The following is a 56269-nucleotide window of genomic DNA, read 5'->3' on the forward strand; positions in this document are numbered from 1 at the left end:
GGAGTTACACTCAGCTAGATGATGGTTTACTGAAGCTTAATCGTGCGCATTAATAACCGATGCAGTAAGGCGGTTGGAAGTCCTGCAAACGAATGGACTTGAACTCCGGGCCTGCACAAATCTGCTGTCCAATATGACACCCTGTCACTCAAAGTTATCGGGGGAAAGGTTGCCATTTACGACGCAACCAAAACCATCCCATTACTGCTCTCCCAGAAAGAACTCTTTGTTTAACAATGTCTAAGGGCATCGGTATCCCTTGTTCTCATTGGCGTTAGAATGGAGAGTGGAGTTGCAGTGGAACCACCATGCCCAGGCTTCCCGTGTGGCCCCCTCTGGTGTGATGGGAGGTACCGGCAAGTTCTGAGGTAGTGAGGTAGTGAGGTAGTGAGGTAGTGGCTTATGATACCATCCCTTATCATCATCTCCCTCTAATTCTGGAAGCTCATCAAGCTGAGAAGCGATATCAGTTTAGGTGACAAGCTTGAAGGTGCTGTGTGTGTGTATGGGAGTTTGTGTATGTGTGTGTGTGTGTGTGTGCGTGGAATGTAACACGTTCCCCATGTTGGAGGGCAGAGAATGAAGAAAGCTGTGCACCCGCGCTGGACTGCGTGTTGTGTGTGTTTGTGTGCTGAGGTGGGGGGGAGGGTGATTGGGTTGGGGTATGGAGGGGTCCTGGGAAACCTATATACACCTAACTGATCCAACAGATGTGGAGGCTGTTTCTACGGTCAGAGGAGACACATCTGTCTGGAGGACCAGGGCCTGAGAACTGCTGGTGTGTGTGTGTTTGTGTGTTTGTGTGTGTGTTTGTGTGTTTGTGTGTGTGTGTGCGAGTGTATGAGTCCATATGCTGGTGTCCTTACTGGTGCTGACAGATCTCGCTTCGTGCTCTTCAGCCAAAGAGAACAGCATCCGTTGATTGGTTCAGCAGTCTCACCACGACCCACTACAAGGCCCACCTGACTTAGAGAACACACAGTGGAAGGCGGGATTTCATAGAGTTTAGAAAGTCGTTACACTTCCTATGTTTGTCATGGTTTACTTTGTGTTGTGATTACCTCTATATTTGAACTGAAATTACACACACCAGGAGGAGCAGTAATCTCAGCGCTCAAATGACAAATCCGAGCAGCTTTGCTGTTGGATCGAAAGCTTGGTTTTCATGGATTATTTTATCTGCAGTTTGGATGCGAGCCATTAAGGCTTCTTCGCCCTTACAAGAGTTCAAAAGACTGTCTATATGAACACATTCAGGGCAATAAAGGATTAAATGATGACAATCAACTGCACATCGCCCGCATCATACTCCATTCAGGAAACAAGCACACAGTACCAAACAAGCACCATGAGAATATTATGATACAAAGACTATCGATACTGTATCGTAATTACTTCTGTAAATATGTGTGTTGCTGCCAACCACCATGTTTTCACTGGAGTCAGCCCACTCTAAATGTTTAGGCGTTTAGCAAACAGTTTTCCTCTTGTGGTTTATAGGGTAAGTAACCAGGAAACCCATCTGCACCCTACAGGGGAATGTTAATGACAGTACTGAGTCAAGTGGCCTCCATTGCATCTCCTGTAATGGCCTGCAAGTTTAGGCTAGTTTCATAAATAATGCCTTTTCTTACCTTAACTAGAGGTACTGAATCCAGTCTACAGTATACCTCCACCCAGTTCTAACGACTGACTGGCTGAGACAGTTGGCACTTGTCAAAATGACCACTGTTGACGTATAATCAGAAAGTACAGAGGCGATTTCAAGCATAAAGCTTATATATAATGCTGTAAGATGTGCACGTCAACATTTTAGAAGGAACTCTTTACAGAGGGACTTAAGAGAAGCAATTAGGGTTGAGTGTCGTGCTCAAGGGCACAGTGCTACACTTTCACCTTGTTGGCTTGGGGATTCGACCTAGCGCTCTTTGTAGAGTGGCCCATTGCTCTAGGCACTAGTTCATCTGCCGTTCTATTTGTAGCAGAACGAATGCTATGAAAAGTATCCTGTCTTGCATATAAATGCAGACCTTAGTGTTTGTTTAGGGATCTTTTTGAGACTGCTGATAATAATGTGTTTATTGTTCAAAGCCTGGTTGGATGGGTCGGACGTCTTGGACCGTACCGTGGGCACAGAGGCAATCAACAAGGCCGCAGAGTTTCTCCCCTTGGCACCCCCCATTCGCCTCACACAAACATAAAGCTTAGATAATTCATCACTGGCCTTTGATTATGCAGTGTGGCTAATAAGGTATCTTTCATGCTCCGGTTGATATAAACAAGTCATTGACGGCAGGGGTTTAATTAGAGTTCTGGAGTCACGAGGAGAATGTCAGTAAAGGAAGACTACGTTTATTCCAGACTGCAGACGCTGACGTTAACAAATAGCATTCATTACATATTTTCCGAATGACCAGGCCTGATCCACCAGGATGTAAATATGGTGAGTGTGGGTTGAGCAAGGAGGGCTTGGCTAGATTCACGCTTAGACATGAATGATGGCGAGAGGAACCGTATAGGCCAGTCAAAGATGCTGGGTTTATTGCCCAATTGATAATGATGAAGAGTAAACCTCTGGAACATAATTTCCTTCTCAACAGCTTTCAAGCGCCACCGTATTCAGTAATGCATTTACGTAAATTGAGATATATTCCTCCGTATGTTTTGGGGCAATGCAGTTTTTTTCTATTGGCTATGTACTTGAAATGTTTGATTTGAAATCAGACAAATACTATGATGTTAAATTACTGACATAAATACCAACATATGTTTCAGCATTTAGTAGTGATAACCTTCTTTTCTAAATATACAAGCGTTTATAGTTAGTCAGGTGTGTTCTGTTAAATAATGTGTACAGGCTTAAGAGAGCTGTAACCTAGTCTTGATTCCAGGCTTTGTGATTGCCTATGGACGGGTGCTAATGGTGTCTGTCAACATGAGGACCAAAATAGTGATAGTCAAATAAGCTATTATAAGCTATTAAAATCTGAAAATAATAATGATAATAATAAACCGCACTGTTTAGAAAATCATTAAAAAGTAGCACTGGTGAGCATATCACAAATGGCCTGGTGGACAAAGGATAACCTCAACAGTGGATGACCAAAGAATGAAGATAAGAAAACTATCCTATTATAAACTCTCAAGGCAGGTTTAGATGTATCAGCCACTGCAATAACAGAAGGCTCCCCAGGACAGCAACAAAGTCTTCACTGCTAGGTGCCAACCGCTAGTTAGCCTCAACAACAGGATGGCCAAGGTATAGTTTGCTGGAGTCCTTACGGCTGATTTCAATTATCTTTCAAGCATGCTGTGCCTCACTGATGCGGACTGGTCGTGTTTAGTCATGTTTGTGATTCAACTACCATGAAATTGAAGAATGCTGTCTTTATTTTTTCCCGGCACTGTTTCCCATGAATCATAATAAAAAATAAATAAATTACTTTTCTTTTTATGTAAAAGAACCCAATTGCCACTGAATGGGGGAGTAAGTCCAGATGCTCAATTGCTTGGACATCTCCAGAAACTAGTTAGAGCTGCCATTTTTTGTTATGTTGCCAGTGGCCAAGAGAATGTAAAGTCACAAAACTGTGACACCATTGCCCAGTCAAACCATTTGGTGGTTTGTAACCATCAGTACTAGGTGACTTCTTGGAAATGTTCTTAGTCATATAGCCTGACCCGGCCTAGTTTCTTGTGGGCTGGCGGTAAATGGAAAACCAAACAGAAATGTGATATTCCTGGTATAGCACGTCACAGTCCTACAGTCCAAAAGCCCCTTTAAAGAGCAAAAGGTCTCTTAGATAGGAGAGACAAAGATTGACTACCAGAGTGATACCAGGTTTGAAACATTTTAAATGCCCAAGAACTACAATATATCACCTGATTTGTGAAATTATAATACTGTTTGGGCACGTATGGCCGCCAATTGAACATCTTTGTTTTTCTTTATTGATAATGTAACTTCTGTTGGCAGCAGAAAGTGGATACCTATCATAGGCCTAGTGTGGTAAAATCCAGTTGAACCCATTTGTTAAAGACGAGATTAAAAGCAGAAAGACTTCCAAACAAACAAATAAGGAATATCACCAGACCATCTGGAGGGGTCAATGCGTTAAGCAGATGCTACCAAATACTAAACGTAATTGCTTAATTTGGACATTATGTTCTGTCGCAATACTTTGGTGTTGGAATCAGGGGACTTATTCTATACCGTGTAGAAAGGTTTGTCATTTATAAATAGTGTAAACAAACAGTACACAAACACCCTCATACAAAAGCTGTGACCCCATAACTGTATAGTATTTCTTTGATTTCATATAGCAACCTAGTGCAACTGGGATATCAAATCTGGGTCTCGTTGACACAAGAACGCTGCTGTAGACATCACAGAAATCAGGGGGACTTTACTGTTCTGATTCAACATAGGTATGTCTAACCAAAACACTTTGCAAGATATATGTCACATTGAAATTTGACAGGACTTGGAGAGGTGGAGGTACACCCCTGTGCTCTGTTAGGAAGGGATACAAGGGAACTCTATAGCAATCAGTGGTTGTCTTGGGCCCCTAGGGTCCATCTATTGACACCAGTTGGAACAATATTCCACCAGGTGTTAACCCAAACACACACTTCCTTCAGACGTCACCCCAAACATACACACAGACTCACACCCTGCTGCCAATCAACGTTATTCTCATTACCTCAGACTGTTTCCACAGAGCTCAGGTGTTTTTGCAGTGTGGGGTTTCTGCTGGAGTGTTCCAGGGTCTACCCCAAATAGTAGTGACTGACTGAAAAGCCACTGAATTTCACCGTCACCTCAGGAGCTCCAGAAGCTAGATCACTAGACACCTGGTGTCGGTGCAGGAGAGAGAAACAGAGACATAGAGAGAAAGAAAGAGAAATAGCGTGAAAGTTGAGACAGAGGCAAGGATAGAAAAATACACAGAGAGAAAGAGACAGAGATAGACAGAGAGAAGGAAAGGAAGAGGGTGGAACACTGTGGAGGTGCAGAATTGGAAAGAGGTCTTCGAGTAAATCACTTCTTAGACTGTATTGTTCAAACCAACAGAAGCTTTGAAAAAATACAACATAGCTAGTCATTTCTTCCACACACCATCATACCACCATACCTACAAATGCAGAGCGATAACATGTTTATTTCCTCTTTCATATATTAGAATGTGATTTGCTTCATCAAAAACCTTCTCCTCAATCCACCGCCACTTTTCTGTCCAATAAAGCATAAAATATCTCACCCAGCACAGCCAGAAGAGGACTGGTCACCCCTCTGAGCCTGGGTCCTCTCTAGGTTTCTTCCTAAAATTCGACCTTCTTAGGGAGTTTTTCCTAGCCACTGAAATTCAACACTACTGTTGTTTGCTCCTTGGGGTTTAAGGCCGGGTGTCTCTGTAAAGCACTTTGTGACAACTGCTGTTGTAAAAAGCGCTTTATAAATACATTTTGATTGATTGATTGATTGATAAAAAACTGAAAATATATTTTAACAAACCAAAAAGACAATCGAGATTTCGATTGATATGATTAGAAATGGACCTCTCGCCAGAGGTAAGGCAATATCCGCCATGTCTAGCAAGAATCTCCTCTCTATCGCAGGCAACATCTTTGCTGATATACCCTTGAGGGAGTTCATTAAGGAGGACAGCGGGGGAGGATTGGGGGACGTTGGGTGAGTGTGCAGAAACAGCAGCACCAGAACCGGGTCTCCCCTCTACCCATACATCATACCTGACACGTCCGGGTCCTTCAGCTGACAGCAGCAACCCCGCTCCACTCCGTCTCTCTGCTTGACACCCTCGTCCCCCTGTCCCTCCCAGTCTACGCTTTCACGGAGAATTATTCTTACCATGACACACGAGTCACACCGAACTGAGACGCGGGTTTACCTTGGGTCCACGTCTGGCCTCTGAGGTGCCCGTCATCAACTGAAAGGTTGGGATTGCAGGTCTCCCTCAGTCCAGGCCCTCCAGTCAACGCTTTGCTTTACCTGAACACGTTAGGCTACAGCTGAAGGACACTCGCAGGGACTAATGAAATGAAAACAGCTGGGACAGACTTGACCATGTCGACCAATAAAGGAAAGAGCATAGAACTTTTAAAAGAGACGCAGCTGTAGTTCAGAATGTTATCGTAATGGGGATTGATGGTATGACGTCATACATGCTGGGTTAGACAGCTAATGGAAACCTGCAGCTCCAGATCCCCCACCCCAACATAACGCTAATAAAATGCTGATACATGTTGCATGTTATCAGTCACCTCACATCACAGAACGATCTTCTCACTGCATTATTAGACTGGCTGTATGTATGCCTCCAGATCGGCGATACCGAACGACCGGGTGACACTATGCAATTCAGGAATAAAAAAAAAACTGGCTCAACAAATGACATTGTAAATGTATCCTCTTCGGCCTGACCTATAAGACAACGCAGTGTGAACGCATGGTGCTTTTCAATCAGCCCCTAGCCCTCCAAAAATGTCAAATCAGCAGAAATCCGGAATACATAAACAGCATCCTTAAGTCACAAGCTCGTTCATTTCAGCAGCTACAACATTATTACTGCAACGCTGCCCACGTGGAGAGCCTGTCGCCTAGCCCGGCTGTCGTATGAGGAGATACTTATCTGCGGGAAATGGCAAAATCACACCTCCACATATTGTGTTTTAATGAAGTGCCAGTGCTGTCCAGCCGCACCCTGGTGGACAAGCATGTCACGCTTCATCAGGGTGCACCACCAAAATGGCTGCTATTTAGGCATCAAAACCCATCTGGAATCATCCAGCAGCACCACCAGGGTCTCCGTACCATTTTGGTTGCAGGGTGCCATTTGAGACAGATTCATAGCCAGGCATTAAATGCAGCATAACAGGTTGTGGATATCCCCTTTCTTATCATAAACTCTATGGGGACTCTACTCTTATACTAAGTAACACGTTTTTATTGTAAGTACTGAGGAGCTGTTTAGAATATTGTAATCCGGCTTCAGTGGCGTTCTAAGAACTCCCATGTGGACCGTTTTAAGGTTATGTTGTTATCTTTTGCACTACTGAGAAGGTAAAGTCAAATCCACCGTGAAGTTTGGATTGTGACTTGCTGGGTGCGTTTGGAGAATGGTCTGAAGGATTGCTCTCCTGTTTAAACAGGTGTGTACCTCTGGTGTTCAGTCCAGTCTGCCTTTGAACTGTGTCCTTGCTTAGTGGAAACATGGTGTCTCTTAGTTTTTTTCTTTCTCTCTTTCCCTCGTTACTCTCTGCATCTTGCTGCCTCTTAGAGGAAAGAATGTGTTTCTGTCAAAGACACACACTCACACACACACACACACACACACACACACTAGAAACTGTTGTCATGTTCTGTAAAGATGTTTATATTTTTTATAATTAAACGGTTCACCTGTAAAAATTGCCCCGGTCAAAACTTGACAATAGGTTAAATAGAATTGGAATGTTGATGATGCTGTAAGTGTTTATATATAACATCTGCTCTGCAATAATATTGCCACCAATACAATTTACTGATTTACTGATTAAATTTATTTTTCTAAAAACATTTGTGGACCAATGAGGACCTGTTATTTTAAGATTTTATCCAATGAAAATACTGGGAATAACAAATAAGCCAGTTCATCCAGAAAGATCAATAGGTTATTTGCTATATAAAATCTTCATTTTGATCCTTTAGGGCATTCTAGACACAATAACACATATCATGCAAACAGAAATAAATTAAACAGTCGTGATGTCAGATATCCGTTAAAACCTGAGGTCATTTGGAGTCCATGGGAAAACCTGACATGGAACTCCAACCTAACAATCTATTCTAAAAACGAATCTAGCAGATCAAGTAACTTTTCTATTATGCCTTCATCCCCAGCACAAAAATACAAAATCAACACACTTTTAAGATAAATAACGTATGTATAAACAAAAAAAAACAAAAAAGAGAAACAACCAACTACAGCCTTAAATGATTCAATGTTTTAAATGTATTTGTGTTTCCATGGTTACTTATAAATAGGACCCTAACTCCTCATCAGGCCAGGACGCTGACTGTAAAAATACGTCCTCAGTGATTGGCCCACAGCTGTGTGTACACAACTCAGTACATGTCCTCTCTGGCTCCACAGAAAAACACTAGCTCCAATTCTAGATTCAAACAAGGCTTCAGCATCCATGATTTAACCACATAAATTGCCACATTGACAAAATGTGTAGGACCAAAAGCGTTCATTAAATACATTTTTCTTTAACATTTTTTGAGTGGGAAACATTCTAACATTACATAATTTTAGAGTGCATGCCATCTTGCAGTACAACGTGCAACATTTACGACTGTATGAACCCTTAATTAAGAATGACATACAGTTATAGATGAATGCAGGGCCTTCTTTTTTACTCTCCTTTTCCCTTTCCTTAACCCACCGTGCCCTCCACCTTCACTCAACTGGACCGCTCCCTATGTCACGGAGACCCTTCACACTGCCCAGGGACTGTGCCAGATATTTCCACTGCCTTTGTCACTGTCAATCATCAGATCCTTCACACTCTCAGTGGCAGACCACCTGGCAGGCCACTCCAACCAGCAATGTGGAGAAGATTTGCGTCCTCTGGTGTCCCCATTTCTTGGACCCTCTCCACTTCTGTCAATACACCAAGTTAATTGGCTCAGGTTACTTTCACGTGGTTTCTCCTGTCATTGCCGGCCATACAGGTGGCACTGACACCGCTTTTTTGTGCAGCTGGCAGACTACACTATGCTAGGTTGTTGGCCTACAATCTTAAGCTTAACCTTGACCAGACAGAGTTGGTACTCTGTACGAAGCCCATCTGCTCCATTTTTTCTTGAATATTCCTGCAACTCCACTGCGTCACCCTTCCCAGAGTGCAAAAATATTTGGTGTGACCCGGGGCATAATGGTGTCTTCCGCTGCAAACATCAAAGCGGTAATTGACTCCTACAGGTTAATGCTTTACGACAGAGTATGACCTTACCTCACAAGATGTAGTACTAATTCAGGCACTTGTCATCTTAAGTCTGGACTAACGCAACTCTTCTTTTGAAGAGGTCCCTGCTCTTGCCAAAACCCCAGCAACTTCTCAAGATCCTGAATCCCATCTGATCTTCAACCTTCCCAAATTGTTCCATGACGCCTTACGCTCTCCAGACCTCAAGCCTAAACTGGAGGTCTGGTGATACTTAATAATGACATATTAATTACATTAGTACCCAATTTGTAAACAATTGTGCATTGAATTCCCATTTGTAACTAATTAATTGGCCTTCAAAAAGGCCAGGAAAAAAATTATATAAATGTCATGTTGCTGTTTTAGACAAACTGCAAGTCATCACTATGCACCACCCTGGTTTTGCATTCACTACACGACAAATACAGGGCAGCAAGGGGAACTGCCCCTCGCTGCCTTCAGACAATGCTCAAACCCTCATAAAATTATAGGAACCTGCTGTTGTGGAAATTTACTGAGCTGATTTATTGATTAATTGGATTTCCATCACACTGCTCAAAGTTTCATAATAGCATAATGGCTAGCGGACTTCAAAAGCAAACGGAAAGCCTAGAATCAAGACTAGACATTATCAGCTGTAATCTATTGCTGCACAAATGATGTGACAGAACAAAACTGCCAAACCAGAACTAAATGGTATCATATCCCAATGAAAAAAATAGGAAATCAAAATGTAATTTGTTATAATTTATTCCATTATTTAGAAAGCATGTACCGTATATGCTCTATAAGTACTTTTTAAAACCTTTAATGTGAATAGATTACGCATTGTGATGCTTATGCAAATTAGCTTTACTTTTCAGCCTTAGACTAATCCATAAATGTCATTTAAAGTTTTGTTTTTTATTTTTTATATTTGATAATGTTCCCATCAGGATATAATAGCAGATTTTATACATTAAAATGATTTATTCATAACTTATTTGACTTGTACACTGCAATAACTTTTTATTTCTTATTGAAAGCCTTTGTTTTTTGTATTATAATTTAATTGTATTATTATTAGATAGTTCTTTTTTATTCAAACACTTACGGAAAAAATATTTTACTTGCCAGTGGATTTCATTCTGCCAAATAAGCAATACAATTAAATGTAATTAACTATACTATAAGTTTCTGCTATATAAACAGTATGCTGTGTAAATATATACTTGTTTTTCTATACTTAAACTTGTTACTTTTATCCAGACCTGGGTTCAAATACTATTACTCCTGGTTTAATATCTGAAATGCACAAGGTAAATATTGCATAATTTGGTCAGTTAATTGATTTACAGACTCTATACATGGAGGATTGAGATGGATTTATTGTACCCTAAGCAATCAACAGAAAAGTTTCATAAGTGCAAAAAAATATTAAAACAATTCTAAAGGATTTGAAATATTTTAATTAGTATTTGCTTTAATCACCTTTTCAGTGGTCTGAAGTTGTTCCATACTGGGTGCTGAGGGGATCATGATATCACTGCATAGTTACTGGGTGGCATTTAGCTAGCTCTATTATTTAGCTCTTAGTAACTCTTCTACCTTAGATCCTATGTGGGTGATTCCACTTCAGTTCATATAAAATTAACGTTTCCAAGAGTTGCTCAGTTTTTTGCCCCAATACACTACTTAGTCTGTGTAAGGCGTTTTTAATGTTAATCATAACTCATCCTAGTAAACACACTGTATTGTAAATCATATTTAAACTGTGTCCAAAGGTTTAAATGGTCGTGTTCCGATTAAATGTTTTGCTGTGTGAGCCACAAAGAAAATTATTTATTGTGTCAATAATATTGTATCAGATGTTCTCAATGTAACCTCCAACAGTACGACACTTCATCTAACCACATGTCAATCCCACTAGGGAGTTTTGTTACCGTCCACATTTCTGATGAAATTGGTCTTCCTGTTTTACAACCTTGAATTTTCAACTCCAGAAACCTTCAGCAGTATAGTGGCAGTAAAGATGTCTACTGTAGACTGACAGGTCCCAAACCTCAGAGCATAAAGCTGTCTGACAATGATGTGCAGTACTGAGACGCCTAACCTGAGTCCAAAATGGTACCTGGTATCGATATATAGTGCACTATTCTTTATTTAGGGCCATTAAGCTTTTGTACACTACTTTTGGCCAGAGGCCTAAGGACCCATTGTGGACACACTCAGTCTCCTGACTTTACCCAGACTACGTGGCCAATTCAATGATTCAAACAAGGAAATGTTGTAGCAACGATGCAGTAACTTTTAATACATATGACATTCGAGTGAAAAAAAAAAATCTAAATCTACAACGCTGTACAAAAATATGTCAGTATAACTATACAACAACAATCTGGGACAGATTATCTTATGATTTTAGTATTGGTCTTCACTTTGGAAAGTTGTGACTATGCCACATCATGGCCATTAGAATGTATTCAGTATGCAAAGTACAGTATAAGTGTAGCTATACAGTATATTCTAAAGACAATCAACAGCAGCCTCTCACTCTGTTTTTAAAATTAAATGCCAAACGTTGTATCCAAGATTCCAACAAGGCTGTGTCAGTGTAACCATCGTATAACCATAGTATAGTGATTTGGATAAATGGCAGAGATAAAAGTGGAATTTTGTTTTTACATGACTTCTAGACACTTTGTGCATTTTTTTGCTAAAGAACTGCCGTCTGGGTGTATAATTAAACTAAATGCTGTTTTTTGTGATTGAAGTAAATGTGTATCCTTGCACTCCTTGCACAAACATTTAACATTCTCCAAATAGCTATGTTACACAGACACACCCCAAATCACACAAAGTCTCTAATACTTTAGAAAAGCTACTAGTTGGCTGTGCGTCTAACTTTTGTCCTAACTCCTGTTCTTAACAAGGAAGTAACCTCAGTATGGGGTTAGACATGCACCCGTGATGCACATATCTCCCTCTCTTACCGCATTCCTCCATCTTGATGGTGACGATCAATGTGAAGACATTTGACCCAGGGTCCCCAGGGCGGCACTCAGAGCCAGGCAGGAACCTCCTATCACTTCTCTGCTTTTGAGGAGGTAGAAAAGACACGGGGTGTGATTTTTTTAAATGTGGGGCGCCCCCTGTATTGTGCCCCTAACATGGGGACATCTGGCAGGAGCAATAAGGCTCTGTGATAAAGGTCTCTGTCCTCTTTCTCGACCAGTGAGCTGTGCGGCATTGAAGCTCTGCCCAGACATTCTCATGCTAATACACAGAAAGGCTGACAGCAGATGTGAAACATTTGGTTCTGTTCTTGTTCACTTGTAAAGAAATAATGTGCCTGTTATCATTATTTTACTTTTTGCTGTTCTACCCTGTATTATATATAAAAGAAAAAAAAAAAAGAAAGTTTACAATGAAGCCCATCTTCTTTGGTGGCCTGTCTGAGGCAGAGAGAGGCTGGAACTTTCGTGTGACTGTTGGGAAATGGACAATCTAAAGAGATTGACTGTTAAAATGTTTCAAATGGTCAACAATTATCGTAATTTGAAGTTATAATAGCAAAAATATAATAATGTTTTAATAAAACGACTGTGCGTGTGTTCGTGTGTGTGTGTGTGTTTGTGTGAGGGAGAAAGAGAGAGAAAGAGAGCCCATCAACAGACAGGGAAGGTTAGAGACTGCTTTCCTGCCTGATGCCATTTCATTGGTCCCTGACACGCCTCTCATTTACCTTTGCATAACATTTTATGCACTCTAATTGGATAAAAACGTGCGTATCGTCTTTCCCGATGTCATACTGAAGTTTGATACAGTAGCCCGCACACGTGAAGAGTAGGCAGAGATGCTGCAGTTGACTTTGCTACATCTGTCATCTTCTAATCTTGAACTGCTGACAATACGGTATTGACAAAAGAGGATTCGTTTTAGGCAACATATCCAGCGTATAAAATATGAATTTTTCATGTTATAATTGAACTGCCCATTCTTTTGTTTTCTGACAATTGATACTTAACTTGTCAATATAATTGAGGTTGTAATAAGTTGAAAACAGCTCTAGCTTTGGGACGCACGAGAGGGTTCTTTCTAAGTGAGCCGCGTGCGAGTCTAATACGTGGATGCAGAGCGAGCTCCAGTAGCCGACGAGCTGTCCTCTGTAGTCTATTTCTTAATGGCAAGACCCAAGCATGTCTGCCTAGCATGGCTGTGGCTCTTGAACCGGCGACCAGCGGATCGTTATGGCTTTTAGCCGCATCTATTCGGACCCCCTGTCCCGAAGCATTTTCAAAAAATTCTTGGTCATGCTGTGTTCTCTTCTCACCTCCCTATACCTTCTCCACTGCCTCACGGAGCGCTGCAGCAGCATGCCCATCCCGGTGAAAGCCTCCAGCCAGGTCGCGGGCTTCTTTGCTGCAGAACTAGATGACTTGAGGTCGCTGAGGAGGAAAAGACTTTTACAGAAATGGACCACTGTGTCCAAGCAGGGCTCCAACCGCAAGAGCGCGGACGCCAAACACACCTTTGAGTTCTCCTGGTTCGATGATGCTGATACGGGACAGGTTTTTTACGGACCGGAACCTCAGGTGGACAGAGATTATAGCGAGAACCGTGAGCTGTCCCGTGATGTGCAGCTTTCTTTGGATGATATCGTTTCTTTAAAAAGATTATCACCTCGTTTTATGGTAAACACTGTAAGTACAGGTAAACTCAGCCCTCTTGGAGAGGGGACCAAGAAGCTGCCCCAGGCGCTGATCATCGGGGTGAAGAAAGGTGGAACGCGCGCACTGCTCGAGTTCCTCCGCGTGCATCCAGATATCAGAGCGGTGGGAGCCGAGCCGCACTTCTTCGACCGTAACTACGAGAATGGACTGGAATGGTACAGGTAGGTATTATTATAATTTTTGTATGCATAGGAAAAATATGAATTATTATTGTTAATTAATATGGATAACTCATGCTTGTTGTCGGCTTTCCCCAAATGAATCAGTGCAGGCAGAAATAAATTGTGTTTTGCGGAACAGTCTTTCAGAAGTTGTGTTGGTACGTGCGCCGCCAGTGCCTCTCACTGGCAACACTTGTTAACCAGTGCATGGAATAATTCAGGAGGGGGGCTTTATACTTGATTTGTTTTTCACAGTAAAGCCTAGTTCTGCACATTTTGTCTTGGAATGGTCTTTTATATTTTAGCAAATGCATAAGCATATTTACTTGTAAATCTGTCTTGAACAACTGAAACAATGCTGGATTCGAATATGCAACTAGTGGCTGAATGTCCAACTAAGTTGCATAAACGCCCTAATACAAAACACATCTAATCACATACTGTTTCTTCCACTTTTAAGTCGACATTTCGTTTTTTATCTTAAACCAATTAAAATGTAACTCAAAATGACTATTTATGTGAAGGCATTACGATGTAGAGGCATTACTTAATTAAGACAAAGCTAACGAAATGTATTTTCAGTTATATCTGGATTAAAAGCTCGTAATGCACATTTGTGAAAGACCAATAGTTGAGTATTTAATTACAATATTCTACAATACATGGCCATAACGAGGCCTATACCTTGATTTTCAATATGTTATTAATATTTAATTTAAATTAAACACAGTGGTGGCTTTCGTTAAACTTATCTTGACTGTCCGTTACACACTATGGCAGGGCCCAATATCCCCTGCACAAAAAGAAAATATATTACCCTATTAACATAATTAATGACACGTTTCATTGAATTTAAATTAACATTTTAAAAATGAGCTGTCTTGTAAATTATGAAATATCCTTTTGATTGATATATAACTACGAAAACACTCTTCATTGGGTATGCTCAACAATATAGAACATAATAGGCAATAAGAAAATTAAAGTAACACATTTCTATTCAAGATTTAATAGGAAGTAGACTCAGATTTCAGTCCACAGTCTCACTGCATATTGAGTAGCACTTTATTAAATTGCTGAAGGTGTATAAGGTCAATGTCTGAACTGGAAAATCAACATCAGAACATGTATACTCTGTCCTCCAAAATCTCCTCCTATCTTTAGTATTTACCCCGTTGTATCCCACTTCCCACTGCATTCTAAATGAACTTGTGATTGATAATATGGGGTTGGTTCACTTAGGGGTGTGTGTGTGTTTTTTTTGTGTGTGTGTGTGTGTGTGTTTGCATGCATGTTGTACGTCTGTGTCTGCGTGCATGTGTTCCTGTGCGTATACGTTAACGCTTTTGTGTGTGTGTGTGTGTGTGTGTGTTTGCATGCATGTTGTACGTCTGTGTCTGCGTGCATGTGTTCCTGTGCGTATACGTTAACGCTTTTGTGTGTGTGTGTGTGTGTGCGTTCTCAAGGGGATAATGGCTCTCCCCTCTCAGTGGGTCTGGGTGTAATGGGGCAATGCCGACTCTGCAGCTCTGTTATTAAGAAGGATTAGGGCTATAATGAAAGGTTACCTGAGTGTCTCAAGAGGTATAATTCAAGTTTTGATTGAGTTAACACTGTGTAGCTCATTCTTAAAACCTGGAGAAACTTTTAACCCTCCAACCCCTGCCAGCCTCTTTTACCCTGTCAGAACTGTCTAACATTCTCACCTCTCACCCTGACCTGACTGTCTCACCTCTCTCACCCTCACCTGACTGTCTCACCTCTCACCCTGACCTGACTGTCTCACCTCTCTCACCCTCACCTGACTGTCTCACCTCTCACCCTGACCTGACTGTCTCACCTCTCACCCTGACCTGACTGTCTCACCTCTCACACCCTGACCTGACTGTCTCACCTCTCTCACCCTGACCTGACTGTCTCACCTCTCACCCTGACCTGACTGTCTCACCTCTCTCACCCTGACCTGACTGTCTTCACCTCTCACCCTGACCTGACTGTCTCACCTCTCTCACCCTGACCTGACTGTCTCACTCTCACCCTGACCTGACTGTCTCACCTCTCACTCCCTGACCTGACTGTCTCACCTCTCACACCCTGACCTCCCTATCTCACCTCTCTCACCCTAACCTGACTGTCTCACCTCTCTCACCCTGACCTGCCTGTCTCACCTCTCTCACCCTAACCTGACTGTCTCACCTCTCTCACCCTGACCTGCCTGTCTACCTTTTCACACCCTGGCCTGCCTGTCTCACCTCTCTCACCCTGACCTGACTGTCTCACCTCTCACCCTGACCTGACTGTCTCACCTCTCTCACCCTGACCTGCCTGTCTACCTTTTCACACCCTGACCTGCCTGTCTACTCTCTCCTTTCTCATACCCTTTCTTAACTGTGTACCTTCCCCCTCTCATACCCTAAGCTAACTCTCTACCCTATACCCACACACAGACACCTCATTATTTGTGCCTCTATGAGAATGAATACTCTCTTTTTGCCATCCCTCTTTCACACACTTCTGTTTACCTCATCCATTGTGGGAGTTTAAGTCCATGAAGGTCCCATCTATCCAGAGGAGTTCCCAAGATTCCTCTTCATGGAATTTGGTCCATAGCCTCCAAGGACAAACTGAACAAACCCAACCTTTGAGCCAGTTACACTTAATTCCTTCCATTAAAATGGGGAATGGGCCTTATAATTGAAGTGGCCCGAAGTAGAAGAAATAAAGAAGAGTTGTAATAATGTGACTCAGGCCATTTTTGTCTTCTGCTTTTTGTCTTTTGTACTGCTTAATGGAATGGTGGGAAACATTTCCATAGCTTATTCAATGTATTTGGCAGTTTGATATATTTGTGCAAATGTCTAACTGATAAAGACAACAAAGAAGAACACATTTAATTATTAAGCCATGCTTCTTGTCTAGACAAGTGACTGTTATCCAGATGAAAAGTCCTTTATGAATTTCCCTTTTTGCCTGCCCTGTAAGTAGTTTTAGATCTACGTTGTTAGGTAACCAAGGGCTCAGAGTCACACGTCTCTCTACCTTGTAACCAGTCAATGATGCGCTAACCCGATATGTTTTGGTTCTACTTCAAGTAGACAAGGTCAGAGACAATACTGTGATAATATGACCGTGTTGTCCTCCAAATGAACAAGAAGGTCAGAAACAATACTGCGATATAATGACCGTGTTGTCCTCCAAATGAACAAGAAGGTCAGAGAAAATACAGTGATATAATGAAAGGTCCCAGTGGAAGGTGGTTTATTGTTATGTCTGGGGCCTACTATGTTTACGCCCCCTAGCTTTGGCGTGGCCTTTATCTACCCCCCTAACCGAGCCATCACCTGTTAAGGGATTTGAGCCTGGTCGGCGGGAGTCCGATGTATACGACATCACCAGACGGACTGAATTAGACCCGACCAAATACCATCTAATGGGTTAATCACCCTTCATAAAAACATGCGCAGATGGAGACACACGGCTGCTCAAACCACATGTATCCCATACATATGCTACCTTCAGCAGTCCATGTTACTGCGTTGAAATGCCATGTTCGAGACAAGCTGATTAGTATGTACAGGGACATATAGATCATGCATGTACACATTACTGTGTATGTAATGTTTATATAATATTTTTTTTTAAACTATGGTAACAGAGAAAAACTAAAGCAGACAAAAAATACTGTCAAAAAAAGCCACCCACTCTCATCAGCCACAGAGGACCCAATTTGCTGAAGATGTTATAGCAGTCCTCTCTTTTTCTTTAGCACTCAAATATTCTCTTTAGCGTCATACTTACTTAAAAAGTATCATTTCAATTTCTGGGGTTTGCATGAAAGGATGTCATACCAAAAAAACAAGACAATAATTAGGAATTGAAAGGCTGAGCTAAAAAAAAAATGCACGTGGTGTAAAATTAGGGACTGTCTGTATTTGAAAGAAAATTCTGTAATGGTGGTAAAAGTGTTCTTACCAAAAGCATTGACCTAGTCTGGACCCACATAGAAGGATTCTCTGGGGGGGTTTCTCTAATGCTCTTTGGCTGGCCCTGTCTGTCTCTGTGGTGAGAGGCTGTCAGATGTGGATATAGGGGGCGAGGGTATTCAAGTATGTAATGCTGGTTTTCACTGTACTCCAAATGCCAGGCATACAGTACAAGATCCAGATGTACAAATTCAGAATAAAATGTTGTTGTCTCGTCCCATGTTTGAATTCCATACATATTCCATAAATGTTCGTTTTTTCAAACCCTTTTTGTGATAATCGTTCTTTCCAAGATGTGTCTACTCGTCTAGCCAAATAGCAAAGCTGGTGCTGCTTCACGGATGAAAAAATAAGTACAAAGAAAATACATTCAGTCAGTTGTCAGAGCTGTTGGTGAAAAGCGGTTTAAATTCCCAGCATTTTCTGTGAACTCCACATCCAAGTTGTTCATATCTTGGCAGCGTTAGGTGTCAATTAAGTTGGTGGCAGAGTTGAAAGTGCTGCCTTGTTTGTTGCGGTCAGACATGTCACTCATCATTCGGCCCGTGAAGATGTCTGGAGGACCTGTGGGAAGAAAACACTGGCGGCTCTCTTGAGGGGAGTCAGGAAAGACATCTCAGCAGTTGAACTACTTTGGAGTGTGGATGTCTTGAGTGGTCTAATGAATTGGGGAGGTTTCCATAATAGAAAGGCCTATACAGGCCTTCAGAAACATTGCAATTATTTGACTTTGCTACTATTCTCTAAATGAATGAACTTGCTGTTCCTGGCCCGTTCTGGACTGAAGAAACTATATGGTTCAGTGGTATCAGATCCAGACATTTCCTTCGCTTCATAACGCCATCATTCAGCTATCTCTGCACTCTGCTGCCATCCTTACTGTAGTTTTGACACTAGGCTGACTCAGAACATCAGAGTCGCTGACATTTTGTCATGAGAATGCAGGGCGCTAGCTGGAACAAAGAACCCTACCAAACCCAGACAAAGGACCCCTCTTTGAGTCTGTCTGTTTCTGTTTGTATTTCTGTGTGTGTATGTTATTGCTTGCCACTTGGAGCCCCTGGGTACAACTGACAGCCGAGGTTGGCCTTTTATCTGGCTTTGCCAGGAGTCCAACTATGATGTGTTCCTTGTTCCTCCTCACAACCTTAAACAGAGCCAATTCATTTAAATGAGCTCAAAGTCCACACTCACTCTCTCTCCTCCCTGTCTCTGTTTTTGTTCTTTCTCTGACATACCTACTCTCTTTGGCACCAAGGTGTTCAACGTAGATTTAATACACTCACTTTGCAATACTCTATTGATCAATCAGAGTTTCAGTCCCATGGCAATGCATTGCTGAAAAAGAGCCACGTTGAAACGCCCAGAACAAGAGAGAGAGAAAGGAATCGAGAAATAAAGAGAGAGATCTTCTGAGTATTAGCTGCCGACCGCAGGGTTTTGAATGTGAATTATCATGAACTAAAACTGTACAAATAAAAACGGACACAAGGCCCGGGGCATGTCGATGACGACAACAAACACAAACACACAAACGCACACACGTGCCTAAGCCCAACCACCGACCCTGCACATCCCAGCAGCTGAGCCTAGAAGGCCCCCGTTGAGGAGAGAGGGAGACGGGGTAGGTCGAGCCACAGTGCTGGCTGTCAGCAGCTGCCCCCTGGAATGCGGGGAATCTGCCCCCCCCCCCACCCACCCCCACTGGGGGGGGGTGAAGACAGGCGGCAGGTGCAGACACCTCCCGAATCCCCCAGATGGTCACACCTGATGTTTTCACCTGACTGACGACCCGACCGACGCACTCAGGATAACAACCTGTCCGGGGTCCGGGGTCTCTTTTTTGGCCCCATAGGGGTCTGATTGGTTGAAGCCTCAAGGTCCTCAAGGATCTCAGAAACCCCTAAGAGGCTTTGATGAGAGTCTGTAGAAAGAAAGGCTAATTGACCATTTTAGGGGTCGGGTCAGGAAGGGCCACCAAGAGGGCTGCCTGCAAAAAATGTAGAGTTCACTACAGCTGACAGCAGATGGTAATGTTTGGAATAGAGTTACACTGGTTGCAGGACTCTGCGTAGTTGTCTATTTGCTTAGGAGATTTGCTTACACACTAGTCAGACAGCAACCTGCTTGACCCTTTCTTATCTTAAGGCCTCTTCAGTTAAACAGCTGTTGTTCTTGTGTTATGGGATATTCGTTTCAATGCTGATAACAATTCAGCGGTTCGGGGTTCGGATTACAAAAGAAACCAATTGGTTTGGGCCTACAAATATACAATGCCCTGCAACTCAACTCTGACTGATGTGTTTTTAGATCTCAGTATTTACTGAAGCATTTCTGATCATCTGTAAATGCCACAGAAGCAACATCGCAACATAAAAGATCTCTAGCTTTGCCTACAAATCTGCATACTGCTTCACTGTATTCCTTGAGCTCCCTCTGTGGAAACTTGCCATGTAATGTTTTGTTACATTGTTGTGCTTTACTACTGTTCCTTTAGGCATTTCTCCTGTTCATCTGAATGAAATGAAAAGCATCATGTCAGTGTTTTCACCCACTGACACTGAGGTATGTCTCCCTCCTCTACTTGGTATTTCAGTTCCTCTGGCAGCCGTGGATGGTGGGAGTAAAGTGTTATCCTTTCATAAACAAAGTGAAACCTTAAACCTATCATTTGGTCCTGAGAACCGTTGTGTTCGATTCTTAAAGAGTGCTTAAGGCTTCTGTCACGGTCTTTGTGGTCTACTCACTAAACAAACCACTAAACTACAGAAAAAAGTTGATGCAGATTGAGAATTCCTTTGGAGGCTTTTTCCAGAAAGCCACATTAATGTTGCAGATATAAGCATATACAGCCCAGCCAAAACTGCGTTATTTGGGCAGAGAGATGGCCTGGTAAATGATGCATGATGCACAGCACATACGTGTTATGGCTCTCAATGGTGTGGAATGGTGAAATAAACCCACAGCTTGACATGATGGATCCTTCTCTCCCATCACATAGGCAACAGCTTTATCACAGGACAGGGAGCCGTCCACCACGTTTTCTGCAAATGAGAAAAAAAGAGGGAGAGCGAGTTGGGATGGAGACAGAGAAAGAGAGGTAGATGGGGTGTAAAAAGAGAGAGAAAGGGAGAGTAAGGCAGGAGAGGGAGAGAGACATTGGGGAGAGTGAGAGAGGGTGAACCCAGACCTCTGTAAAGCCTGGGAACTAATAAAATGAAGGAATCCCTCAACTCCTGAGTGTTCTGTTTTCCGTTTTGACCGTAATATGTTTCTCTGAAATGAATTCGCCACAAATCCAATCTGTTCAGCTTTTTGGCACAGTTTTTGGAGTGCCTGTAAAAATGAACAGCAGTTTGGTCAGTTGAATAGTGACTTCTCAAGTCTACACCTCTGCAGTGAATTCTTGTTGCTCTTGTCTCCTCCACTTGTCCTATTCATCTGTTTGAAAAGGTAAATATCATACTTTCCTCACGCCTATATTTCTGCTTCCACTGTGACTGACTACCTGCCTCTCTGACTCCATGCCTCTCAGACACCCTGCCTCTCCGACTCTGTGCCTCTCTGACTCTGTGCCTCTTTGACTCCCTGCCTCTGTGACTCCATGGCCTTTTCCGCTTCTTTGATGCCTTGCTCCTGCCTCTCTGCCTGGATGCTTACCCACTTGCCGTGCGGACGTTATCTGTATCTTTCCGTTTGTGGTGATGGAATGGTTCCAATCCTCCAAACCGCCCTAGACCTCTCCTGCCCTAGAGGGGTATGTGGAGAGCCAGCCAGGCACTCTGTCTGGATCCCCCCTTCTCCCGTCTGCAGGCCAGACTGACGGAGCACAGACAGGCGATGAACTCTATACCACAGGCAGAGCCACTCTTAACAACTACCTATGGGCACAAAGTAGATATGCCATACTGGCAAAACCTACTGCTTTTCTTTGGGTATGTGTAGTGAGGGCATTAGTTGAGGAGAAACAGTATGACCAGCTAACAGTTGCTGTACCTCATATACATCATGTGCCGTACATTTTTTAGCTGCTGGTGGAAGTATCATATCGGAGTTGTTATTTTCGTGGACATTGAGTTGACTACTGGATTCCTGTGCATCCAAACCTCCTGTTTTTCTATTGGATGTCTCATTTACACAATTAACCAATGAGCAGAAGCCAGGAAAGAAATGCAAAGGAAGGTGGAGTGTTGCGAGAGAAACAGAACATGCGGGAGATTAGGGTTTGGCAGTGCTGTTATAGCTGTATGCGTGGCCAGAGACCCTGCAGATTCTGTAATATGGATTGTGTTCCAAATGGCACCTACCACTTGTTCAGGCTAGCGCTCTTGGCAAAAGTAGTGGCCTAAGTAGGAAATAAGGTGCCATTTGGGATGCAAGCATGGGCAAGTAATGGAGCAAGAGAAGGAGAATAGAAAGACAGACTGGATTTTAATCTGTCCTGAAAGGCCGTTTGGAGAACAGAAGCACCATGGACTCTTTACATTTGTGGTTTTTAGAAGAGGTACCTGCAATTCTCTAAAGTAGAAACCCAGCTGTTCTTACATGGGTTTTACCCAATCTGTATTGTATTACTGGACGAGATTGAAAAAAATACAAAAGAAAAATCTGTTTGGGAAAAAAGAAAGTTAGTCGTATTAAGTGGACTATGGAGTGGTTTGTACATAGCCAAAAGTACAAATGAAGTATGTCAGTGAATATATATAGGGCTCTCTGTCTCGCTCTTTCTCTTTCTAACTCTCTCTCTCTCTCTCTCTCTCTCTCTCTCTCTCTCACTCACTCTCATACATTCATACAAAAGACCAAAATATGCAATTAAACCCTGTTTCTACTTCATTTATTCTTTGAGACAAAAGAGAAAGACAGAAGACTCGACCCCACAGCGCCATAAGTGGCTTGATTAAAGAGAGGAACATGGTAAAAAATGAGTGTGCCACCCGGTACCCGTTCACTGATAGATGGAGTGCAACAGCTCAGCTTGGCCGTTTTGCATAAATATGGAGGATAGGACAATGGAGGTGTGTGTGTGTGTGTGTGTGTGTTTGCGGGCGTGCAGAGTGTGTGGTGATTCAGGATCTCTGGCTCCTGGGATGTGATTGATACGGGCACAGTGGAGCACGGGGGAAGCCACCCAGTAATTCAATTCATCTTAACCTGAACACTTGTAATTGCTAATGTAACTACCCCTGACTGTACATTAGGCCGAGACAGGGGGAGATTGCTGCTGTCAAAAGACCATGCAGCTGTACCCAGACAGTGATAGAGAGAAGGAACATCTTCTATGTTCCACAGTTCTAGTTCCAGAACAAAAGTGGTTCTTTCAGCAGTGTGATAGGACTATAGCTTCTTTCTCTCTTTCTCTCTCTTTCTTTCTTTCTCTCTCTGTCTCTCTCTCTCTCTTTTCTTTCCTTTTTTCCTAAAGATGAGGATTTGCATGTTAATGAATGAAGTTGGGATCAGAACACCAGGCTTGGATAGGATTTCATTCTACAGAGAAATTGAAAGAAAATAAGCATTGGAGAAAATTGTCTTCAAGATGGAGTGTAGTGTAGATGTTCGACTGAAACATATTAACACCCAACCTAGTGAACACAGCTCAAAGGCGGGGTCTGTATTTTGTTGTGGTCATGGTTACCACACGCCAGCTGCTGACATTTTGTTTTTGTGTTTCCCTCCATCATTTCCAGGCCCTTGTGACTTGACAGTAAATTATTTAAACATTCCTAAATATATTGAGCCTATTGTTCTGAATGGAAGGTAAAACAATGGTTTTATGGTGCTGACCGCTAGAGACATAAAGAGGTTTTAAGCATCCTCTTGATGCTGGACACCTTGAGAACAGTAGATAAATCTATTGTTCTTACCCTTTGGTGTCTGATTTGTTTTCTGACACCCATTTCTGCCTGTCAAGTCCAGCAGTGTCACTGGTTCTTCTTTCTGAACTGCATTGGCTTATTCCACAACCATGTCTCTGACCACCATCGCCTTCCCCAACACACCGCCATCCATTATTTATTCAGCCAATTACATGAGATGAATAATTTAATAGATGCTCTGATCACCTCCATTTAGAGAGCCACTCCCCCTAAACATCCCAGAAATCCCCACCCAAGAGGAGGTTTTACAGTGTAGGGTGGAGCGTCCCTAGACACAGATCTTCTGCCAGTTTAGCAGGTCATTGGACCAGGGGAGGCTGATCATGGATCTATTCCTTGGTAGTGAAACTACATACTATGTATCACTACCACAAAGTTGCGTGTTCTCGGTCTCTACTGGTATGAACAGAACCCGTTTATGGGGATGATGAGGGATTGTTTACCAAAATTACAAAATGATACATTGTGTCTTTACCCTGTAACCAGTCTGTGGACAAAACATGACAGGAATACATGCTTTGGTTTTGTTTCCCTGGCATTTGTTCTAAATTCTAGCATTTTAGCATTTCTGGCATAAATCCCATCTAAGTCTAGAGACCTATTTTCACACACCATAACCAAATTATCCAGAAGAATTTGAAATGTATTGCTCAACAATGGCCCTTAGAGATGATTTTAATATGACACGCATACTATTATAATATCAGTACCATGATTATGTGGCATTGGTGAAACAAATCCCATTCGGGGAATGGTACCAATAAGAATGTAACATAAATCATTTACAGATAATGTATGTGATTAACAAAATGTTAATGGGTGTGTTGTGACTGTCCTTATGGTTGGCCACGGTAGAGTTTCTGTGACAAAGGCCAGCCATAATTATGAATTGGACATTATAATATAAGTATGGGAGAAAATGTTGTTTTCAGGAATTATTTTAAGTGTGAATTATTTCTTAGCAATGGCTACAGATGAATGTTTGGAAATACACTATACACTAAGGCCTATTTCAATTTTGCCCTCACGCTTTTCTACCCATCGATAGACTGTCACCTCACTCATTGTCACAACATTGTTGCGTGAAGAAATCTTTTTCTGTCATGGCTTCATGAGTCAAGGCCTAGTCGTTTTTAGACATGCTGTATATGAAAGACCAACAAAGTATGTTTATCTCTGATGAAGAGATCACAATCCACCCTTTGTCCTCAGGCCTGAAGAGCGGATAGACTATAGCGTCCATCCTTGTTGCTCGTTTTCATAACAATTTACAACCAGTCAAATCACTCAGCAAAATGACTTCCTGCTTCCTGTGCCCTCCCTGTTGTTTACTGGACAATCATGGGACATGGCGACCAGCCGGCGAGTCACCATCAACAGTGATTTATTTTAATTTGTTTATCTGCATAATTGATGTCTCCCAGGCCCCACTGGCCCTGATAATGTTAATTTTATTACACAAACTATTCAAATATATCTGAACACAAATGAGTTCAGGGCCCCCCACAACTATATCCGTGTTGTTCGCACATGTTCAGGGCCTTGGTTGTTCCTCACCTTTTCTCACATCAAGTGATGACCAAAATATATTACCAATAAAAACAGGTGTTTTTGCTAACCCCTAAAACCTGAAACGAACTATTAACCCAACCCCAAAATTCTAATTTTTGAATTAAATCTAATCCTAAACCTGTTGTCGATTAGGATTGTGTTTTGTGTAACCCCTATTGTCTAACCCTGATTCTTACCCTAACTTTAACCTCAGGCCTAAAAAATAATTTTTTCTAGGGGATGACTGGTGTATATAGACACACACACACACACTAACACAACATTCTTCACCGTTCCTTAAAAGCACAGAACTTTGGTTTAGGGCCATTAATAACCATGTTCCTATCACAGAGCGAAAAACGTATGGAGGAAATGGATCCCGATATTTGTCTGTCCATTTATCTCTTCAATAAGACTTTTTCTCTGACAGTAAAAGCAATGTATCCCTTCCTGAGGAATTTGAATGAAGGAGGATGGAATGGGTGAGTCCTGGTTCAGCTCCAAGGGTGCCAAGCAGTTTGGAGTTGCACTTTATAAAAGTCAAATGTGATGTTTCATAAGGGGATCTAGGCTAAACGAAAAGAAGGCGAGGAACCAAATAACACCCTAGGAAACAGACATATTCTTCACTTCTATGTTAACTGAGGAAACATTTGCTTGCGGTGAAAAAAAGTCCAATTATTTTGCAATAAGAAATGGAATCTTTTAAATCAAATTGTTGAACTTGCATTATTTTGCATTAAATCATTTTTCTGTGTAAAAAAGATTGCCTCTCGTTGGTCCTCCTAAACTAAAACCAGTTATTTTGTCTATATGCTTGATACTGTGAGTGTTTCATGCCTCATTAGGTTATAATTCAGCTTTGATGAACCAATCTATGGTTGATTTAATACATTCACCATTAACTAGACTCATTAAGGGTGGTCCTCCTTGAGAAGCTTAGCTATTGATTAAGTTGTGGAGAACGACCCTGACCATTGATTCGTTTGCCTGTTGGGAGGGAGAGAGTTACAGAGCAAAAGGGGAGAGAGAAACAGTGAAATGGCCTTATAAAGTCAATGTATACTATATGTAGTAGCCAAAGGGTCAGACTAGTTTCTCAGCTTCAGTAATGATTCCAGGCTGTTGTGAAATGGTAGAACCTTTAGCCAACTAGCCATGATCTTTTTTTCTCCATGACCAGACATAACATCAGAGATAAACACACAGACAGATCCTTTTGAACCATCAGGGAGAAGAACCCAGTGGCCAGAAAGTGCGAGATGCAACAGGATGGAATGTTCCGTCCATGTTCTCATGAATGATCTCTGTAAAGTTTTCCTCTTCCTAAAATGAAAATATGATCGCCTGGACTGATTGTTTAGACTTTATCCTTAGCCAAAGTTTAAAAAAGGAGCAGAGGATAAATTGTAATTAACCAGACAAACTTTAAAAAGTTGACTTTTCCTAAAAAAACAAAATGCTATAACGCACCAGTATTACAGACTAGGATCTTGCTAGCTTTGCTTCACCCACCTCCATTCCTGTGCTCTGCCCACTCAGCTTCACTAGCCTCCAATTGTCTATTGTGGTTCAGTTCTAAACATATGTGATGATAATGTAGATGGTGGAAGTGAACACGTTCAAGTTGAACATCAAACTAAGACACTTTTGTATGTATACACCTCGCAATAATACTGTTTTTGCCACAGTATATTTTTTAAATAATAAATCAGATTATTTGTCATGGAAAGATGCTACTGTTTCCCCATTGTACTCCTTTTAAACCATGGGTTATGGGAGGGTTAATGTGGGAAGCCCCCCGCCACCTCAACCACACATATACACACACACACACACACATTGACAACCCACCCTACACACCCTTTTACCCACACACTGCTTCAGTGGGCTGTTCTGACATACCATTCCTTACATCATATTATTTTCCACTTAGCCACTTTATGGTCTTCAACTTCTTTTCTCTCTAACTAGCTTCTCCTTTAACTGAGGCCCTCTTTGGCCTGGTCCAAAACCACCAGGAGGGCTTTCCCAAACCCACAAACCTTTTCAACATCCTCAACAATTTCCCTCGGGTGCTTCTGTTCATTTTGTAACTCTCCGGTGATCACCTCAATGCACGTTACACCAGAAATGTAGAAGACTGGCATGGCATACGAGCTCACGCACGTGTGGTGCACAACCAGGCACAGCTAGTTCCCAGCACAGTCCAATACAATGAATACGCACTATCCCAAATAGTCACCCCTGGCAGGGTTTAACACAGATATAGAACTGGAAACACGTCTCCCCGTGGTAGATGTGCACAATGTACTATTTAAATGACGGAACACTAATGTAAATGCAAATGTGATTGAAAACGACTACTATTAAATTAAATACATTTATCATGAACACTGTTAATTGTGAAATGCATTCTGTTCTTGTTTGCCTTGCTACTCTCGGTATTAACTGGGGTTTTTTCACTCTCTCTCTCTCAAGCCACATCTTCATTATTTTCTATGCACTGTTTTATTTTCTAATAGCGATTTTGCAGCTGTGTGTTTATTACCGGTGGTTTACTCTTGCGTATGGAAGGCACATCCGTCATTCAAGGCTGGTAGAGTTTGACTCAATGACACTGAAAACATGACACCTCTCCGGAGCACTCCCTCAATGTTAATGTGTTTTGGGAGGATTACATCCATGTGAAAAATGGAAAACGAACACCCTGATTAATAAAATGAATCATCAAGACACTGCCCCTCCTTTTGAACACCTCGTTTAGCATTGCCCTGGCAACATAGTGTGCTGTGTCTGTGTGTGTGTCTGTCCGTCGGTATGTATGTACAGTATTGTGTAGGGTTTGTGTGTCTGTGTATGCGTGTCTGTTTGGTCATTCATCTCTTTGTGTGTGTGTGTGTGTGTGTGTGTATGTGTAAATTAAGACATTAGTTATTGAACAGATAATACAAGGCGACAGCTGAAAGCGCCTGGCATTATAATGATGCATAAATACAAAGCAGAGCTGATCGTAAAGGAATGAAGGGAAACATCCATCAAACAGATAGCTGTTAATCTATAGGCTGGTTGTTAATATTTAGGACCCTTTCTTTGGGGACAATTTGTGTTGACATACACTCACCTAAAGGATTATTAGGAACACCATACTAATACTGTGTTTGACCCCCTTTCGCCTTCAGAACTGCCTTAATTCTACGTGGCATTGATTCAACAAGGTGCTGAAAGCATTCTTTAGAAATGTTGGCCCATATTGATAGGATAGCATCTTGCAGTTGATAGAGATTTGTGGGATGCACATCCAGGGCACGAAGCTTCCATTCCACCACATCCCAAAGATGCTCTATTGGGTTGAGATCTGGTGACTGTGGGGGCCATTTCAGTACAGTGAACTCATTGTCATGTTCAAGAAACCAATTTGAAATTATTCGAGCTTTGTGACATGGTGCATTATCCTGCTGGAAGTAGCCATCACAGGATGGGTACATGGTGGTCATAAAGGGATGGACACGGTCAGAAACAATGCTCAGGTAGGCCGTGGCATTTAAACGATGCCCAATTGGCACTAAGGGGCCTAAAGTGTGCCAAGAAAACATCCCCCACACCATTACACCACCACCACCAGCCTGCACAATGGTAACAAGGCATGATGGATCCATGTTCTCATTCTGTTTACGCCAAATTCTGACTCTACCATCTGAATGTCTCAACAGAAATCGAGACTCATCAGACCAGGCAACATTCTTCCAGTCTTCCAATTTTGGTGTGCTTGTGCAAATTGTAGCCTCTTTTTCCTATTTGTAGTGGAGATGAGTGGTACCCGGTGGGGTCTTCTGCTGTTGTAGCCCATCCGCCTCAAGGTTGTGCGTGTTGTGGCTTCACAAATGCTTTGCTGCATACCTCGGTCATAACAAGTGGTTATTTTAGTCAAAGTTGCTCTTCTATCAGCTTGAATCAGTCGGCCCATTCTCCTCTGACCTCTAGCATCAAACAAGGCATTTTCGCCCACAGGACTGCCGCATACTGGATGTTTTTCCCTTTTCACACAATTCTTTGTAAACCCTAGAAATGGTAGTGCGTGAAAATCCCAGTAACTGAGCAGATTGTGAAATACTCAGACCGGCCCGTCTGGCACCAACAACCATGCCACGCTCAAAATTGCTTAAATCACCTTTCTTTCCCATTCTGACATTCAGTTAGGAGATTGTCTTGACCAGGACCACACCTTTAAATGCATTGAAGCAACTGCCATGTGATTGGTTGATTAGATAATTGCATTAATGAGAAATTGAACAGGTGTTCCTAATAATCCTTTAGGTGAGTGTATAGTATTAGAGTTGTAGTGTGGCTATGTTTTCGTTCCCTACAATGACTCTCGGGAGGGACTAAGGCTGGTCGCTGTCTATGCGTGGGCCTGTCAGAAGCAATATCAGAGCCACCAATTTGGATTTTTACAAAATGTGTGAATCGGTGGAGATCCAGCGTTTACAAAATGACAGTGATTGGCCCAAGGACAGAGCTATAGTGATGAAACTGAATTCCCTCACACACCACAACGAGGGGGCGCTGCATTATTTGCTGGCTTGTTTATTGTTGCCTAGCTATTTTTTTTTTTGTATATAGTTAACAGCTCAGATGATCCTGGTAGTTAGAGGACAACAACCCTGTTACAGGTTATTCTACACTCCTGGTCTGAAGTCCGACTTCCGGCTGAAGTCTCAGTATCAGGCAGATCTGGGCAGGAAGTGGTCTGTTTCTTTTACATAGGATTGAGTGACAAATAGCAACCTATTGACCACAGTTTATTGCTTTTGACAAGAGCCCTATTCAAACTTTGTGGGTGGAACCCTAAAACGTCATTCAGGACCCAAGTCAGTTTGGCCTGCTGCCTTGGCCCAGGTCTTCCAGGTTCTCAGCAAATTCTTTTGAGTTTTTCTGTTTGACAGGAGCCCAGCTACCTTCATTTAGCTATTTGGTTCATTTTACCCGGTGTGACATATACAGTAGACTTGATCCTCTCCTCATTTCCCTCCACATGCCCTCTCCACATGTCCTCTGTCCCCCTCTTGCCATGTCCCCTGTCCCCCTCTTGCCATGTCCCCGTTCCCTTCTCCCCATGTCCCCTGTCTCCCTCTTCCCCTGTCCTCTGTCCCCCTCTCCCAATGTCCTCTGTCCCCCTCTCACCATGTCCCCTGTCCCCCTCTTCCCATGTTCCCTGTCCCCTGTCCCCCTCTCCCTATGTCCTCTGTCCCCCTCTCCCCATGTCCCCTGTCTCCCTCTCCCCATGTCCCCTATCATCTGTCCCTCTGTCCTCTGTACCCCTCTCCCCATGTCGCCTTTCCTCTGTCTCCCTCTCCCCATGTCCTCTGTCTCCCTCTCCCCATGTCCCCTGTCCTCTGTTCCCCTCTCCCCATGTCCCCTGTCTTCTGTCTCCCCATGTCCCCTGTCCTCTTTTCCACTCTCCCCATGTCCCCTGTCCTCTGTTCCCTTCTCCCCATGTTGCCTGTCCTCTGTCTCTCTCTCTCCCCATGTCCCCTGTTCTCTGTCTCCCTCTCCCCATGTCCTCTGTTCCCCTCTCCCCATGTCCCCTGTCCTCTGTTCCCCTCTCCCCATGTCCCCTGTCCTCTGTTCCCCTCTCCCCATGTCCCCTGTCCTCTGTCTCCCCATGTCCCCTCTCCTCTGTTCCCTTCTCCCCATTTCCCCTGTCCTCTGTTCCCTTCTCCCCATGTCCCCTGTCCTCTGTCTCCCCCTCCCAATTTCCCCTGTACTCTGATCCCCTCTCCCCATGTCCCCTGTCCTTTGTCGCCCTGTGACCCTGTCCCCCTCTCCCCCTGTTCTCCCCCTTCCCCCTGTCCACTACACCCTCTGTACTCTCCCGCCTGTCTCTAGCACTGGATTGTTTGCAACTGGTGCTAATAGTATAGCAAAGTCCCTCTCTTATACCTCCCTATCACCTGTTAGTTATGCTAGGTTCCGCTGCCTCGACAGAAACCACATGCATTCAGTTCCATTTTCCCTGGGCTATTTACTTAATGGATAATGCAGGGGGGCTCAGAATGGAATATGTGCATTCGACCATGTTGTTAACCCTGCGTGCCTCCCCCACCACTGACTACCAGCCACGCAGTGCTACATTTAGATCGAATAATAAATCATTTTAATAAGTAGTTATTATTGCTGCATCTTATTATTTAATCCTCCCCAGTGTTTTCAGTGGAAACACTGCAAAACTGCTATCAAATGATTGGGCTTTATACAGTGTTGGGCGACGCGGTGCTGCAGTACCCCTCTCTCTTTCTCTCGATGTCTCTTTCTATCGCTTTATCTCGCCCTTTTTCTCTCCCTCTTCTTTTTCCTTCCTCTCGTTCTGTCTTTCTCTCTCCGGTTTTGTCATCCTGTTTCTGGCATTCTGTAGTGGATGGTTGAAAACCTAGGGAGAGGATACAAGCCTGTCATGTGTGTAATGAGTTTATGTCAAGAGAAGCGATAAGAAGCCAGTTTTAAACATGCTAATCTGAACCCTTCTCCAGAACTGCTTCCAGAGAGGGAGAGAGAGCTGTAGCAGGCTGGCAGGGCGGAGGATGGAGCAGAAAGAGGGAAAGGAGGGAGGGATGGAGAGAGGCTGGTGGTGCCCACTGTGTCTTGGCACAGGGATGAGGGGCGCTGTGTGATGTTGCCAGCTTCTTTTGGTGTCCTCTAGACTCAGAGAGTGGGATGGGGGAGGGAGGGAGAGAGAGAGAGACAAAAACACAAAGGACACAGTAGTATACATGTTTTTATACAGTCACCCCTGTGATGATCGGCATCATTAAGATGAGCAAGAAAGGTTGTATCAAATATACAACACAGGTGATGAGCTGTTCTTCATGCAAAAATAAGTAAATGAATAGGAAAGTAATATTGTACATTTTCTCATGACATTCTACTTTTTAAGTACATCACATTATTAAGGACCGGTAGTTTGGCTTTTATCGTGGCTTCCCGCTTATTGTATGAAAATGCGGCATTACAGATAGAAAATCTATCACCTTGAGGAAAGTCAACTCACAAATGGAAAGAGTTGTGATACTTGGACTGGAACTGGTTGCTATGATCTGATGAAAAAAAAAAAAGAGCTCTATGGCCATCCTCACCAGTGGTTGGTTCGGCACTGAAAGAAAGATATGTATGCAAAAATAACAACTTCATACCTAATGGAATGAGAAAACAAGAGCCAGGAGAATGGGACAGATAGCAGAGTGTGGAGACAGTGTGATCAGTTTAACACCCATCCCTCACTCCTGTGCAGTGCCTGATGTCTCACCCTTATCCATTCACTCTGTCTCTCTCCCACTCTGTCTGTCTGTCTCTACCTCTCGTCTCTTTCTCAGTAATTGATGGGCTTACGTTCATATTCTTATCAGAATAGCGGTTTTCCTTCGAGCTAGGTATAATCTACAGTTAAGATTTTCCTTTTGTTTCAATCCTCTGCGGAATGTGATGGACTAAGAATAATCCTCTTTTGTTATCACTCTGAAAACCTGAGACAAAAAAGAAAAGGTTACATACATTTTTCTGGAACACAAACTACAACCAGCGTTGTTTTTGTGTAAGACGGAATACACACCGACTGTAACTAGGAGCCAGGTGGCGTCCCAAATGGCACACTTATGTGTTCCCTGTAGTGCACTCATTTAAATTAATAAATTAATATAGGGAATATAGTGTCATTTGAGATGCACGTTTAACTATACATTTACTACCTTCTGGCTGAGTCCTTGCAGCTCCTGTACCTTTTATTGGCTAGGATGCTACTTGACTAATTCCGGACTCTTTTCCTTACTTCTGAAGAGAACAATGGTTCCTTTTACCGGACCTATTTTTGTGAATCTCAGGCTGTTTGCAATCAGAGCTGTGAGAGACTGCCAGGAGAGTATCGTCATGTTAAGTAGATAGCTACAGTCTCTCTGTGACTGTGTGTGTGTGTGTGTGTGTGTGTGTGTGTGTCTGTGTTTGTGTGTTAATTGTTTATTGTTAATAATTAATGCTTTGACTATTTGATTACTATGAGCAGCTTTGGCTGCAACCCAAACCACAACTGACAAGGCAGAAACACAGTAGACAAAAGATCGGATCGGTCTCTGTATCTGAACGGCCCGAGGATTCAAACGATGAATAAAGTGAATGCATTGACTTCGTTACTGCTAAATGTATCGACTTACAGCTGCAGTGATCCACTCAGGACCAGGTCTAACAGCTTTCAGCCTTATGTGACTAACAGATAAAGTGCAGTCTGAAGCCCTGTCTAATTTAGAACCTGCATCCACACACACATGCACACACACTCAGTCATTCACACACACACACACACACACACACACACAAGCACACATTCTCTCTCTGTTTGTTTTATTCTTCAAAGAGGGAAGGCTGAAAATTCCCCAAGATGTCCATGTCATCCTGCTAATAGTTGATATATGGTAACATCCGTATTCTCCTTTCTGTAAGAGACAACCCTATCCTACAGTATCCTATGGTTCTCTATTCACCTGCTGTTGATGTGAATCGGAGCTGACAGGAAAGCCTTCTACCCTGTCCCTCCCCAGGAACGCTGTGACAGTAATTCAGTCATATTTACTGGAACTTCACAGCATATTACTCCAGTGTGATAAAGACATGGGATATGTGTCCTAAATGACACCCTGCTCCCTGTACCTTATAGTGCATTACTTTAGACCGCAGCCCTATGGGTAAAAAGCCTTTTGGGGTCCAGACATGATATTCTATGTTCTGCTGTAACACAATGTCTTGTTTTGGTATTTTTATCGATTGGAAATCGAAGCCAGTGAAGCCAGTGAAGGCATGCCACGTTGTTTACGATTCTTATAGTATGATTTAGAAAAGGTTTAATTGATAAACAGTTTAGAATGCAATGTTGTTTACTGTTCTTAAAGTATGATTTAGATAACATTTAAATGATACACAGTTTAACATGCTATGTTGTTTACTGTTCTTAGGGTATGAGTTAGATGCCGTTTAATTGATACCCAGTTTAACATGCTACATTGTGCTTACTGTTCTTAAGGTATGAGTAAGATAACATTGAATTAATACAGATTTGATTAACTTTGCTGGCTCCCCCAAAAAACAGAAGGTTTGAAAAAGACACTGAAAAAAGCAACCTGTGATTTCCACTTTGGACTTGGGATCGGGACTCTGCTATATTACGTTAGAACAAACAGGTCTTTAACCGATTCTGATAATCTCTTGTCTGAGGTAACCTGGCCGTAGTCCCTATACTAGCATCTCAGAGCCTTTACTAGCATCTTATATTCTTTGAAATCTTCCAGAGTCCACTCACGATTCCTGGCACTGCTGTCTGTAGTGAAACGATCATCTCTGTTTTTAACAAGACTTTATTTAATACGGAATACACTGGAATACTTATTAGATCAGATGAAGGTCTGGTGAAAGAGGAATCCTGGAGCAGTGACCAGTAGAAATCACTCGACTGACTCATTGAAATTAGCAGAATAGGTTTCAATTCAACTTCTAAAGAAGTTGTATAACTCTCCTGTTCTTCAGTCACGTGTTCAAATAACATCCCAAAACACATTATGAACACACTTTACTGAAACACACTTTACTGTACTCACTGAAACATATTATTATGAGAACGCAACATTGTGAACCCCACCACAGACTGAGAGGAAGCTATACATTATGATTTTAAACTTTTCCGGCCAACAAAAAGATACTATAAAATGTCTGACAGGTAGTGATAAATGTTTGTTATTTTTACATCAATAATATTTCCAATAAAACATCCAGCATCCGCCCTACAGCCCTGTAGGCCTCATGAAAGGTCAGGGAAGGTTATACGCCTCCCAATGAAACATTAGCCAACCAAAGTGGCTTCAGTTTGGAACTTTATAGAAAAATCTTTAGAAAATGATACAAAAGAAGTCTATTCATCTACACATCCTGTGTTTCAATGTAAGGCGAGGGTTCAGGAAAGCTTTCAAAAGTTTGCATTTGAGAAACATAGACCCATCAAAAGTGTTCTAGAATGCAGGGAAATCTATAAGGAAAAGTGGGTATTCATTACAGCATCAATAATGCCTATAAATTGTATTTTGAATATCCGTAACTACGTATTTTCAATGTCCCGAAACCGACATTTCCAACTTTCAATCACAACCAAACGTGACATGAATTAATTGGGAAAATATGTCTTGTAGATAACATTTTGCTCACTGGGAGTGTATCATGACTTATGTTCTCAACATAAAGCTCTACTGCGGATAAAGCGCCAGAGGACATCAAATTGTTCAAACGAGGTAGAGGATTGGATTGTCATTCTGCCAGCCCATCATTTTCTGGTTCTATCTAGGGCTGTATTCTAAAAATTGACTCAGAGTATCAGAGAAACAGAGCTTGAGTCACAGAGGGTAGGGTAATCTCCTATCAGACTTTCAGTTAGCTCTAATAACTCTTTTGTGGGGGCTTCCCCCAAAGCTCCTCTGCTTCTATTTCTTCGACTTCTCATAAGTCTCAACATCAGCAACATACAGATGGAGGATGGGATGGAGGATATGTGGAAGCAAAAAAGAATTGGCTTGGAGCAGAGCGTTTTACTTTTAGTAATGGCTTATAATGGTCAATACATGGATTCGTCAAAGACCGGGATGGATTGTTTAGGTTAAATATTTGAGTTGGTTGAAAATCACCATGGTAATGGTCCTAAAGACAGAAGCAGTGTCCTTTTGTCTGTGGTTATTATAGAGTAACAGCCCTCTACTAAGCCTCCATATTGGCGCTGAGCAAATTCTCACTTATTTATGCTCCTAATGCATTTGACACTCAACTCCATATGAAAACCATGCTTTAAATCATGTGGAATTCAAACAAAAGCCCTTGGAAGCATTCTCAATTTGAGTTTCCCCAAATTCTGTCGCTAGGCTACCATACAAGACACTGAAGAAATCTGGATCAAAGTAGGTAGACTATAGAATGATGGAGTCTGGGTATTTTAATTGAACACACAAGTCAAACTATAAGCTGAGGTTGGCGAAGTACAATACCTTGAAAATGAGCCTGGGCATTAAGCCTCCATTTTAGGTGTCTTATCTTTCTCAAGCCGTTGAGACCCTAGAAACTGACTTGGCAGAATGAGTGAAGACTAGTGCTGTTACTAAAGCTGATCCTTATACTGTAGCACTGCAATGAAGACTCAACCCTAAAACTCCCTACAACTCTGAGCAAGTGGGTCAGAGCAATATGAAACAAGTAATAATGATACATATGTATGTGTTTGTGTGTGTGCATTTTGCTTCATAGGTTGAATTAGGACAGAAGTCCTTACAAGAAAAGCAAAAAATTCTGCCCCTATTAAGACATTTTCCAGTTACCATAAGGAAAAATTATATAACTGGCTTTAGTATTTGATTTAGGTAGGTTTTAGGATATTGAAGATGTGTTTAAAGATGATTTCTGGGACTTTTGCAATGAACAAAAAAAAATCTCACATTGTGTTGTATGTGCAATATGTTGTTTAAAGGTGTATAATCTATAAGTAGAATCACTATCATACCTCAGGCATTACAATTTAAACGCTACAAGCTTGTTTGATTCAGAATTAGGGTTTTTCTGGTCCAGTTTCTTTGCCATGATGACAGTGACTACAGTAAGTGACTATACTGAGTGAATACACTGACGAGCCAAAACATTATGACCACCTGCCTAATATGCTGTAGGTCCTCTGCATGCCACCAAACCGAGGCATGGACCCTACAAGACCCCTGAAGGTAACCTGTGTTATCTGGCTCCAAGACATTAGCAGCAGATCCTTCAAGTCCTGTAAGTTGCGAGGTGTAGCCGCAGTGGATCAGACTTGTTGGTCCAGCACATCCCACAGATGCTCAATCAGATGGAGGTCTGGGGCATTTAGATGCCAGGGCAACACCTTGAACTCTTTATCATGTTCCTCAATCCATTCCCGATTAATGTGGCAGGGCACTGAAAGAGGCCACTGCCATCAGGGAATATTGTTGCCATGAAGGTGTGTCCCTGATCTGCAACAATGTTTATATAGGTGGCCTTTGCCAAACTGACGTCCACATGGACCCATGGTTTTCCAGCAGGGCATCACACTTCCTCTACTGGCTTGTTCTCTTCCCACACCGCATCCTGGTGCCATCACTTCTCCAGGTGAACAGCGCACACGTACACAGCTTTCCACATGAGGAAAAATCAAACCAGAAAACCTTCTTTTGCTGCTCCAAGGTCCAGTTCTGACACACTTTTGACGGTGGACAGGAGTCAACATGGGCACTCTGACTGGTCTGCGGCTACGCAGCACCATATGCAGCAGGGTGTGATGTACTATGTGTTGTGACAAATTCCTCCCGTGACCATCATTAATATTTTCTGTAACCAGATGGGATAGCCTTCATTGCCCTCGTGCATAGATGAGCCTTGGACAACCAACACCCTGTTGTGGGTTTGGAGTTTGTCTCTCTTTGGACCCATGTCGGTAGGTACTCACCACTGCTGATCGGGGGCACCCCACAAGCCTTGCCATTTCAGAAAAGCTCTGACCCAGACGTCTGGCCTGGGTCAACCATTTGGCTCTTATCATAGTCACTCAGGTCTTTACTCCTGCTCATTTCTCCTGCATCCAACACGTTGAATACGAGAACTGATTATTCACTTAACATCTACCCAGACCTTGACATGTTCCCTCGTTAGGAGATGATCAACGTTATTCAGTTCGACTGTAAGTGGTCATAATGTGTATCAGTGTGTATTGCTAGCACTCTGGCGACCATCTAGGCAATACCTGACATATTTAAGAACACACAGAGCCCCAGTTGTTCATTTCAACGCTCCGTAGCGATCCATTAACACAGCACTGTAAAAGATGTGGTGAAATCCCAAGCGTTGCCTATGGTGCAGCCCTCACCCATAGGCAGGCGACCGATAGGCAATCCCAACGCCCAGTGCTTCTGCTGACAGGTAGGCAACTGAAAAGCTTGTGTATAACAAAATATTTTATAAAAAGTAGAATTTAAACTCCTTTATCACACTTCTAAAAGAAATTGTATGGCAAACCATAATATAAGAAAATATATTTCAGAGCGCTGGAAGTGTGGACCCTTGCTCAGAGCTCCTGCTGACACTGTTTTATTCTACAGGAGGTGCCAAACTCCATTCAGTGCAAGAACTCTTCTAACCTTTACTCTGTACAGTCCCAATTGGCACACTAGTCACTATATAGTGCTAAAAAATACATCGGTCACCAAACCAAGTGCAACATAAAGGGAGAAAGGTGCCATGAGGGACGCAGCCTCTCTCACTCGGCTGTTATGCAGTATCTAAAAGGATTTGGAGTTCTCCGACGGCTCTGGTGCACACCAGCACCTCTTCCTACCTCCGTCCGCCTCTCTCCTTCTTCCTCCTCAGTTATACTGACTGAATAATTCACTATCAAGTTGCCACAGTGATAAGCCTTATTTTTCCCCCGTACGTAATAAACTGGGGACTTACACTCAGAACCGGGACAGAAGTGGTCCACTTAAAACACTGTTGATAAATTTATAAGAACATACTGCAAAGCTAACTCTATAAAATTTTTACTATATGGCATGGCGGTGGTTGATATGGAAGACAGAGAGGGGGACAAAAAAGCACTCAGAAGTCCAGTCTGGGCATTTAATTCAACAAGAATATAGGAAAAGCCTACTTTAAGTGTAAGTGTAATGTTTTTATGTCAATGCCTGGTATACTGTAATTCTAACATCCCTCTCATCATCAATCTACCTGCGATAACACCCATAATAGACCAGATGGCTACTATTCTTTACATTCCCCTGCATAATTAGGTGCTTTCTAATATTTGCATTCCGTTCATCACTTCAAATAAATACTCAGACTAGCCGAAAAGGTTTTGCTACTCTGGCACCGAAAATGTGAATGACATTTTTCAGTGAATATTTTTAATATTTCTTCTCTCTACTCAATGATTTAAAATAAAGGGGAGATACTATCATGTTTGGAGCTTTTACATGAGTGCTTCAATTAGCTTTAACAGCAGTAGTTAACATCATGCAGGCAATAGATCATTGCTAGAAATAACATAGATAGCAAAGCCAACATGTGCCATATATTTCTGCCTCTTCACTGTCAGGCTTTGTTCTTAGAGACATTTTTGAATTTCCCTTGACTATGCAAAGAAAGCATTTATTTCTACCTCCGACTAATCTGTTTCCCTTCACCAGTTATCTCAGCCGTTTCTGCTGTCCAGTACGTTAATCTTTTATCTACATCCCACAGTTCTTGGTGGTATCGCATCATGACCCCACTTAGTTTTTATCAAAACCATGTTGTCGTTTTCCCAGAGGAAAGACTAACCGAGGTTCTGTCCTCCCTATTTTTCCAGGAAGAGATGAGTCTCTTATCTAGTAATTGTGTTCTCCAAAATGACTTCCGATGCCTTAAAATTCCCATGTGCTCGTGTTTGTACGTTATTTTAAGTTATATTTGCTTTCCCATAAAAAGCCAGTCAGCCGCGTGAGAAAAATGATTGTTTTCAAATTGGTAATCTAAAGATCGTATCTACTAGAACTGAACAAACAGCACAATCAAGGTGGGACACAACTTGAAGCAGGTATATAAAGGTGTACCGTGTATGGAGATGGTATCTCTGTAATGCAGTGTAATCAGTAAACATAATCAATCTTCAATGGCTTACCTCTTAAGATTCTCACGGTAATGGTTATGTGGTACAGACAGACGGAAAGCTAGGGGTCTGCGTATAGAATACAGTAGAGGACTACAGTATGGGCTATGGACTGGGTAGATTGGGCTCCACTTGTGACAGTCAGGGGGATTTTGAGTTGGGTTAATGGTAGTGGAGGGGCATGGAGGGAGATTATAAATGACCTCTGGGAATAAAGAGCAGGTGAACAGACTGATCCCCAGGCCTTGGTGCTCTGGAACTGTTGGGGCAAGAGGAGGGACACTAAGCCAAAGCGAAGATAATTATTTGGGGCTAGGGTCTCACCTGTAATCCCACGACACAACCGCCATGATAAACGGCTGATGTCTCACCACGGAAGCGGGTGAGACATTTTTGGACAGATTTCACGGTTTACACACTACATAGACCAAACCTGTGGGATGGGATGAAGAGAAGTACATTTTTTTTGTTAGCTCACCTTTAATTTGATTTTGTCACTCGTTAGAGATTATAGTTGGAAGCAGGTGTTTCTTCATCTGACAACACAGCCTACTGCAGGCAGCCTCGTGGATAAAGGTCACTAGTGAGAATCCCAGGGCCAATAAGAGGAGAAAAAACGGGCTGTTAACCTTAACCACCTCCACAAATCAGAAGAGTTTGGGTTAGATTCCAGAAGCCAAATCTCAGTTTATTTTTTCTCTTTACTGTAACTTCCCTATCACTTCCTGTACCACAGCCTGGGGGCATCCACTGCCCCAGGGTGCTTCACTCTTACCAGAGGGTTGACACAGCTGTGAGGCAGCAGACTCAGGGCAGGTTGAGGTGCTTCAATGTTACCAGAGGGTTGACAGAGCTGTAAGGCAGCAGACTCAGGGTGGGTTGAGGTGCTTTACTGTTACCAGAGGGTTGACAGAGCTGTAAGGCAGCAGACTCAGGGTGGGTTGAGGTGCTTTACTGTTACCAGAGGGTTGACAGAGCTGTAAGGCAGCAGACTCAGCAGGCAGACATAGCACCACACACAGTCCGTCATTACTCTAAATCACAGCCCCCCTCCGTGCTCATCCACCTCTTCCTGCCCAAAGCTCGAGACCAGTGACCTGGAAAATGGCTGCTGTGCAGAGCCGCGGACTGAGCCAAGTGCTTCCCCTCTTCTTCCCCGTCTCCCCACCCGTCCGAACAGCAGAAATATTGAACCAATTACAAGATGATTATCTGGTCAGCATGCCGGCCACGGAGGCCAGGCGAGGAGACACTCTGGGAGTGCGGGCACAGTGCAGTATCCCCGGCCGGCTGCTGAAAAGGAAGAAGCAGTCATTGACTTCTGCTAAGAGGCTGGCATTTGTTCCCCCTTTACCCAAGCCTTCTGGATATTATACCTGTATTCACAGCCCTGTACCTCAGCCCATTCCAACTCAAGGCCAATTTTCCCAGGCTTTTATAATAATTTTTTGTTTCTTTATTTTAATGGTTAAACGTAGTTACACTTCAGTATTGAATGTGCATACCCTAAAAATATGGTGGTACTGTAAGTCTGCATCTGTTTAGCGTAGTTGTGCGATGGACGGATTGGAAACAAAAGCACTGATGAATCAGTCTCCTTGTGCTAAGGTGTTCTTTTTATAGACAGCCTTACAAAGGGCTCATTGACTGATCTGCTCTAGAATTACCTTGTGCTTTGGAATTTGTGTTCGGCCCGGGAGTCCCCGCAATGAGTGTCGTCGGGTTATATTGCCTAGTTAGAACCATATTATGGTATTCTGTCCACGTCGTACCATGTTCTGTTGCACAAATCTATATAAAAACAATATATCAGTTGTTTGCACTTATACTTTTCTCCCTCGACCCTAATAAATATATTTTTTTATTTATTTTCTTTTGGGGCGACCAATACATCATCCATTTAGTTTCCACTTTCCAAGTTAGACTCAGAATTGAAAAAAAGGCTAAAGCTTAGGTACTGTATATTTTCATCCAATTCTGCTCTGTATTCGGGCTGTATCACAAGCTGAAGCCTGCTGCCTGTATTTCATGTATGCATGGGGAGTCATATTTTAGCAGTTCGACGAAGACATCAAAGCTGTGCTGTGGAACCACCGTAAATCTCAGGCACTTGGAAGGTGCCTCGTTCGTTACATCACCTACTCTGCCAACAAAGTTTCATTAGAAGGGACTGCATGTGGTTCCTGTTGGAATGGAAAGAAATACTTGTGTAGTCCACATAAACCAAAGCCACTCTCTTCTCCTTTCCGACCTGCAAATGGACTTTTCAGAGTTAAACTTCAAAATTGCACCCACACAATCCCGAGCCTGCGCTCCTCCGGAAGAAATGTTGAGATTTCTTTTTTCTTAAGCATTGCAGAGTTTATTTAAACTACAAATCCTGCATACGTTGAAATATCCATGGGAGCCAAACATCTGGAAACCTCTGCTTTGTAGAAGAAGAACATGGTTATGGCTAACGGGTGTCTGTTTCACATGACCTTATTCCTTAGGGGACCTGAAAATATTCTTAATGTAATCACCACAAAGGTTGCATTGACCTCAATGGTTGCATACCAACTGGCCCCTGTTCCCTTTATAGGACGTTGTCTGCTACTTTTCACCAGGATCCATCGGGCTGTCAAGCCATCAGGGCCTAGTTCAGAAGTGGTCACAATGTCACAACATGGGGAGGGCTTATAGACGACGAGCAATATGCAACTTATCAAATGAAAATGCTCTCTTTAAAACAGGCTCATGTCTTTTTCATGAATCAGTTGAATGGTATGGTTCATCCCTGCTGGCCCGGGGGTCTGGATCAGAGTATACCTGCTAGCATGGTATCACTGTGATATCCAAACTAGTTTCCTGAAGAGAAGTCCACCAAGCCCATCAGAGAAGTGTTTTCATGTCTATCTGTTTGTTATTTGTTTGCTGTGTTATAGAATACTTGAATGTGTTTATATTTTTAAGGAATATTATAATGTTTTCATTTATTTAACTACTGTGTTATAGAATACTGTTGTATCAAGTACAATACCATCCTTCAAACAGTAGTTTTCCTAGAACGTATAGTACTGTAGAATGTTGTAGTATACTGTACTATACCTATATTGTGAAGTACTATATAAAGTTGTGGTATACTGTAGTATTCCTCAATTGTGTACTGTAGTACTAAATAATGTCGTAGCACACTGTAGTATCCCTGGATCTTGTATTGTAATGAATGGCAAGAAATCCTGTTTTGCTTGATTAAATGTTTTTTTATTGTTTGAGAGTTAGTCAACAGCCATCCATTTCCCATGTGCGGCAACCATTAATGACAAACCTGAATGCCAAGGATGGACCGGACATTTTCCGGAATCCTCAGGGAATACCAGAGGGTTGGAATCCTTTGGACCAGGATATGTGAATAACCTGGGAATGTTGTGCAACCCTACACCGCACACAGGAGAGCAGACCAGAGACGATCATGAACCAGCCTGTGAAGGCGATGGGCCGGGAATAATGTGAGAGGACAGGAAGCCTGTTTTCGGATTTCGATCCCCTCCCCTTTGACACAGATGTAGGTGTACGGCCTTTTACTGAGAGTATTGGGGTCAGGTGTCAGCCAATGTTGGGCGGGCGGGGCGAATGTCAGAACACAGAAGAGACAACCACTTTCTTCTTGTGTTGTCTTACTGCCTGCACTGCTTCACTGGCTCTGCCTGTCACCACGCCAGTCCTGACCATGTGACTAGAGCCCGCGGATTAGAGACAGCTTCTTACACCCCGGGACTGCACTCTTGTCCAGGGCCAGGAAGCTAACCGAGGCTACTGAGGGGCTATATAAAAAGGTTCCAAATAAAAGCTATCCGTTTATGTACCTAGACAAAACCAATTTTTTCTAATCACATTTAGGTGTCATGGCAGAAACAAAAACATAAGTAGTGGTCAGTTTTCAGGGGTGAAACCAAATCCCCTCTTTTGGGTATTTATTTCTATGTAACCATTGGGGGTTTTACGGTGTGACATCAGGAGGAAAGTCATAGAAAGAATCATAAGGCTGTACACTTCCTGACAGCTGGTGTCTCAGACACACTCTCCCCTTGAGACACGCATCTCTCAAGTTGCATCTTAGATGCCTCATCTCAATTAGCTGCATAAACGGAGCATGATTGTTTAGCAGCCTGTTTGTGAAACAGTGGTGCCTATCATATTAGGGCAAGGACACGTTTGGTGGCGGCTGGTGGCTGTCTGTTTAAGTATTGTATTTAAATCTGTGGCAGCTGAAGCCTCTTTGTGTTTTTTTTTGCGATATATAAAAATAAAAAAATAAACGAGAGAGTTGCAGATTCGGACACGTCACCCCAAATCTAAAGTTCTTAAACTGTTCTGTTTTTAATGTGCTAACGCAATCAGTAAGTTTTGAGCGATACATTAGCTCATACAACCCATCCACCCTAGTTGGTGCTAAGCTTTGCACTGGCCTCTGTGGGACCCATCGTTGCTGTCAGTATGCAGATTGACTATGGACTGAGTCCTCCTTTCCCATTCACATATCTATCATGGCCAGTAAAGTTTCTTCCCGTTGGTGGGAATAGAAGGATCTTTGGATTCATGGACACCTTTCATTAACATGACACCCTCACTGGAGCACTGGACACCTTTCGTGAACATGACACCCCTCGCTGGAGCAGTGGACACCTTTCATTGATGTGACACCTCACTGGAGAAGTGGACATCTTTAGTTAACGTGACACCCTCACTGGAGCAGTGGACACCTTTTGTTAACATGACACCATCACTGGAGCAGTGGACACCTTTTGTTAACATGACACCATCACTGGAGCAGTGGACACCTTTTGTTAACATGACACCGTCACTGGAGCAGTGGACTCCATTCGTTAACATGACACCCTCGCTGGAGCAGTGGACACCTTTCATTAACATGACACCCTCACTGGAGCAGTGGACACCTTTCATTAACATGACACCCTCACTGGAGCAGTGGATCATTTTAGTTTACTTGACACCCTCACTGGTGCAGTGGATACCTTTTGTTTATGTGACATCCTCACTGGATCAGTGGACAACTTTCATTAACTTGAAACCCTTGCGCAAGGTCGCACTCCCATTCACAAGATCCTTTTTTGGTTTTCTCAGTGAAGGAAGACTTGTCTTTCCTTACTAGTAATGATGGGCATACATTGCAAAATGCAATTACATAATACACAAACTTAGTTTGAAAACCAATAAACTTAGTTTTACCAATACCCCTTTTTATCATGAGAGTAAACAGCTCTGGAAAAAATTAAGAGACCACTCATTACAAATTGTTCTTTCCTTTCCAAAAAGGTTTAAATTGAAAGTTTTGAGTGAGAAGCATTCAATTTGCAGGGGTCTCTTAATCTTAACCCTTCTGTGCCTCACTCAAAACCTAACTTTTTAACGTTTTTGGAAAGGACAGAAAAAGTGCAGTGGTCTCTTACTTTTTTCCCAGCTGTATAAACAAATGGAAAATACAATGCAGTGCAGTATAATCAATCAATGTTTAAACATTTTACACATTTAAGTGGTTTCAGTATTGACATTTTTAACTACTGAATACATTGCCAAAATGTGTGCATTTCGATTTCAAGAGTATTAACACAGAATATTGTTTTAGTTTTCCCATTGACTTGTGAAATGCTTTCCAGATGTTTCAAAAGTATTTGTCATCTAAATTTATTTGGGCAACCTTTCTAAGAAATGTAATAATGAACTAATGAACTTTAATAATGTTTTTGGTTTATTGTTTGAACAGCGTCTGAAATTATATTTGGTTATCTCTGCAAAACAATCAAATTCGTGGATAGCCCATATATCCCACAGATCAGATCAAAAAAGTGTCCTCATAAACCCCACAGCGCTATGAATGCCAAATAGTATGACAAGGAGTCCCTGCTTTTCGTGTCCTTTGCTGATAATCCTGTGCCTTCGTGAAGCTCAGAGTAGCTCTTAACTGCATCTGCCATAGGAGCGGGCACAGACAAGACACTTTGTCAGCACACACACACACACACACACATAAACACACACACACACAAACACACATAAACACGCACACACTAGGACACACCAGCAGATAGAGAGAGCTAGGATGAATAATTGAAGTGTGCATTCTGTACTTTGGTGAATTTTAAAGCTGTATTCTGCAGAGGCTCTAAATGGCTGGGAGTAGGAGAGGTTAATGATTTATGAGCTGCTTTTATCCGCATTGGTTCAGGTCCCTGTCCTGAAGGCACTCTGGGCACTGGGAGGAAAGGGGGGAGATGAGAGGGGTGGGGTGTCACAGACAAATAGATTTGCCTCCTTGCATTCTCTGTGCACGTGCGTGTGTGCAGCTAGGCTCGCAAGACTGTGGTGAACAAATAAAAGTGCCACACAGGTGAAGACAGTTTGCCAGAGAAAACATTCATCTGAATGTTTTGCCTGAAGTGGGTTGTCCAGTGGAACCCTTTTGCCTTAAATGTTTGAGGTGGGATTTATGAGTATTATTTCATGATACGTAAGCACAAACACGGCGCAAGTTACAAAAGCACAAGACCGATGTGCTTTTCTAACTTACAAAAGCACAAGACCAGCCATTATCAGAAAGGAGAGACTGGCAGAAGAGGAAGGACGACAAACATTGATTTCAACAGCAAAACAACAAAACAAAAAAAAGCGTGACATAAGAAATTTACAAATAAGAATGTAATGTATGCCTCATTTTCAGTATGTGTGTGGGTGTGGCATCAATCTATAGAGAATTTTAAACGATTTTATGCCACTTATTCTTCATTTTCCAGTGCCAGTATACGTGTGGGGGAATTTCTGCTCCTAAGGCAGATAACACTAATTGCAATTGTAGGCTACTTTATCTAAGAACATCTGCTAAATGTCTGAAATGCTAAGGTGTCTCCATGCGTGGTTTTTCAACAAATAATGCTACAATTCCATAAAACTAAACAGTTTCTCAGTATAGCTATATACTTGAACTAGTGTTATGGTTAAAGTTCAACCATAACACTTGTTGTTCAATGTGTTTGTCTTTCCGGGAACATTAGAATAAGTTTTGTTTTGGCTTGATTATAGAGTTTATTCCATAGGTAATCACTATTAAATCACTATTTATATGCTAAAAATTTACCCTAAAGAAAACGTTTCAATGTTACAATAAAGAACCAAACTTATTGAGCTTGCATTCACCGACCCACCACAAGGCACCTTTTCCAAAATCATACCCAACCACACATGATGGCATTGAGCAAGTTAAGACTGTCTGAGTCATCAGTGACCTGGGCACTGTCTCTATACCACAACTAAGATCTGAAATTCAATATAATGCAGCTTTACTCCAAGGCAGTGACATTTGGGAACCTATTTGGGAGCCTCCATAATGAAAAACATACTGTGATGCATCTTTTCCCCTTTACTGCCCAGCCCTAAGTGAATATTTATTGCAATAACGTAATCAGAAATGTTAATAATAGTAGTGTTATATTTAAAAAGACATTATACCCATAACAATAATTGGACATTTTTGGAACTTGCAACAAACGCACATTATGATCAGGAATGACATTTACCACTATTGGGTGGCCAATAGTCACAATCTGAAAGCCTCACATCCAATAACGAACACCTTCTATCTGGTTGCCACATAAATTATTAAAAAGGTTCCAAAAGCAAATGAAGAAATGCCTGAAATATTTGCCTCTCAACTGAGTTTTATGTCTACTTTGTCTCAGCTGTATTCTGTTCACTCATTTGCAACTGTTTAGAAAGCACCTGGCTGACAGATAAGTTCCTCTTATGACAGGGGTTTCACCCTTGTCGTTCTGCAACATACATTTTCAACAATCCTCTCCTCTCTCTCTCATTCTCTCTTCTCTCCTCTCTCTCTCCTCTCTCCTCTCCTCAGGGAGTTGATGCCTAAGACCCTAGAGGGACAGATCACCATGGAGAAGACCCCCAGCTACTTTGTGACCAGAGAGGCGCCGGCCCGGATCTCCGCCATGTCCCGGGACACCAAGCTGATCGTAGTGGTGCGGGACCCGGTCACCAGGGCCATCTCCGACTACACACAGACACTGTCCAAGAAGCCCGACATTCCCACCTTCGAGAGCCTGACTTTCAAAAACAGGACTACGGGGCTTATCGACACATCCTGGAGTGCCATCCAGATCGGTATCTACGCCAAGCACCTGGACAATTGGCTGCAGTACTTCCCCATGGACCAGATTCTGTTTGTGAGCGGGGAGTGTCTGATCAGCGACCCGGCTGGAGAACTGGGCAGGGTACAGGACTTCCTGGGACTCAAGAGGATCATCACAGACAAACACTTCTACTTCAACCAGACCAAGGGCTTCCCCTGCCTCAAGAAGGCTGAGGGCAGCAGCAAGCCCCACTGTCTGGGCAAAACCAAAGGGCGGACCCACCCCAACATCCACCCGGAGGTAGTGCAGAGGTTACGGGACTTCTACAGGCCTTTCAACATGAAGTTTTACCAGATGACAGGAAGGATTTTTGGTTGGAATGACTGACTGCCTCAAGTACTGTATTTCAAGTAAAGAACATAGTACGAGTGTGCGCCAGCCACACTACTAAGCATAAGCAATATGTCTGTGAGAGAGAGAGAAAGACTAATCTGCTCATACTGCAAAGCATATTCCAATTCCAGCCACGTACATGTGGAATGAGTTGCACAGGGCTGGTGGAAGGATTGTCCCTTAAATAACATCTTGTTGTTCCAATAGAAAAAAGATAATGTATCTAAATCTATAGGAGTTGCTCCCGGGCACCATCAGAATGAAGCGTCATCTGTTTGGAACCTTCCAGAAATATGCAGTGCTGTTTTTTTGTTTAGGAGGTTATATGAAATCACACGGCGGGGCTTGAGATTGCAAGTTCAGTCAGAGTGATTATATGCCATATTTTAAAGCAAGCATAGCTGCTTTTCAAAGATCTCAATTTTTCTAGAAATATATGGAAAATATAAAAACGTGTTATTTATTTAAGATAATGTCCACATGCAGTAATCTTAAAATCCAGACCCTGGGCAACAGTTTTTTTGTTTTTTTTAACTCTTTTTGAACATTCATAAAAAAGTATACCACACCGAAATGTTGTTATGGATTTGTCTATCTTTATGAAAGACTTGAAGGCGGTGGGGTCATCAGTAACACTTCATTTTAATTTATTTCAATTATTATTTAACTAACACCGTAATTACGGTAATAAGAACATAGTAAAGATATCAATATTACTTTGTAAATGCATGGTAACGGTGGTTGCAGAATCAGTTATTTCACGACTGGTACAAGGAATGTGTAAATACACATTCACTTGTTAAATGTTGTGTAACATGTGTAACTACTGATGAAATTGTGTAACAGTTTGTAACTAATGTTTTGTAATAACATGCTTTGAGTCACCTGTTATCATACCGGAATGTGACCTCAGGTCGCTTCCATCAACACTGCAGGCAATACCAGCTTTAAACATATTGACCTGTGTATTCATTGTGTTGTTGCTATAGCTGTTACTGCGTTGTATTCAGCATTTCACGAAGGTGTGGATACTACCATGATGTTCTAAATGATTATATCGTGTTTGTTTTTCAAAAAACTGAAATTAGGTGAACATCTGACACTTTCATCAAACAGGAAATATCAGCGAGATTTCTACACATAACAAAATTGGAACAAACAAGATGGAGTTCATTTTGAGTGGCTAGTTTGCATAAACGGTCATCACAAAAAATTTGCAAGTTTGCCTCTAAAGTTTTGTTTCGTTTTGCTACGTTCTGGAATGTCTGTCTCATGATTTTTTGGGCGAGTTGTCTGTTTAAAGAAGATCCACTCTGTTGATGTACTCTAGTTCCTCAATTCCAGAAGAGTGCATCATTGAAAACAGACTTGGTTGCCTAAGGTCTGGATTTCATGACACCACATGCAGTATATACAATAGTACATATCTTCAAAAACTTTCATCTCTGATATCGTCTACCATTATCTTCTCTGGGCCTCTGAAGTTATTTTTATTTGATTCTGTACAACATCAATGCATTTTCTTTGTCGTGGTTATTTTTTATATAATTCAGTTTTATTTGTATATTCTTAACATTGTTCCGGTTCCCACACTCGTTTTCACTGATTCCAATCCTGTGAGTGTTTGTTATTCTGAGGTTATTTTCTCCACATTTAGTTAATGGATATCATTGAATTACAATATAGAAAGATAGACCGAGACAGAGCCAGTATCTCACTCCCTGGAGGTGTCAAGTGGCACCCTATTCCCTACATGTTGCCCTACATTTAGCCAGGTCCCATAGGGATTAAGGTGTCATTTGGGATTCACCCTTGATCAACGGTTTTATCAGCAACCGCCAACTAATGTTATAACGAGACATCCAGTGGAGCTAAGCAAACATTTCTTCAGATTTCCTCTTTGACATGTCTACTTGTGAACTGAATACGGTTGATGTCATTTGGCCTTCCCTGCCTCGGAGGCATGCCTGAATGGAGGTCTTCCTGTCTTCTTGTGTCTTTTGAAAGTAACAGTTAAAAAGAGCATGAGAACAATGGTGAAGTTGTGTTTCTGATTTATGTCTGCCTGGCTACATTGGAAGCTTCCACAAAGACCCTCTGGTCTCAGAGCAGATGTGCCTCAAAGAGACACTCATTCTCATTGTTTTTCCATAGGAGTTCAGGGGAAAATATATCCTTAAGTTTTATGCAATCTGCCATCAACCTTTATCATACTGACATAGTTTGTCTGTATAATTTAATGTCACATTGAATTTCTAAAGCACACTTTTAATAAAAGATAAGTTATAAACATGTGGTGAGCGACATCTCTGAAATCCTTATCCTGCCTTTTTGTCAACTATTGTTGTTTATGTGTCTGAAAAGTAATTGGATGTATTACATTACATTCAGAGTCATTTTGATGATGTTACAGTGTTTCAGTCAGGGAGCCACAGAAGGTGTTCGCCGTTTGGTTAGTACAACATGGTACTAGTGACATCAAGGTTTTGGGTTTGAATCCCGCTGTGGCCTCCAATCCAGAAATGTATACAGACACGACTGCTAGAGCACTGGGGATATGCATCTGCTGCCTGTAATGAAATACTGTCTTATAATGGCCACTGGTGTAACGGATTACCTTAATTGCTGTATGCTTTGGCCCAGGGGTTCTTAATTGTTGAAATGGATTAAAGGGGAATGTGATTGCCTCCAAGTTACCCTACATTCATAAGCCATATCTCCTTTACCTGAGGTTCAGTGGCCAGGGGAAGTTTTAGGGCAGAGGGAAGCATCATTGTTGAGGTGGACATCTTGTTTGAGACTGCGGCAGAGTTATATCAGAGGCCGAGATTTTACGTTGATTGGCTGATCACTCGAGTTAAAGTTCATGTCGCAGTGCTTTCCATCCACCTGCAGTGAAACCTGTTTGTGTTTGGGGTTTTTTGTGTCCTTTGTCCATTTGGTTGAAATCTGAATTATTCATGAAAAACGGCAACTAAATAAATGAACCGTGAACTGCGAACTGCCTCGGATTGTCCTTCTGTGTTTTTCCCCTCAGCCTCAAACACAAATGAACCCGTGTTTTTCCACTCAACACCAACACAAATCTAGTCTGTGTTAGGAGTGTTTGTCAGAGCTCCCTATGCAATTGGTTTAAATCTATGGTGGTTCATTCAGATTTACGGTATGGAGCATGAGTTCAGTCACAGCCCTCCTGCCGGACTGAGACATTATAGTACATAACATCTGCTTTTCAGCTTTCCTATGCAGCTTCTCCCATCACTGGGGTGGCTGGCTCCTCTCCTATCTCCACCGCTACACCGTCTCTCATTGTCTCTGCTTATCTCTACCAATCCTCCAGGCCGGGATGGGAAAGGAGGCTCCAAGGATGCTTTCAATCTAAAAGCCTTATTTTTGGACTGCTGGTGTGAGAACTTAGTCCAAATGGCTTGTGTTGGGTTCAGCCTTAAGGGAGCGGTGACCATGCTCTTTGTGTCTCCCGGCCCTGAATCGCTGAGCTTGGACCAGTTGTTAATGTCTATGGGTTAAGAGGGTGCATAGGTGACTCAAGGCAACCACAGTTTTACGCTCAAGAGGAGTTTCATTTAGTCAATCAATACGGGTTGGTTGGTTGCTCTTGGCTACTGGATTGTCACTAGCATAAGGCTTGGGATTTAGGTGGGATATCGGCCCATTTTTATGTATTTTTATCTCATCTCTCATTTCCCATCCAATTTTCCTCAAAATATTGTGGTTTTTATATAAACAAGGAAATAATCTCTTCCCACCTATTCTCCTAGCCAACTGTAATGAAAGCTTGTCTGACACTGTGAGAGACAGAAGTCTGTCGATATAAATGTGTATTAAAAATGTCATGGTATATTTGGCAAGGAAGTCTTCTATCTGACGCTTACACCACTTACAAATATAAACAAAATACAATAAAATAAGACCATTTACTAATGAAGGAAATACAAATAAAAACACACATAGGCTTGGCCCTTATGTGGCATATGTCTATTCCACATTGTAAATTGCCCAAAGTTGCCTGAAAGCTTTTTAGAGGCTGTGCAGTCTACCCTTGCTTGGAAGGACAATCTCTCTCTCTCTTTCGGTCTCTCCCTCCCTCTGGCTGTTGTATTCAGTTAACTGACTACTAGAATGTGAGAGGATAACATAATTGTATCCATGTAGGGTGTCTGTCTTAAACATCCTCTCTGAGGAGAACTTTAAAGTCATCAAAGGATGGGCATTGTTTAATACGTTATGATCTCTCTTCACCACTATATGCAAGATTTTAGTTTTTCTCTACTTCTGACTAATACTTCTCTACTTTACATTACTTTTCATGGGATCTCCAATGTGCTTCACCACCTGGCCACATACTACTTTGTGGTTACTGAAACTTGTTCTTTGTGGTCTATTTTAGTCTGTTTTCCCTGCTCCCCTCTGTGGATAAGGTCATATCTGTTGTTTTTCTAGTCCAGTCTGCCAACTTGGTAGGTATCTCTGTACATAACTTATTTTGTATTGGTAAGAGATATATCACTAGATCAACCACTTTCAGTTCATGTTACTACTGAACAATCTTGTAATTTAGGCTGTATGAATTGTCTAATTGAATCAATAATTTTACAATGTTGCCGAAATATTCCTGCAGTCACATACTTGTATTCGACTTTGTATAGATTTGCATAGGCTTTAATGTGTGATGTATGAGTAATAGCGACAAAACACATTCACATTCCTTTGCAAAGAGGGTCCTAAAACCTCTGAAAGAGGTCCTCAATCAATGCTTCGAATGGCCTGAGAGGCATCAATGCACCCTCAGTCGTATGTTCATTGAGTTGATTTATAACATCAACGTTCTAGATGTTGTTTGTTATTCCACTCCGACTGGGTCAGTGAGCCTCTTCAGAGTATGTTGCCGGGGAAATAAACGGAGACGGTATCCCAAGGAGCACATGCACAAGATAGGGATTAGGGAGTCATTTGGGAAGTGCCCTTGCTGTTTCTGTCTAACTCTCCGGAGGTAAGAGGCGGGAATCAAGGAGGAGAAATAGGAGATTAAATGGTAACATCTGCTGTGGGAAATCGGCCAAATACCAAATAACATCTAAACGTGTCCATATAACCGAGGCTGTTGCACTAAATATTTAACACTTGTATAATTTCCATTGACATGTTTAGGATTCAACTACATGACAACGATTTTGACAAATTTAAACTTTGTTATTGAAATGGAAATATTCCATGAAACTGTGCATATGAAGGTCATGGTATGCAGATCGGTAGAAATAGTCATTTTAGTTTTGAATTGGCACTACATAGCAAAAGGTTTGCCCATAGGCTTGGTCATGTTAGCACACTACAGCGGGTGGAATTGGGTTCCTCTTAGCATGCAGGCATGTTCTGTATAGAGACAGACCACCCCTGTCAGATAATATTCAGCTCAATATCAATCGCAGCACGAACTCAGTGAAAACAAGACCACTGTTTTTTCAATGAATTTGACCGCAAGTGGTTGATTCAAAAACCAACAGCGGGAGAGAGAGGGCCGCTTTCAAAAGAAAGACGTCGCTGTTTTTCTATTCCGCTCTACTCCCCTCAGTCCTCTCAATCTATCAGTCTTTCTGTTTTTCTCTCACTTGTACACACACACACACGCACATATCAATACTGTCTTTCCCCTCTCTCCATCTGTCGGTGTCGGTGCATGCCAAGGAAACAGCCGGTGTACTGAATCACCTGCGAAGTCACCTGTGCACAATTAACCCTGGTTCTATCTCCGGAGCCTCCAAAGTCCTGAATAAGCCACCCCCCCACCCCTCTCCGTCGGTCCGCTCACCCAGATCCTCCCCTCCACACACGCACACTCAACCTGCGTCCCGAACGGCAACCTGTTCCCTTTTGAGAAGCGTGCGCTCTAAAGTCAATATGCCTCCATTTGTGACGCACTCGAAGTCTGTTTTTCCACACAGCGGAGCAGAAACAGCCCAGGCGGCGCCCCAGAACCAGAGTCCTGCGTGTGGCGCTGCGTTGTGCGTGGCAGGGACATCAGATACTCCACGGCGTCCCGCCACTCCGAGGAGGCGGGCGGGTCGGAAAACAGACCTTTGAAGGATCGACCGGGGGACACGTGGGCACCCATGAAGACGTTCGCACACGCGCGCACACACACACACACACACACACACACACACACACACACACACACGCACAGACACATGCACAGAACGTTCGGTATTGCCCTGCTATGCAGAAGGACGTGGAGGAGATCAGCCGTGTGTTTTCTCTAGATCTCAGGAAAGAGCCTCTTAATCCCTGAAATACTTTGAACAAATATCTGTGTGTGGCTCCAAATCCTTCATTAATAAATCCAGCCAGGGACTAAGGCCACGCTGCCACTACGTTCCGTTTGTTTTCTTTTGTTCCCCGTTATTCTGGAGTCTCGACACAACCAGAGCTGTAAGCGCTATAATCGGAAGTTGTTTATTATACAGAATAGGATGCTATTCAGGACTCGCCCTGTCTGAATGAGCGGAGCGGCTAACAGAATGTTTTTCCCGACTGTGACAGAAGAGAGGAATAAGAACAGTCGCCTGCTGTGAAACACATTGGAAATATGTCTCTGTTTCTCCCTTCCAAAAGAACTGTTAGTATAGCATTTAAACATGCATTAGTGGTTCTCATGAAATTACCAATTGTTTGCCTATGATCAAAAGAACATTTCACAAATGGTTTGCATGCTATTCTGAAAAGAATATGTCTCTGGGCTTCATTTTAACTGGCACTTATGTGCCCAGGCTGCCTTACGACAGACAGTGCATTAAAACCGGGGCAATTAACATTGTCTGGGGAGCAGGACAATTTCCAAACATATGCATTTTGACTTTCACAAATACTTCCTATAGTGGAACAGTTCCTCTTCAGAAGAGGCATAATCTTTCCTGACACTTGATGAAAGGCGTGTTCATGTTTAACTCACATTTTCCTTCCATGGGATAAAAACCAGAGCGACAGTAGTCTAAACAGCTAGGCCGAAGAAGCCTGGGGGGTAGAGAGAAATGCTCCCCAGAGGCAGAGGGGCCTCGATTGGTCAGGCATTGCCTGGCCTCAACACTTGCAGAAGCTTCTCTGAAGCTTCTTCTATGGTCCCGATGTCCCACTGGTCACAGCATAGTAAAAAGCTTCTGATAGGCATTTTCCTTTGTAGAAGGACACAGGAGCGTCAAAATATAAAGATCACAGCAGCACTTAAAATGTGGTGATAAATGAAAAGCTAACAGTCTATATATTTGCGAAACCAATGTAGATAAGCAAATTGTGGCCAATGTGTACAATAAAGTCCAAACATATAAAGGAAGACATTGCAGATGTTTTCTGTTGTACGGCACAGTTTAAGAATCACATATTTATGCATGTATGTAGTGTACAGAACACGGAGTATTGCTGTCATCTGATTACATAATAATTTCACCCGGTGGCCCACAATTTCAACAACCGAAAGTTTAGGAAAATCACATAAGTCTCACAAAGTGTGAGAGAGAGTGAAAGAGAGATTCATTAATTATCTGGGGAAATTGATGTGAGACCTTGTTCATTGTATTTTGTGGTTTTGTCAGCTGCACTGAAAGGACGACAACAGAACAGGACAAGTTAATAAGAGGAATGATGACAGACTTTTGATGATGAAGTTAGCCTTGGTGAGCTGAAAAGAATAGCTGTAAATAAATCATTAACACTTTTTCCTTTTCAGTGAG

The 56269-nt window shown here is 42.3% G+C and overlaps 1 protein-coding gene across 1 annotated transcript; it reads left to right on the top strand.

Moving 5' to 3' along the window:
* The first annotated feature begins 12942 nt into the window (after window positions 1-12942).
* On the top strand, window positions 12943-50049 carry si:ch211-216b21.2 (heparan sulfate glucosamine 3-O-sulfotransferase 3A1). The gene is made up of 2 exons (XM_020046333.3): window positions 12943-13864; window positions 47900-50049. Exons 1-2 carry the CDS (start codon window positions 13221-13223, stop codon window positions 48519-48521), a joined length of 1266 nt encoding a protein of 421 aa, XP_019901892.2. The 5' UTR covers window positions 12943-13220; the 3' UTR covers window positions 48522-50049.
* The last annotated feature ends 6220 nt before the right edge of the window (window positions 50050-56269 follow it).

This window comes from Esox lucius, chromosome 5 (genome assembly GCF_011004845.1).
Source record: "Esox lucius isolate fEsoLuc1 chromosome 5, fEsoLuc1.pri, whole genome shotgun sequence".
NCBI lineage: Eukaryota > Metazoa > Chordata > Actinopteri > Esociformes > Esocidae > Esox > Esox lucius.

Coding starts and splice junctions, on each gene's coding strand:
- si:ch211-216b21.2 (XM_020046333.3), top strand. CDS start 13,221: ATGGCTTTTAGCCGCATCTATTCGGACCCCCTGTCCCGAAGCATTTTC. Junction 13,865..47,899: donor AATGGACTGGAATGGTACAG/GTAGGTATTATT, acceptor TCCTCTCCTCAG/GGAGTTGATGCCTAAGACCC.